The sequence below is a fragment of the Pagrus pagrus genome, assembly GCF_965226575.1.
Source record: "Pagrus pagrus genome assembly, chromosome: 15".
Classification (NCBI taxonomy): Eukaryota; Metazoa; Chordata; class Actinopteri; order Spariformes; family Sparidae; genus Pagrus; species Pagrus pagrus.
In genome coordinates, this window is record NC_140199.1 from 29,237,220 (window position 1) to 29,309,308 (window position 72,089).

Here is a 72,089-nt window from a genome sequence, read left to right on the forward strand (position 1 = left end):
AAAATTCATCATCTCTGCAAAAAATTATATAAGAATTATATAATTATATAAGGATGGAGAACTACATATATTTACAGGACATAAAGGTACATTTCAGTGTACCTTTATGTCAGGACCACTGTAGTAATATGATAACTACTCTTTCATAATGTCACTTTACTGACATTACATCTGGTCGTAAGTTTGATATAAATTCATTTATCAATTGCAATACCTCATATGTTGTTTACTGACTTGAATGTCCATGTGGCCATTTCTATATTGGGAGAACAAAGCGTAAATTGAAGGCAAGATGGCTGAGCATAAGTATGCAATAAGAACTGGCAATCCCCAATATCCCATGGCTGTTCATTATAAAGATGCAAATCATGGCAGTTGTAATTCTTTAAAGATATCAGGTATAGAGCATATTGAAAACTCAATCAGGGCTGGAGACAGGCTCAAAACACTCCTACAAAGAGAGTCATTTTGGATTTATACATTGAAAGCTACATATTACCCAGGTTTGAATGGCGAACTGGATCTCTCTCCCTTTCTGTAATTGTTTTCTTTTAGAACTGATAGTTCTGTTGTCTCTTAGACAGGTCCTTAGAGAGAGAAATAAGTAATTTCTCAGTCCTCTACCAAGCTCAATATTTATTACATGAATGTATATATTATGTATGTTTTTTTGATTTTTTTGATTATTTGTTAAATTAATGATGTTAAATTGTGTGGTGCAGATTTCCCTTTGGTTGCACAGAGTCTGCTATATCTTGATCTTTTTTTCTGTCATTACCAGGTCATGCTGATCATGTGACTGCCTACCTGCTCATACTGAGCAGCTGTCTCTGATTTCCTATTTAACAATGAGCAGAGCTGACTGACAAACACTTTGCCCTTGCCCTGACGAAGGCCTTTTAGGCTGAAACGCGTTGGCATGTTTTTTATTAGATTAGCCATGTACCAATAAAGGCTTCTTAATCATTACCCTCTTGAGTGCCTCAGATCTTTCCTCATAAGTTTTACTAGGATCCCTAAACTGAAGAGCACCAGAGGGACACCTTTTCCTACACCCAAGCAGCACTCCATGCATTTTGTTTTTATTGTACATTTCAGTGTGTTTTAGGGACATAAAGTTACGTCTGAATGTGTTGTTGTGTCTATGTGAAATGGAGGTGTAATATTACTCCTTTGCAAAAAGGCCACCACTGGGGTAGACGTAAACATGTGACGTGACGTGAAGCACGAAGTTGGGCGTGAACAGTGACGAGTGATCTGGTTATTGACGATTCTCTCGGCTGTGATGGTTAGCATCTTGCGGATCTCAGCGGCTTTCCAGTTGCTCATCTTGACGTCCGCGGATGAAGTGATGAACTGACTGCTGTGATCAGCTGTTTCCTGCTTTTAAAACTCCTGGCTGTGGGTCGCACAATAGTGCCTGTCATCGACACCTCCGCCCATGTCACGCAATTGCGGGCACATCGACGCCTTGGATTTACATAGCAATTGAGGCGGCAAAAAGTGTACACTCCGAGGCGTCATATTGGTGGACCAAAACAGACCACCAATATGCCACAGTCTGTCTAAATTCACGGACCTAGCCGCAAAAAGGACAGCCAAATTGGCGGGTTGCTGTCCAGTATAAAAACGGCTACCTCGTGAGTAAGACCTGAGGGTCTGGTTTGCATTATCATGAAGTAGAGTATGACTCTCAAGATGTCATTCTCTCCCAAGCTCATGAGGAGGTTGTAGACCTAAGAGCAGCCTTTTTCAAGTACTTCCTGATATTGGACTTTTTTCAGGATCCTCCTTGCAGGCGCCTGTGAGGTTGGCTCCGCAGACAAAACAGATTTGTTTAGCACATCCTCTCAGAGCAAAGAATCGCCACAAGGCATTGATGAAACTTGACGTGTCCCTTGCCTCGATGAGTTCCATGTGCGCATGCTTATGCAAGTGAAGACAACAGTCCACCTTTTGCTGCTGGCCGCTATGTGTTCATCTTATGGTGACAGTCCAAAGGCTGACCACATCCAGTCCCACAGAGGTGAAAGGTGGCTCATTGCTTAGATGATCAGAGGGTAGGTCTGCTATCATCTGTTCAGCAGTTTTCCCACAAGTTTGTGACTAACATTTGTTCAGGATACAGTTGATGCATTTTTTAATAATTTTTTTTTAAATTTAATTTTTAACAAGAATGTCCAACAATAAAAAGGGGGTAGAAAGACAAATAAAAATAATAATTTTTAAAAAAGACAAACAAGCAAACAATAAATAAAAAACACAACACAAATAGACAAAAACAATTCAATGTTCTGCTGGGAAACCTTGGGTCCTGACATTCAGCTCCGGCATAAAGACGCACCAGTGTTTAATTCACACAGAAAGTCGGCGCTGTGGATCCAAAAGAGGCGTGACGGTACAAGTCATGATGATGAAATCTGTGTTTTTTTCAATGTGTCCCGTGTCCTCCTGTTAATCGAAACATGTACCTGCTGACTGTTTATAATCATATGATGCTGTTATAATGTGTTGTAATTGAGATCCTGACCCACCATGCATTCTGGAAAGTGACAAAGTTACGTTTTTCACTCTAAATTACATAATTACATAATCTCCATCAGTAAACAGGACGCTGTCTGACTCTTTCACTCGCGGGGAGGGATGCTGTTTTCTGGGGGAAAGTTCACTGGACTCTCGGACGGAAGGGCTGACCGTCACTGTGATTTTTTTCAAGACAGTCACTACAACAACACAATAGTGGAAGGAGACAAACACATGGTGAGTTAAAGTTTTCTGCCGGGGGACAGACGCTGTTTTTTGGGCAGAAATGTGACGAAGAGTCGGTAGGACAGACGGGAGGACAGAGGCTTTTCCACGTATAACTGCAGTATTTGTTTTCTCATATAAGTTGCCAAAAACACTACCAATTACTACGTTACTGTTGTTTGGTCCTGTAACGTTGCTTTATTATTTCTCTTTATTTTGTTGAGTGAAGGACCTGTTTAGTTATCAGACTGTCAGATCGACATGCCCCCGCTCCATGCCGCCGGCTTATCCATTCACACTGGTTCGGTTTGCCAATACTGCACCTCTGATACTACCTCTGATACTACATCCGGAGGCGCATCAGAGGCACAGCGAAAGAGCTGTTTTGGCTGCACAACCTGCACAATAAAAGTAGGTGGTTTTAATGTTAATGCTGATCACTGTATCTACTGAAGCTGTCCCATGTTTCATTATCCATGTCATTTTTACAGTTCAGTCTCCCAAGCATCTTTTCACATGCTACAGTTTCCATCTGTAGCATGAACCCTTCATATATAGTAGTTTAAGGTTCCTTCCAATACCTGCGAATTATCCGGGCTATTATGTTATGAAGCCCGTTTTTAGTATTCTAAATGCAGATTTACTTAGTTGTGACATCACAGTTTTGTCCCCAAGGAGACACAATCTTATGCCGATTTTCCACCAAAATGAGCAGGTCTACACAAGTTATTTAAAATGTGGGTATACCTGCTAAAAATAACCCCATTCTCACTTCCAGCAGTTAGGCAGCCTGTTTGTGATTTTTATCTGAAGCGTCACATTGTATGTCACTGACATCACGTTTCACTTCACGAATGCACCGGAAACAGTTATAACAGAAAACAACTATAGACCCATTGTGAAAGAAGCGTCTGTAAAACGATAAATAATTTTGAGAATCACAACCCCCGTGAAACGACTCGTTTCACTGTCATAATTTGAGCCATTCGGTCCAATAACATTTGGAAAGTCTAGAAGAGCTGCATGGTTGAATTATTTTATCCCCATTCAAACTAAAACAGGAAGTTAGCTGGCTCGGTTGGCGATCCAGGTATTTTCATACCCGGGAAATGAGCTTTTTTGGCTTTAAATCACCACTGAGCAGCTTTCATAGGAATGAACGAGGCTCCACCTACAACACTGTGTCCAGTCATAAAACATCCTTGAATAGACTGCAGAAGTTAATAACGCGTCATCACTTCGCACGGCGGAATCTTAGCGTTTTCATCCGGGTCTTACATTTAGCTCAAAGCCGAGCTGAGGTGTCTACTGCAGAGTCAACTGACCCGGGTGTAAATGAAGTGTGCACATTCCCATTGAACACAAAAGCCTGATCTTAGTGGGTTTAAGTGGGAGTTTTGACAAGTGGAAAAGCAATATTGGTAATTTGGGAAGTTCACGTTCTAACTTCTTCTAATTTACCCATATAGTCCAGGACATTTCTCCAGAGGGGAGAAACCATGGAACATTCCCATAATGCGTGCATGTATGTGGAGTGTTCTTTTCTACATTTCCAGCATAGATCATCTTTAATTTAGTCTTGTTGGGGTATGATAATATCTATGAATTATTTCATATGAATACATTTTCCTCTGGCTTCTCTAATATGTTCCTCAGTGTTGAAGAGAATCCTGTCCCATGTTTTTTCATCAAATGTACAACCCAGGTCTTTCTTCCATGTCATCCTAAGAATATTACATTCACTGTTATTTATCCAAGGACATATCTCATACTACTTAGATGCTTTATGGAACATTGTTGGTAGCTATACATAGCATTCTATTGGGTTTTTTATCATGATGGACATGAACCATCCCTTTAATAGGGTGTCTAATCTGTAAATATTTTTCAGAAGTGGCCTTGTCCCTCTAGATTGAATTTTTCCTTCATTCTATTATAGGAGAGGAAATTGCCCTCTTCAAAAAGGTCACTTAGTATTCTGATACCTTTTTTTAACCACTGAGCCCAATAGATTGTTTATCTATTTTTTATTTTAGGGTTGTGCCATATGGAAGCATATTTTTTTAATGTTTTTGTGTACTTCTTGCCAAACTGTGAATGTGCTAGAATAGGATTCATCACATTATTTTTGTTTTTTAATGTTTGTGTGAGAACCTCAACAGGTTCCAAAGGAGATGTAAGTTCTTGTTCAATCAGGATCCTGTCCAAATCGATATTTGTTCCACCCCAATGTCTGACTAGCTTGGTCATTTCAAAAGAGATACTATAATATTTTATAATTGGTAATGATAGTCCTCCCGTCATTGGCTGGCAAAGCTCATCCATATGAATTCTAGGCTTTCTTCCATCCCAAAAAAAATGTTTTATCATGTTGTTATATCTTAGTAATACTTGTTGTGGGATCTGTGGGGCTACAACCATCTTTATTGTGTTCACCTTTCCCTGTAATGTACAGCGTAACTTACTCCAATTATCTAGATTAACTTTAATTTTATTAAGCATTGTTTCCATATCTCTCCTATAACTGGGTTCAGTATTTCATCTCTTTTGAAAGCCATTGAAAATTAAAGACAGATAGTAGGTTGCAGACACCAGGATAGTTTCTGATTTGTGCCAATTAATACAGTAGATACTTTGGAATATGTAATATGTAAGTGATAATGCCTGACAAGGTGTTCATTATCAGGAATTAATAGACGATGTGGAGGCCTGAACTGTCCATTAATTCCTGATTATGGACACCTCAAAGGGCATTATCCCGCTTATACCATGGTCCGTTGCCAAAGAAAAAACATCAAGACAATTTGCATGTGTGTGTGTTTTGCGATCAAAATATAGAGTTTTCACTCTGAAACTCTGTTTCCCTGGCAACACCTGAGAATTTGACTAATAGCTGAAACAGCCGTTACAATCCCATCAGGTTCTTATGTGATGGAAACGGTGATCATTACTCCAGTAAATAGGACAGACCTTAGATACGACTTAGAAACAGGAGATAAACTAGCCGGCTGAGCTCCTTGAGCCCTTCAGCTCATCTGTTAGCCAGAATGCTAACGTTATGCTAGCAAGATTCAAATTAAACGTTGCAAAATAACATTGCCTACAGTTGACAAACAGTTAATATAATTTCACAGCACATTAAACAACAAAACAAGCTAACCAGCCATGTCACTGTCCCCATCAATAAAAAAGTCACCAACAAATGAGTGTCAGGCTGCAGCCTGAAGTAGTGAGTTAAACAGTGAACAGGATGTGGGAGGATGGCTTGATACAGAGCGTTCAGAGGAAAGTGTAGCAGTTGTCACACAAAGTCAGTTTACCAGCTTTTTAAAATCAAACCTACTAACCCACTCATCTATTTATGAGTTAATCATTACTTGTTATGGACAGTTCAGCCAGCTGACACTTAGGTTACCCACTTTATAATTTACTACAGCCCTGAGTGTAGGCTTCTTGATGCAGCTTGTGTGTTACAAGTGCCACCCTGTGGTGTTCAGAGGATGATGCATTGAAGGACTCGTGGACTCGTGTTGTAAATAAGATATTCAGATTTTTTTATTTTATGTATTTCAAATGTCCAGGTGTCTGCAGTCAGCTGATGCCGACGCCACTCATTTTAGAAACAGGATATAGTGCATTAATTTAGAACTGTAAACAGGCAGTTTGACTGGAACTACTTAAGGAGTTCCAGATGTGTCCATATATTAAAATGTTTATTTGCACCTTCCAGCCAATCAGAATCAAGTATTCACCCAGACCATGGTATAAGTTTCAAGAACTTCTAACGATACTGATATAGAGTTGGCTGGATCCTGACTCAGTACCAAAATGTCATCAGCATAGAGCAATAACTTATGCTCCATGCCTCTGATGACTCCTTACATTTTTGGCTCCTTCTGATCAATGTGGCTAGAGGTTGAGGAAGATTGTGGACAACAGTGGACTGAGGCTGCATCCTTGGTGAGTTGATCTGGATATGTTAAAGAACTGGGACATAACCCCATTAGTAAAAACTGCAGCACTCAGACATGAGTACAGAACTTTTATCTCCCTACAGAAACCATCACCAAACCCAAATCTTGACAGTGCAGTAAACAAAAAAGCCCACTCAACCCAATCAATTGTTTTTTTAGACATCAGGTGATATAGCTATATATATATATATCTTAAAGTCAACAGTTATCATGTTTATACAGTATGTCTGTAGTTAGCTGGGTCTGATCCTTGTCTTTTTTTGGTATTAGCTATATTTTAACTTCATTGAAATATCTGGAAGTGAACCATATTGAAATGCTTCTTGGAAAACTTCTGGAAGTACTGGACAGCGTATTTATTTCTCATGGTATTCTGCTGGGAAGCCATCTGCAGCAGGTGACCTTTCAGTTTTCCATACAGATAACTACAGTTCTTACTTCAGAAGAATAGAAGCATCCAGACTATGTCTTTCCTTTTGGGAGAGTGTTATTAACTTTACCTTGTGGAAAGACTTTAGGTCCTCAGAGCTAGTTGCACAGATAAGTGTGAATACATTTTGAAAACTGTATTAACCTCTTTGGATGTTGTGATTCTTTTTCATCTTTCCCAATTTCTGTAATAGTATTATTTGCATCCTGATACTTGAGCATCTTCCAGTTTTTTGGCCATTTTCATAGAAATTAGTTTTGAGCCTCAATAATGCGTATTCTGCCTTCTTTTATATATATATATATATCGTGTAATTCAAATTTTAGTCGACAGATTTTCCCAAATTAATCCTCATCATACTGTTCTGCTAAATGTAGCAATTTCCATTTCCATTGACTGTACTTTCTCCTTGCTTTCCTTTTTCTTCCATGAACTGTAACATATATATTTTCCTCTGATAAATAAATAATTAAACAGTGATTAACCTTTCTGTTATTCACTTATTTAGGTCCAAAATGATTTAATGTCCTCACTGAGTCTTGCAGCATCTTGTGAGATACTTGTGTTTATTCTCCATCTTCCCCCGCTGATGTATTTCTAGACGATCCAGAATCCTACTGTGTGCAGACTGTTCCATGATAACACGACCTTGGAACTTGACCTTTTTGTGGAGATGCCTCACAAGCAGTTTTGCCTTGTGGCCTGGGATGAGAGAGAACAATTCTCTTGCCCTGAGTGCTGCATGGTTCAGCCTACCTCCTACTCTCAGGAGGCCTTCTTTATCCACTCAGGGGGTCTTCTCAGAGGACTGTCTTTTGAGATTACCTTACCAGCAGCCAAGCAGGTGAAGGCTTGCTGCAAAATGGGACTGACGGCAAGATGTATTTTAGCCACCTAAAAGGACTACTGAAAGAAATATATACCTGTTTAAGTGTCTACTGTCTTCAGCCTACTCTTAAGCTTAGAGAGGGTGTCTGCCTCCCCAACTGACACTTGAAGATGGTTCCACAGGAGAGAAGCTTAATGGCTGAATGCTCTGCCTCCCATTCTACTTTTGGAGACTCTAGGAACCACAAGTAACCCTGCATCCTGAGAGCAGAGTGTTTGAGTCGGGTAATAGGGTACCATTAGCACTTTAAAATATGCTGGCGCCTGGTTATTGAGGGCTTTGTATGTGAGGAGGAAATTTTTAATTTCAATTCGGGATTTTACTGGAAGCCGGTGCAGAGAAGTCCCTTCAAATTTACAGTTTACTGCAAAACATGTACATAAACACCCTTAAAGCTGGGGTTGGTAATTCTGTTCAGAAGCATTTTTTATTATATTCGTATAAAATCTCTCAGCATCCAGACAGCAATCAAAATATAAAATGCTACAGAAAAAAATCCATGGTCTGTGGCAGCGACAGGGCTGTTGTAACTCCATCCAATCAATTTTAGTGGCCCAAAGATATTGTATGGACAGCCTACCTGTCTATCAATCTAACCTTAACTTCCCACCCTGCTGACTCCGCCCAGCTGTCACTCCGTGTGTCTATTCGCGGCACTGCTGGAGCTGTGGTGGAGTGAGCTCATTGTTTACAGACAAGAATGGTAGAGAAAGTACAGACACACTTTTCATTAGAAGCTGTACCTACAGCAGCTAGCACTGCCAAACAGAGCAAGGAAAGACAGACAGAACTGGAGAAGGCTACAAACAAAAAGAAGTTGGTTAGCTCAAGAGGTGAAACGAGAGTCAACATTGGAGTGGCTGTTCAATGATGGAGACAACTGATGAAGTCGAAGGCCTGAAAACAGATGCCATGGTAGCTGTGTCTCTGTTGGACAGGTAATGAGCTGGTTTGTTTTGGTCTGGGAAATGTCTTACGTAGCTAATGTTAGCTCCTTATGTTGCTGTTGTTTGTATTAGCCCAACACCAACATGGTTAGCATTGTCAGCTTGTAGCTAATGTTAGCTAGCTAGCTATGATAGACCACTGCAGTATGAAACATATTTATATGAAACGTTACCGTTTACACGCAGGCCAACGTTTACACGTACTGTGGATCTAATCCATGAAGCAGTGTTCACACATGCACTGCTACCCTGAGCTGTTTGGACATTAGCCAGACGAGCTGTATGTGAGGGGCAAAACTCTAGCAAGCTAGTGAGATAGCCTCCAATTTATTTCTTTTAAAATTAAGAAAGGGTATAAAAATGAGTGGGGGAGCTGGACAAAGTAAGAAGTCAAAAACGATGTCATTTTCGAAGTGCGTTTGCCTTATCTGCCAGTCTGTCATCACTATACCTAAGAAGGGAAATGTGTAGAGGCATTTTCGGCCTGTTCATAAAAACTATGACACTGACTTCCCTCTGAAAAGCGAACTGAGAAGAAGAAGGGCGAAGGAACTAAAATGTGGGAACTGCCAGCTCCTAGAAGATGGGGGTCAACCTGGGAAGCAGACTGCAGTTCCCAAGGGTAGTGTGCACAACTCTACATCCAAAGACCTGACATGAGTTCACAGTCACACTCTGTATACTGTATGTGGAGGGGAGGTGAGATCCACAGAGGCAGGGAGGAGCTGCAGTGATGTTTCAGAGGTGAGGAGACGTCAGGACACATAACCAGCCTGCACTGATCTACTGAGCAATTAAAGGCCTGTTTGTTCAAATAAAACAACAGTGACACAGTGACTGAGGCTGTAAGATAATCCTCAGCTCCAAGCCGGGAGCTCATTCAGCTCCAAGCCGGTAGCTCACTCAGCTCCAAGCCGGTATCTCATTCAGCTCCAAGCCGGTAGCTCACTCAGCTCCAAGCCAGTAGCTCATTCAGCTCCAAGCCGGTAGCTGGCCTCCTCTGATGTCTGCATGGCTAATACCTCATGAGCAGTGTTAACATCGACCATCACCGCGAGCCGCCGACACCGGGATCCGACGAGCCTGACCGCGAGCCGCCGCTGCTAACACCGGGACCCGAGGAGCCGGACCGCGAGCCGCCGCTGCTGACACCGGGACCCGAGGAGCCGGACCGCGAGCCGCCGCTGCTAACACCGGGACCCGAGGAGCCGAACACCGCGAGCCGCCGCCGACATCAGGACCCGAGGAGCTGGACCGCGAGCCGCCGCTGCTAACACCGTGGGCTGCTGGGCGCCGGGGAGCTGCTGGGCTCCCATTCCCGGTCTACACCGGCTGAGCTAACGCCGGAGCTGTTACGCTCCGCACTTGTGTCATCTGTCTGGGCGGTTTGGATGTTTGCTGTTTCCCCAATGCGTTCTCCTTGTGGAACCACACAGGTGCCATACGAAGCAAGCCTTATTCTATTAATTCCTGTAATGGTTCTACTGGTCTGACCATTAAGCGGAAATGTTTAGTAATCATGCTTCTTCTGCTATCTGGTATTCATCCTAATCCTGGTCCCCCAGTTACATGTAGCACGCCATCAGATTTTAAGAATATGTCTGGTCTGCATATCATACATGTAAACACTCGCAGTCTGCTTTCTAATATGAAAATGGATATGCTGAAAATTTGGGTCGAGTCAACCGATGCAGATGTAATTGTCATTTCTGAGACCTGGCTTTCTAAATCTGTTTTGGACAAAGATGTAGCAATTGAGGGTTTTAATATTTTTCGCTCTGATCGTCCTAAAAAGGCTGGTGGGGTGGCAATTTATGTCAGATCCAGTTTTTCTGCACAAGTCTTGCTTGCTAATTCTATTAGTAATCAGTTTGAAATCCTAGCTTTAAGTATTGCTTTGCCTGGTGGTCATCACCTAACTATTGTTGGTTGCTATAGGCCCCCCTCTGCCACTGTAGAGACATTATCCTCTTTAATGCAGATGTTGTCAAAACTGAAATTCAAAGAAATTGTTGTGGTGGGTGATTTTAATTGGGACTGGTCTTCACCAGTGTCTGATCCTTTTAAGGCCCAGTGCTTGGCTCTTAACCTTACGCAAATCATTGAAAGCCCCACGCGTCTTAATCCCAAATGCCCAACCAAATCTTCTCTTATTGATCTTTTAATAACCAACACGCCACATAAATTTTCTGCTACAGCAGTTTTTGCCAATGATCTAAGTGACCACTGTGTGATTGGTGCTGTTAGGGACACTAAAATCCCTCGCACTAAGCCTCGTATTGTTCTTAAAAGAAGCCTTAAACACAACAAGCTTTTCTTCACGACCTTTCTCACATTAACTGGGATCGTATTTTACTAATTGATGATTTAAATCTTGCATGGGAATATTTTTATGACAGTTTTAGTTATTTTATGGATAAACATGCTCCTCTTTGTCGGTTCAGGGTTAAGGGACGAGAGAGCCCCTGGTTCACTGCTGAACTGACGGATCTCTTACACAAGAGAAATCAGCTTTGGGCCAATGCTTGGAAGTCTGGGCTTGAGGCCGACTGGCTACTTTTTCGGCAAGCACGTAACAGCTGTACTAGTGCTATTAGGAAAGCTAAACGAGAGTACTACTTATCACAGACCACAGACAACTTAAACGACCCTAGGAAATGTTGGCATACCATAAAATCTCTTTCAGCCAATACCTGCTCCGCAGAGTTGCCTCCCAATATTATTGTTGACTCCACCCCTATTTCAGACAAATCTGAGATGCTAAACTGTTTTAACAAACATTTTATAGCCTCCAGCTCCTTGTTTGATTCATCTTGTGATGGTAACTCACCCACTCTGTCCCCCATCAGCCCAACCTCGGGCAACCAGGCTCTCTCTTTCTCTTTCACCCCCTTCTCAGTTAAAGAGGTTCTTACAGCCTTAAAAGACCTAGACCCTCGAAAATCAGCAGGTCCTGATAACCTCCCCCCTACTTCTTACGTCTGGCCGCGCAGATTATAGCTCTGCCGGTATCTCACATCTTTAATCTTTCTATCCAGTGCAACGTTATTCCTGATGTGTGGAAAACCGCCTATGTGATCCCTCTCTTGAAAGGGGGTGACCGTACTTTATTGAATAATTACAGACCCATCTCCAAGCTCTCCATATTAGCAAAAGTTCTCGAAAGGCTGGTGAATGACCAGGTTAAGGATTATCTGAGCGGTTACATGCTGCTATTCCGACATGCCGCTATTTAGACAGTGACCTATAATTGTCGGAATAGCGGCATTAAAGTTATTTTTCAAGCGTCCCACTATTTCGACATTTTGTTTTGTCATAGTCAGAGACATGTTGGAATAGTGGCATGTCTAAATAGAGACATGTCGGAATAGCGGGATGTCGGAATAGCAGGCGGGCCCCTATCTGAGCCTAAACAATATTTTATCTCCTTTTTAATCTGGTTTCAGGAAGCAGCACAGTACTGCAACTGCTGCTACTAAGGTGATAAATGATATGTTGGAAGCTATGGATGCCAAGAAATATTGCGCTGCTCTTTTTATCGATCTTTCTAAGGCATTTGATACAGTCGATCACAGTATTTTATGTCAGCGGCTGTCCACCATTGGAATGTCTGACCATGCAGTTGGCTGGTTCTCTAACTACCTTTCAAACCGTAAGCAGTGTGTGCAGTCCGACGGCCTTTGCTCCGGGTTCCTTAACACTGTAAATGGTGTGCCGCAAGGGTCGGTTTTAGGACCCACTCTCTTTACTATCTATATGAATGAGGTGGGTCATAATACTAATGCCTCTGTACATCTTTATGCTGATGACACCGTTGTTTATTGTTGTGCATCTTCTGTTGCCCAGGTGTTCACAGATCTGCAGTCTGCATTTGACGCCATTCAGGCGCAATTGTCTCAACTCAGGCTAGTTTTAAATGCAGGTAAAACTAAGTTTATGTTCTTTTTGAATAAAAAGAAGTTGCCTGCTGTTCTACCCTGTATTATGTCTGCTCAGGGTACCCCTATTGAGTCTGTGACCACTTACAAATATCTAGGCATCACAGTGGATGATAACCTCTCTTTTAAATGTCATGTTGACCAGTTACTGAAGAAACTGAAGTTAAAACTGGGGTTTTTCTTCAGAAATAGAGCCTGTTTTTCTTTTAAATCCAGAAAACGTATTGTTGCGGCCACTTTCTTGCCACTCTTGGATTATGGTGATGTTGTATATATGAATGCCTCTGCTCACTCCCTGCAACTGCTGGATGCCGTGTATCATGGGGCCTTGAGATTCATCAAAAATTGCAACACTGTTTCACCTGAACTCTTTTGGAGTGGAGGATGAGATTTTGACACTACAAGCTGACATTCAGCTGAAGTCCAGAGCTCATGGACATTTCTCGAACTTACTCACAGAGGAAAAGTACCCCAACATGAGGAAATGTGCTACCTCCTTGACTGCATTGTTCGGCTCCACTTATATATGTGAGTCAGCCTTTTCCCACATGAAGATCATTAAGTCCAAGTACCGTTCCACCATGACTGATGATCATTTGGAAGTGTGCTTGAGGCTGGCTATCAACAGCTACTGTCCGGACTATGCATCCCTGGCTGATTCCATTCAGTGCAAGTCATCAGAGTAAGGTAATGACAAAAAAATGTACAGAGTTGTATTGTACAATATGGGTTCATGTAGTTATGCAAGCTACACCAACATATATTGTGCATATAAAGAATTCTCAATATATTCATGAATAAATATATGTTTTGCATTTTTATAGTAGATAAATGATTTTGACTTGGTCATTTTATAAGTAGCTCACAAGCCAAAAAAGTGTGGGCACCCCTGCTGTAGAGTCTCTCTGACAGGTGAGTGCAACTTGATGCTGGTAACAACATAGATCAGACCAATGTTATTCGTGTAATATGTATCTTAGATGGATAGATTTCATATATACATGTGTCCTTCTTTCATATCAAGTTGGTTTGCTATATGTGCATGAGTGTGCTCCTTAGCAGGGATACAATACAAAAAGGAATTGCATCATTTCATTAACTACACCAGGAAAATGCTTCAAATACTAGTCCTAACAGTCACGTTATCCTACTGCTTCAGACTATAACATATAAGTAGGACATTTTTTAAGAAAATAGACATTCCTGTGTTGTCTTTGAGAGAATCAATAACATTTTATGCAGTTGGACAAGTACTGTTGTAAAGTAATATGATATTTATAGGTCCTTGATTCTTTCTACAGAACAATCACTGCCAAAAAAGTAGAGGATTTCAACAACACTGACATCAACAGCTTAAACTGTTAGCCAACACTGATCTGTGTTTATAATCAGTCAAGAAACCTCTGGACGTCCTTCCTGTATATAGTTGTTTATGCTAATTGTACTGTATATTGTCTAAATGATAAAAGGTATACTTTTTTTGTAGTGTTATTTATTTACATGTGTTCCAAAAGATTCAATAAACAAGAGTCTTACCTAATTCAGTTGTCATTATTAGTGCATCACGTAAAGTGAAAGAACTGTAATGGTTGGTTGTTTATGCTTGAAGTGTAAAGAAAAGGCATTTATCATTTTCAAGACTTTATTCAAACAAGTTAGAGATAATGTAAAACAAGGAGTAAATACAGAACGAGAAATAAATCCAAGCTAGGCAGAGTTCAGCACTTGATGTGATTGCTCCAAACGTAGTCCTCAAATTCTGGCCTGTAAATCAAAAGATGAGCGACATGATAAGATATTTTTATGGAACAGAACACGACTGTCTTCAGCATACTGTGAACATATACACTTAAAATGGTGAATACTGGTGAAGACATAAACTGGGACATCTGTACAGTTTTGTCCAGGTATATGACTTTTTTTTTTTCATTTTATCTTTTCATGCTTTTGACTTGAAGTACCAGCCCTTTATCTTTCTTTACATTTCCTACTTACTGTATTTACTGTTATGCACCAAAACACAAATTCAAATTGTGAAAAGCTACTTGGTAAGAAATGTGATTCTGGTTAGGGCCCTTGTGTGTTCAAGTTACATGCCTGGTCAATATACTGTACAAACACAAGTAGTTTAGTTGTAGGTGGTGTCAGGAAACCTATAAAACACAGGAGGTTAGCACCCTGGTATAACTCGGATACCCGCAAATTGAAGCAAACATCACGGAAATTTGAAAGGAAATGGCGTTCCACCAACTTGGAAGAATCCCGCTTAGCCTGGAAAGATAGCCTTAAAATATATAGGAAGGCCCTCCGCAATGCCAGAGCAAGCTATTACTCGTCATTAATAGAGGAAAACAAAAACAACACCAGGTTTCTTTTCAGCACTGTAGCCAGGCTGACAGAAAGTCACAGCTCTACTGAACCATGTATTCCTACAACGCTCGGTAGTAATGATTTCATGAGCTTCTTTAATGATAAAATTTTAACTATTAGAGACAAAATCCATCATCGCTTGCCCTCAACTGGCACTATTGTATCTTTAAACACAGGAACCTCAGAAACAGTTGTAAATTCTGACTTATATTTAGACTGCTTCTCTCCCATCGACCTCCACCAACTAACTTCGATGGTTTCTTCATCTAGACCAACAACTTGTCTCCTAGACCCCATCCCAACTAGGTTGCTGAAAGAAACTATACCTTTAATTAGCACATCTCTACTAGAAATGATCAACCTGTCTCTATTAACAGGATACGTACCACAATCCTTTAAACTAGCTGTAATTAGACCGCTCCTTAAAAAGCCTAATCTTGATCCAGAAGCTTTAGCCAACTATAGACCTATATCCAACCTCCCTTTCCTCTCCAAGATCCTTGAAAAAGCAGTCGCCAACCAGCTATGTGACTTTCTTCATAGAAATAGTTTATATGAGGATTTTCAATGTTTTCAAAGGTTTTAGAGCACATCATAGCACAGAGACGGCACTGGTGAAAGTTACAAATGACCTCCTAATCGCTTCTGACAAAGGAGTTGTCTCTGTCCTGGTCTTACTAGATCTTAGTGCTGCATTTGATACCATTGATCATCACATTCTACTACAGAGACTGGAACACTTAATTGGCATTAAAGGACCCGCATTAAACTGGTTTAAGTCCTATTTATCGGATCGATTTCAGTTTGTACATGTTAATGATGAGTCATCCCTGTATACCAAGGTTAGTCATGGTGTTCCTCAAGGCTCCGTGCTTGGACCCATACTATTCACCTTATATATGCTCCCTCTAGGAAATATAATTCGGAAACACTCCATAAACTTTCATTGTTATGCAGATGATACACAGTTATACCTATCATTAAAGCCAAATGAAACTAATCAGCTTACTAAACTCCATGCATGTCTCAAGGACATTAAGACCTGGATGACCTGCAATTTTCTGCTGTTAAACTCAGATAAAACCGAAGTTATAGTACTTGGTCCTAAACACCTTAGAGATGCATTATCTAATGATATAGCGAGTTTGGATGGCATTAACTTGGCCTCCAGCACCACCGTCAGGAATCTGGGAGTTATCTTTGATCAAGATATGTCCTTCAACTCCCACATAAAACAAATTTCAAGGTCTGCATTTTTTCATCTACGTAGCATTGCAAAAATCAGGCCCATCCTTTCTCAAAAAGACGCAGAAAAGCTAGTCCATGCATTTGTTACTTCCAGGCTGGACTATTGTAATTCTCTATTATCAGGCTGCCCTAACAAGTCTCTAAAGAGTCTCCAGCTGGTCCAGAATGCTGCAGCACGTGTACTGACAGGAACTAAGAAAAGAGATCATATTACTCCTGTATTGGCCTCTCTGCACTGGCTCCCTGTAAAATCAAGAATAGAGTTTAAAATCCTTCTCCTCACTTACAAAGCTGTTAATGGTCAGGCACCATCATATCTCCAGGAGCTCATACTATCCTATCACCCAACTAGAGCATTACGCTCCCAGAACGCAGGATTACTTGTAGTTCCTAAAGTCTCCAAAAGTAGAATGGGAGCCAGAGCCTTCAGCTATCAAGCTCCTCTTCTGTGAAACCATCTTCCTGTTTTGGTCCGGGAGGCGGACACCCTCTCTACCTTTAAGAGTAGACTTAAGACCTTCCTCTTCGATAGAGCTTATAGTTAGGGCTGGGCCAGGACAGGCCCAGGCTTTACCTTGCCCAGGCCTGTCCTGGACCAGCTCTTAGTTATGCTGCTATAGGCCTAGTCCGGGGGACAATGACACACTGAGCTTCTCTCTCCTCCCCTCTCCTCTCCTCTCCATCTGTATACATTATGCCTGTATACATGCCCCATCTCTGCATGTCACTGACTTACTTCTTCCCCGGAGTCCTTGTGCTTTCTATTCCTACAGGCTCCCGTGGATCCTGGCCGCGCCCGGGTCGTGGATCGTGGATGCGCCCACTGCTATGGCCCTGCCTGATCGTTGATGCGCCCACTGCTATGGCCCTGCCTGATCGTGGATGCGCCTACTGCTATGGCCCTGCCTGATCGTGGATGCGCCTACTGCTATGGCCCTGCCGGATCGTGGATGCACCTACTGCCATGACCCTGCCTGACACCCACCACTACTGTCGCTAATATTAGTCACATCTCTGTTACATACGTTCCACTACTATTATTGTAATGCATTACTACATACCATCCTTACCATTAATCACTACTACTGTTATCACTAGTAATCACATTTCCATGTGCATTTCATTATTATTGCTGTAATACATCTTTATGTACTTTCACTCCTGTCAACCATCGCTTATAATTGAATACATTGTGATCTCGTTGATCTGCTCTGTACATGCGACATCTATTGCACGTCTGTCCGTCCTGGGAGAGGGATCCCTCCTCTGTGGCTCTCCCTGAGGTTTCTTCCGCATTTTTTTTCCTCACTCGAATCGAGGGTCGAAGGACAGAGGGTGTCGTCTCTGTACAGATTGTAAAGCCCTCTGAGGCAAACTGTGATTTGTGAATTTGGGCTATACAAATAAAATTTTATTTGATTTGATTTGAGATAAAAGCACCAGTAATGTTCTACTTTAGATACCTGCTCATGTGCAATCCTTTGAAATTGAAGATCTTCTACTCAACGTATGTCATCTTTTCCGAGAACATCTGCTCCTTGACCTGTCGTCCTCCAACGTCCATGGCCTCTGCCTAGACTTCCTCGGACACTGCTGGTTGCCCTCCCGTCGTCCTTGACAGGATGATGTGCTTCGCTCTGGTGTGTCTTCGTCATCAGAGTCAACGATGCTCTCATCATGGAAGCTCTAACGTGAAAAACATCGTATTATCAAGAGTCCGATACAATATTCATGTTCGTCTGTGAATCACTGAGGGTAACAAAAAAAAAACATGTAGCAGGCCCACCACTAATCTTGATGTTTTAGCTTTGCCATATATAACGTTACCATAGCCAACTGCTGCTAGCTAACCAGCAATAAGTTACAACATCAAAATACAATTTAAAATCAATTTTCTGAATACTAACAAAGCTAGCTTGACAGCTGTCAGTACTAGCAGTGGCTATGTTTGTTGTTTATGTTCAATATGATAATATTAGGTGTTTACTTACAGGTGAATGAGACATGAGGTAGCTACTTGTAGTTAGATGTTGTGATGTAAACGATGCACCGATACACTCTCCTCCCCAACGCTCGTGAGGACTCAGGACGTCGCCGGTATTCGGTAGTTGACAGTGCGCGTTTATGGTTTGGGGGTAGTGGCTTTGGAGAGAGGTTTTACTGGCTGGATACTTTCAAAATCTAGCCTTGGCTTGACAGGTTCTCCATCTTACCAACCCCCACTTTAAGGGCAGTTAAGAACTCATTACTTGAGTACAAATTCTTTAAAGAAACAGTATTTTTACTTGACTACAGTACTGTAGTACTCTTTGCAACTGGGTCCAGCAAAAAGATGTTTTGTATAGAACGTGGGCTGAAACTTAAACTCTTCGGATGTGATGAACCCATCAGCTTAAGAGGGCTGCACCTATACTCATAGAATCTGGAGTTACAGTGCGTAATCAGTTTATAGCACTGGCCCATGCTTTTCTTCGCTCCTGCCAAAAATATACATAAATAGTTGATTAGTGTATTCTGTTTCAATGTTAGAAACCAAATATTTGTCTTTTTGAGGAGAAAAGAAGTGCAAGTTAAATAAAGAAAACAAATAATGACCTCCACCAGTGGGTTTCATCTGTTTCTTTTGTAGTGGGAAGGCTCACGTGTCGCACTTTATGGCTTGTGAGTGCTGCTATATTTAGAGATGATCAATGATGACCGAAACCTGTGCTTGTGTAGGAGGAGGAGGCACAACGTACAGCACTTGATAATATGTCCTGTATTTGCCTGAAGTGCCAAAGAGATATTTCAGAAAATGTTTTATTGAAGGTCATCTTTAGCCATTTAGCCTCCCTCTTAATAGGTTCATATTGATTTTATACCACAGTTAGTAAATAAAATAGGATGAAAAAATTAGTTTAATGCACTTTGTTTAGAATACACTCAGCAGGTAAAATCTTGACCCACAAGTGAGTGAAAACAGCAGAATTGAATTCTGAAAGGCCAATACAATGTAGTACCATTGACACAGATTTGAAGACTTCATATTTTCTTCCTAGAAACAGACGGACAGTGTACTCTCTGCAGTAGTGGACTGTTCCTGTGGTTTGTAAGTGAACAGTGGAGCCAGGTGCTTCTCCTTGGAGACTGTGGATGAGACAAAATAATGAAATAAAGTGAACAGCCATGCTGAAATGATTTCTGCTGCTGCAGCTGAAGCACACTGAGCCTTTCACTCCAGCTCTATCCCCTCTGGGCTTCAGCATCACTATCAATACAAACAAATAACAATAAACACGTTCACTAAACTTTTATTGATTACACACAGACACACACTCATCTCTCATCACTCCTCCACTGTCCCTGCCTGCTTTTAGGAAACCATGAATGGGAAAGTATTTGTCACTGTGTGTAATTAGGTGGCTAATTAACAGATCCAAAGGAGGGGTTTTCATTCTTCCACTCACACACACAAATACACATTTGTATGATTCCTCACACACATTTTCCTTTCACATTCAACACAGAGAGACAGGGAGAGATTTGTTCTCAAGCCTAGGCATTACTACCCCTCTCTTACTGGCTTTGTCTGGCCTCCTTTTTCTCTGTCCGGCAAAAAAAAGACAATGAAGGAGTATACAAAAACCTACCCAGGATTCCCTGTTGGGCCAGTTCATCCTCTATAGAACTCAGACGGTTATATTTAGTTATCCTCTCAGCACTGCTCAGACCTCCCAGTTTGACATAGTCCAGGCCCAGACCCACAGCCTGAGGGGTGGGGGGAGAAGAGCAGCACACTGTGAAAAAAAAACTGGTGCTCAGGAAGGAGGTGTGTGATGCCACCAAGGGGAGGGAGACAGAAACAAGAACATTGTCTCTGGGTAACACTGGTGAGTTTGTTTAATCATTTAGTTATTTAGTCATGATGAAACTGGAGGCAGGTAGGATGAATAAATTTGGTCCAATCCCAGTTGAGTATGCTGACCTACGAGTGGAGGGGATTGGGAGGTGATAGGGAGATGAAGGCAGCTTAATCTTAAGGGTGGATTGCATAGTTACTCACTCATTTGGGTCCATGGTTTTGTAGATAATTGGGAATTTACTTTGCTGGTGAGCAGGGATGCATCAGATTACTTTCACTGACAGAGAATAGTTTGGCGTATTCATATTGCTTTAATCAATTAGTAGATATTCAGTTTACTCTCATTGAAGACTCATCAAATATTCACATCGAGGAATTGGGACCAATGACATTTTTATGTTTTAACTTCAAAAACTACAGTGGGAGAAACAGGAGCAAATTGAGAAAACATCCTCATCAATTTGACATCACGTGCAGCATTTAGGAAACAACCTGCCAATACACACAACACAACAGAATACAGAAAAGCGTTGCAATGGCCAAAAACATCGACATTAGCAAAAATGTGCAAATATGGTAGGAACGATACAAAGTCAAAAACACACAAACCCCAAAATCAAAAGTAACACAGATATGCTGTATATCCAGTCAGCACAACAGAGGTGCTCCAGGCCTCTGGGGGAGCACTCTCCACTGACTGCACGAATCAGGACCTTATTCTATTAACACAATACATGTTGTGTGGCCAATGGTGACATTTAGTAAATATACATCAGTACATGTATTTACTGTTCATGTTGTGTTCTCACATTAAAATGTTTTAAGGTTTAATGGTCCTCTGAACAGAAACTAAGTCCTGCTGTCAAATTGATGAAAATGTTTTCTTAATTTGCTCATGTTTTGTCTATGTGTATGTGTTTTCTTAAGTTGCAGCACGTTGCACATGTCGGCCTCGTAGTTTGAGACTCAGAGCACACATAATTACTGCAGATGGCTGCTGTTGACATTCAAACGGAATGTGGTGAAGAGGTGTACAGCTGTTCTCTGATCAGAAAAACGACATGAAGCTGGAAATGCTAAATGACAGCAAGGGAATAACACTTACAATATCTGACAAAGAACTATCACTGCATGGCTCTCTGCATGTTGTTCCCAGTAACACTGAAGCTGGCAGGTCAACATGTGGAGAGAGACACATGGACACATAATTAACACAGACAGCAATTCACCATAGAAACAATATTTCATAGATGAAAAAGAGGTGTGATTTTGATATTAATAATCTATGGATACAGCAAATCATATTTCTGCAGGTGTACAGCACAGGCATTATAACATGACAACTGTTTCACTTTGCTGATACCCTCATGCGAACAATGTTTCGAGCTGCAGCTCCCTCCACCATCCCAACCGCCTCCTTATTTGCTACATTTTTGGTATTTCTGATTTAACTTAGATTTATTTGTTCATGTATGAGTATTAAGGGGAGATTAGTTTCCTAACAGAATCCTTGCTGCTGCTCGGCTTCTTTGAGAGCTTCCTCAAAGTATACAACCTTTTGCTCTAAATCAGGGCTGCCCACAGTGGGACCAGCAGGCCAAAGTTGGCCCACCATATGTTTTGATTTGGTCTGCCAGATGTTTCTGGTGGGAAAATATCAACATTAATTAAAAAAAAAGTATCATCTGAAATGCTGCTTATGCTGTTTTAATTTTTGTGAGGTAATAATGCTCTTTAAATATGCAGGATCTTTAGTTAATAATTATTTGTCATAATCTGATCACAGAGGGCAGATTGACACTTTGTGCAGGAAATCTTGAGTCATAAACACAAAAGAGAGACAATTTATATCAAACGTAGAAAATGGATAAGTAGAATTTCTTTCTTCACTTGCCTCCCAGGGCTTCTGTACAGTCAGTGATTAAGACTTAATATTTTTAAATGAGCAGCCTAAATATTATACAGTTAATGAGTCATATGTATAATCTGCAATAAAAACGTAGATTGAAATGTTCTATGTTGTGTAAAGTTACTGAGAGGTGACATATTTCCGGCCTCAGGTGCAAAAATCTTTGGCCATATTCTCGTCATAAGTTGTACATGCGCTCTTCACTCGCTGTAATACAAGAGACAGGAGCTTGCTGGGCACTGACCATCACCGCCCCAAGGCCGTGTTAAAAAGCATGAAAAGGAGTTGACGAAGGAGCAGATAACGTAAAAGTTCGTAGAGAGTTGGAGGAGCCTTGTATGATAGAGTGAGATGCAGAATATAGATCGAAATGGAGAAAGAAAGTTCAGTTAAGTCACTGAAACAACGCCGTCTGAGAAGAGAACACTGCAGGGAAAGCTCGGAGTGAAAGAGCTCGGACATGACCAGCCGGACATCATGATAAAACAACAAGCACAAGACAGAGGAAGACAGTTCACCCGGTCTTTTTCATGAGGCTGGTTTGCTAAGAAATCGTGGCTAACTGCATTCAGTGAGGTCAACACTTTATTTTGCTTTCCCTGCCTCCTTTTTCAAACAGCAGGAACAGAACCAGCATGGACCCAGTCAAGTTTGACTGATTTAAAGCACTTTGCTGAAAAAGTGAAGCTGGAGCATTGTGTTGCTGTTAAAGGTATTGTTTTGGTCCTACTTGTCTGACAGAGGTTTTTCTGTCAGCCTTGGTGACTCTGCGTCGTCCTCAGCGCCCCTCCCTTGTGGAGTCCCTAAGGGTTCGATTCTAGGGGCCAATCCTTTTTTCCTTTTACATGCTCCCCTTAGGGTCCATTTTTAGAAAAGATGGCATGGCATTGTTATGCGGACGGAACTCAAATCTACCTACCTTTGAAATGGAATGAGGCAAACTCTTATTAACTATTATTTGACTTGGATGCTTGGATGGCATTACATTTTAATGAGTAAAACTGAAGTCCTGATATTTGGACCCAGTGGTGCCTGTTGTGCCGCTCATATTGACCTGTGTTCCCTGGAACCATATGTAAAAGCTACTGTAAAAAATCTGGGCATGATAATGGACAGTGTCTTTAAATATGACAAACGGATAAACCGATTAAATCTTCTTTTTTCTTTCTTCTATTTCTTTTTTATCATTTAGTGATTTTGAAAGGGTTATTCATGCTTTTATCACCACCCGACTTGACTACTGTAATGCCCTTTATGTTGCTAGCCAGGCCTCCATCTCACGCTTGCAGTTGGTCCAGCATGCTGCAGCTTGTCTTTTAACAGGAAAACGAAAGCCCTTACTGGCTTCACTTCACTGGCTCCCTGTACGCTTTCTGATTGATTTCAAGAGTGCATTGTTTACCTACAAATCATTGAATGGGCTAGCTCCAACCTATCTCTCTGACCTTTTACAACCACATGTTCCATCAAGGTCACTCAGGTCCACTGACCGGTTGCTTTTGGTTGTCCCCAGATCAAGGTTGAAGCAAAGGGGAGATCGAGCCAAACTCTGGAACAAGTTGCCTCTACATGTTTGGCTGGCCTCTACACTGCCTGTTTTTAAATCCCGTCTCAAAACACATTTTATTCCTTAGCTTTTGATTCAGTATGACAGTTGTCTTTCTTGTTTTTATGGTCTTTGTGTTTTATTGTGTTGTTTTTTTTACTATTTCTGACTGTTCAGCACTTTGGCCAACTGTTTTAAATGTGCTTTATGAATTAATTTGGATTTTGGATTTTGGAAAGCTGCTACCTGACATATTTAAAATTGATCCGCTATCTACAACTGCGAAAATGACCACTGCTTTGCTCTGTAGATGCACTTTGATGAACGACAGCAGTGCGAACTGACTTTGAATTTCCTGTGACTAGTCTACTTGAACATAAAAGCTTGTTTCTGGAATGCACAGCAGCGCTCGGGCCAGCATGGAGAGGAGAGGGTATGTGCAACGGTGATCCCTTCAAAAGGCAAGGACGTCGGCGGTGTAAATAAAAGTACAGACACAACTTACTTAGGGGAAAGCCTTGTGACAATAAACCTGCTTGTGTGCGTGTGGTGTGTGTATGTCTGTGTATGACTGAGAGACAGAGGGAAAAGAAAGTGGAAAGTGAACTATTGCACACATTATGTTTTTGTCCATTTTTTGCTGTACATTATTAATAACTTAGGCCAACTCTGAACATTGACCGACCCGCCCACACCCGTGATATTATCTGGTAAAGATGACCCAAACCCGACTGACCCACAGGTGTGGGTTATGGGTCGACCCGTTTGACTGTCTGCTCCTAGAACAAATGTCCAAAAGTGTAACCCAGACCTGTCTCTCAGGTAATGTTCCACACTGCCAGACCACACACAGCACGTTTATTGAAAAATGTGCTAAAACCATGCGAGATTGTGTGAATGCAGGAGGAAGTTGGGGAGGTGGTTTCTCAAACAGAGAATGAGGGTGTGGTTAGTAGTCGGATGCAGTCCATTACCATCGCTAACAGATTGCTGTAGCAAGATCAACATCATTACCATGGATAGTGATAGCATTAGGGAATATAAGTTTTGGTTCATTTTAGTTGACAGCCTGACACCGAGTTAACCTGTTACTAACTAGTTAATTATTGAGAATAAAAAACGCTGTAGACGACGTTAAATATAGGAGGCTCTTTCTGGCATTCCATAGACTCAAAGCGCTCTGGCGCCATGTGTAAGCTTCTCTGCAAGGTTTCTGACATGTGCCAGACGGAGAGGCTCTGATGAGGAGCATAGTAGCCTATATAACTAAACATCCAGTCTTGGTTATGTTGCTGTAGTGCAGTGCTGGAGAAAGTAGCACAGTGGACTGCATCTCCTAGTTGGGACTGATGAAGTGACAGGTAGTTGTGAAGTTAACTTTCACTTTCACTTTTGTGAGAGCTGTCCAGCAGTCGCTTGTCAGAGCTAAAGTAACGGTGTCTGCTCTGACTATCTTGACTTTTAGCTCATCCTCCTCCTCAAAAACTTTCCCATGTGTTTAGTCACAGTAGCTCTCAATGGCCTACTGTACTGAGGCTCGAGGTACCGAACTAACTGTTAGTCCCTAATCAACATTGCTATTCAACAGTGTCAGGAGGGGATATAAAATATCATAAAAATGTTAATATACACTGGAGTGGCGCTTTATATTACTGGGAAGCAGTAGTTTTAGTGAAATAAGTACACTGCTGAGTCAACTGTGCAGAATAACTGAGCACTACATTTGTTCATATGGAGCTCCTGGTAGGTCGTATACATTAGAAATAGAAGTGTTCAGTAGGGAAAATAATAAAAGACTTCCACGCTTGATTGAACTACTTCATATGTCATGTCTTTTCAGCACATCTTACAAAGGAAGCAAAATGATGTATGAGTATATTACATATTAAATTGATTTTACAATAATTTATTTATTAACTATTTTGTATTTCAACCATGAACTGAAAGCACTTGATGTTGACATGTTGATGTGTTAACAGTTTAGGCCATGGACATCATCAGACAAAAGGCTGGTTTATAGCTGCATGTAGGCTCTACACTGGTGTGTTTGCATTACTGGTGGTGGTGAAACACCAGATTTCCCGGTTGTACATTTCTGGGAAACACACTGAAACACACTCCGCAGGATGTGCAGCCTCTCTCTTACCCAGAGATACTCTGGAAGAGAAGAGGGACTTCGCTGCAAGAGTATAACCCAAGAAGAGCAGCAGCTGACTGGTCAGGAAGGACTGCATGAGCCAAATAGGTCTGTGTGTTTACTGGGAAAACTACTGGTCACGATGCCCTGTATTAGCACTGCTGCTAAGCACCGGAGAACCTACGACAACCAGAATGCACTGCAGAACACTGAACCAATAAACACTCCTGCAGATGTGATATACTACGAGTGGGAGGTGCTTAGTTTAGCTTGGAAAAGGGGAAAAGGAAAGGGTACAAACCAGGAATGACACTGGAAATAGAAACCAGAAAGACACAATGGGGAGATGAATCAGGGAGACACAGGAGCAGAGCAGAGCAGAACAGGACAGGAAACTGAACAGAAGAACTGACCAAGACAGAAGGGAGCACAGTCAGCACACAGACTATATATTCAAGGGAGGTAGGGATAATTGGACACAGATGAAACACATCAGGGAGGGGCAAGTGAGACATAGGTATATAACTAAACAGGAAATAACAAAACCACAAACTCAAACTATGAGACCACTGCCTGCTCCCGGTGATGGTTTGAGTCAAACTTAAAAGCTTGAAGCTGCAAATGTGCTTTTTATACTTGAGAGGAAAGTGTCTATGTTGTATTTCCAGTGGAAGTTGAGGTAAATTGTATTTTTCCAACAAACAACTTATGTTTTCACACAGCATTGATTCTGTAATCGTTCCCTCCCCCGCCTCAGTGGATCTGTTACCGTGGTGCTGTGATGTGATTTGGATCAAATCGCTGACTGTTGTCTGATTGATGTATTTTAAGATGTGACCTCTGACTCCCTGAAGAGATGGGACCTTTGACTTGTAGGTGATATCAGAAAGCAGCGAACATGAGTCTCCAATCACATTACTCAGCTTCTCCCACTGGTGTTTGTCCTTACAGAGCACATAAACAAGAACAAGGATATATATTTAAGCAAAGAACAAAGGTACAAATGGCCATGCATATGCAAATAAACACATACATCTAAGACATAGTCAATCTCACAAAAATACACACAGAAGAATTACTACCCAAACCAAGAACGATTGGTTTTTCCCTGGTTCTGCACATGCCCTGCTCTTAATTAATAGCAATTGATAGGTTTAAATGTAAACTGTGCATACCTAGTAGATGTGGTGTTGAATTAGTTATTTACAGTAAACCAGGAGTGCACTTCATCTGTAACTATGCCAACGAATGCCCTGAAACAAAGTGGTCACATGTCAGCTGTCAACAGGCTACCTCAGTGTTAAGTCCTAGTTGCAAGCTAGTTTCAGGTTTCAGCTGTCAATCATAGGTTTCAGCTGGTATTACAACCTTTGACCATTAGGAAACTATTCTGACCAGAGAAGACAGTGTATTACAGTATATTTGTAATATTTTTTATAGTTTGTCTACAATCAAATAATCTGCAGTTACCACTGTTAGTGTTGTTAGCTTAAATGTCAAGCCAAAGTTGTTTTTGAGAATAAAATTATTATTCTCGACTGAGTTTTAAAGATTTATATCCTAAGGAACCAAAGGGCATTGGGCTGAGAGCCACAGAGATGTCAGAAAGTACTAAAAGACGGCATGAATTGGATTTTTAAAAAGCACAATAAAAAATAGCGCCATCTTCACTTTTTAACTCTAACTTTAAAGCTATCACACACTCATTAAAGGAATAGTTCACTCTAGAACGAATTCAGTCATTATCGACTCACCCTCATGCTGATGAGAAGTCCGGTGTAGTTTCTTATTCCTCAAAGTGCAGCTGGAGACCCGCGGGGTTATAATCCATATAACGAGCGTAAATGGCGTCCGAGACGAAAAGGTCCATACAACTACACAAAAACTTTGTAATATTCCTCCATACTGCTCGTCCGCTGCAATCCAAGTGTCCTGAAGTGGCGACATCCAGAGTTTACTCGAAACTTTGAAACTCACAGTAGGATGTAAATACCGGCATGCATCTATCGCGAGTCTCGTTGATCTTGTCTGCCGCAGCTTCCGTAGTGCATACAGCTGTGAGGGAGACTCGCATGCACGTTGGAGTGTGCCTCCAGGCAAATATAGTATAGTGACTGTTTAAGCTGGAAAAATGTACTAAATGACGTTGTTTCGAGTAAACTCTGGATGTCGCCACTTCAGGACACTTGGATTGCAGCGGACGAGCAGTATGGAGGAATATTACAACGTTTTTGTGTAGTTTAATGGACTTTTTTGGACACCATTTACGCCCGTTATATGGATTATTGCTGCAGGAGGGTACCCCTGTGGGTCTCCAACTGCACTTTGAGGAATAAGAAACTACACCAGACTTCTCATCAGCATGAGGGTGAGTCGATAATGACTGAATTTCGTTCTAGAGTGAACTATTCCTTTAAGAATGAACAACTCTGACAGCCCACTGGAAATTTAACCAGATAACTAACATCACAACCTTACCCTCCGAACACACTCCCTTGTGGAACAATCCTGACTTCTTAAGGAACAAGAAACCACTACACTTCACATTATGGATCAATAAAGGTAACACACACCTCAAACATATCTTATATGTTCTCATATCTTATCAGACCAAAATCCACATTAAGATACAAGGTAAGGCAAGGCAAGGCAAGGCAAGTTTATTTATATAGCACAATTCAGACACAAGGCGACTCAAAGTGCTTTACAGGTGCATAAAAAATACATTAAAAGCATTTAAAATACATTAAAACAAAACATTAAAACAAGTTAAGAAATCTTGCCTACGCCAGCTTCCTGGTTTTTGCTGGATTTACCTCCCATTGTTCTACTTGTCACTTGTCCCAGTGCACTTTATATTTATCCTTAAGACCCAGTTGTCACCGTGAATTCAGTTTGTTTACGCTACAATTCTGAAAAAAAGCAGCCAACCAGCGGTGATAACCTTAAGAGACCCCTTGTCTCCACTTGGTTCCACTCGGCCCTGAGTTGGCCCCCAATCCAGCGGTAAAACAGCTTAATAGGAAAAAACTTTTCTTCCTATTAGCTCCAGCATTCCCAGAACCTGGTATTACTCTGCCCTGAATTGGTTCGAGTCGCCCAACTATCACACTGATCAACAGAAATCCAGCAAAAATTACTATTCAATTTAAAAAAAAAAGAGAGACAAGAATAGAAAATAAAAGTCACAGTGCAGTTCAAAGCCTTAAAATTGCTTCAGTGAAAGGCAGTGGCAAACAGAAAGGTCTTCAGCCTTGATTTAAAAGAGGTGAGAGTTGGAGCAGACCTGCAGTTTTCTGGGAGTTTGTTCCAGATATGTGGCGCATAATAACTGAACGCTGGTTCTCCATGTTTAGTTTTGACTCTAGGGACTGAAAGCAGACCTGTACCTGATGACCTCAGAGGTCTGGATGGTTCATAACGTGGCAGCAGATCAGAAATATATTTTGGCCCGAAAACCATTCAGTGCTTTATAAACCAACAGCAGGATTTTGAAATCTATTCTTTGACTGACAGGAAGCCAGTGTAAAGATCTGAGAACTGGAGTGAGATGATCTACTTTTTTGGTTCTTGTTAGGACTCGAGCAGCAGCGTTCTGAATCAGCTGCAGCTGTCTGATGGCACCGTTACAGTAGTCGAGTCTGCTGAAGATAAATGCATGGATAAGTTTTTCCAAATCTTGTCGAGACATAAGTCCTTTGATCCTGGATATATTTTTAAGATGATAGTAGGCCGACTTTGTAATTGACTTAATGTGGCTGCTGAAATTCAGGTCTGAGTCCATGATTACACCAAGGTTTCTTGCTTGGTTTGCAGTTTTCAACATTACAGATTGAAGCTGAGTAGAGACTGTTAGTCGTTCTTCCTTGGCTCCAAAAACAATTATTTCAGTCTTATCTTTGTTTAACTGAAGAAAACTCTGACACATCCAATCATTGATTTGTTCAACGCATCTACTAATCGTTGTATGGGATTGTAGTCCCCTGGTGATATGGTTATGTAAATTTGTGTCATCTGCATAACTATGGTAACATATTTTGTTTTTTTTCCAATATCTGAGCTAGAGGAAGCATGTAAATGTTGAACAGTAGAGGCCCCAGAATGGAGCCCTGGGGTACTCCGCTTGTCTTTTTCATCTGTTAAGATGTGTAATTACCAATAGACACAAAGTAGTCTCTATCATCTAGATAGGATTTAAACCAGTTTAGTGCTGTACCAGAGAGTCCCACCCAGTTTTCCAGTCGGTCCAGTAGTATGACTGAAATTTTGCCACTGCCTGTGTTTAAATGAATGTCATTGATGACCTTGACTAGAGCCGTCTCAGTGCTGTGATGTGGTTGAAATCCTGATTGGAAGACATCAAAACAGCCATTTACTATTAAGTCATTGTTCAGCTGTTGAAAAACAGCTTTTTCAATGATTTTACTTAAAATTGGGAGGTTTGATATGGCCTATAATTATTCATTACTGATTAATAACTGCAGTTTTCATGGCTTGGGGGAAGACGCCTGAAAGAAGAGACATGTTGACAATCTGTAGCAGATCTGGAGTCAAGCAGTCTGAAACTTTTTTGAAGAACCCTGTGTCATGGTGTTAGAGTCTGTTTTAGGTGGACACATGGATAACACACCTCCTATACCTGGTACGGTGGAACTGACCGCTTGTCTAATTTTCTGAATTTTGTCACTGAAGAAGGATGCAAATTCATTACAGGCTCTGGTAGATAGATGTTCAGAGGCTACTGGCACAAGAGGGTTTGTTAGCCTGTCAACAGTAGCAAACAGGGCATGTGCATTATTATTGTTTTTGGTGATAATGTCTGAAAAGAAGGACTGCCTTGACTTTTTCTGTTCTAAATTAAAAGTTACAAAGTCATTTATTGGTCATTACACAACACAGGGTTAAACAAAAAATATATAGAATGGTGCAGTTTGAAGTCCTAAAACCCAGAAACAAGTCAGCATTTTTACACATCTGGTTCCCTCTTCTCAAAGTCAATGGGTTTTCAGTTAAATGTGTGACATAAGGTGTGTAGTTACCACAGGCTGAAGATCTTTAAACATTTTGTTCTGCGACATAAAATACATAATTTAATGTCCAACAGTTTATTTATAAAGCTCTTCCGTGTGTTAAAAACGGTTAGCGGTTGCTAACAAGTGTCTAAATGAGACTAGGGTTTGGGTTTTAGAGGTTGTCGGGGACATTAAACGTCCTCACAGCGAACACAGAGACTCATCTACTCAACAGTCCGTCTTTACAGGCCCACTTTAGTTACAAACTATTCTTACTCTGACTTTACAACTTGTACATTGATCAGTTACAGAAAAGGCTATATAGTATAGTTTATAATAAGATGCTTAGTGGTGGTGACGTGTAAGTCATGTGACTATGATGTCCTCTGTTTATAGCCTAACATTAGCTTGTTACTGCTACAGATTTTTATACGCTACAAAAATCACAAAGTGGTGTTCATCTATGAAGATTATCTTGATGAACAAAATGTGTAAATATCATAAAGTTGTGTTTAAAGAGATTATTTTCTGCAATAATCCAAAATCCAATTAAAAAATGTTGTTGAGGGAGCCAGGGCTATGCTAACTTTTGGGTTAGCCTACAAAAATATGTCATTGCTACACCACTCTGTACAAAAACACATAGCACATCTTTTGAATTTGCGTCTGGGTGAATGTAAATGGCAGCAAGAAAATGGTGATGATGATGTGGTCGGCATTTTCAATTTAAAAGTTCAACATCTGGGAACTGACTGTGTGTGAGTGTTATGTGTGGCCAGTATCAGTACACTATGCGTGTGTGTGTGTGTGTGTGTGTGTGTGTGTGTGTGTGTGTCCTCTGTCTCCGCCCTGCTCTGCCTTCCTGAGCTCAGGTGCTGGCAATCACCTGAGCAAGGTAAAAGGAGGCAGCAGCAGGCGGCTTCTTGTCTCTCTCATTACAGGTGTGGTGCCGGAGGAGAGAGGCAGCGCTGGCCACGCAGTCTCTTGCTGTTTTTCTTTGCTCCTGAGTTGAGTTTGGCTTCAGTTCTCCGGCCTGTTAGAGTGCCAGGGCTTTGTTGTTTTAACTTGGGTTTGAGTTTCTGGTAGTCCTGTTTTCGTACCCTTCTTGTTTTCCCTCCATGGTTTAGTTGTTTTTGGTTAGGCAGCTTTAGTTGGGAAGAGCCCCTGGATACAACAGTCGTGGCTGACTGGTCTGGGGTCTCTTCCCTCCTTTTGTTCAGTTTGGCCAGGAACTCCTGCCCTTTTCTTTTGTTTGGTTATTTTCTTCTCGGGAATTGTTGTGTTCGGCTACGGCCGTGTGTGCTGAGTTGAATCAATAAACTAATTCTAATTGACTGTGCTGAGTCGGCATCCTTCCTATATGTTATTGGCCTCTTTGTGTTTCGAGTCTTTGTTTTGTTTACTTCAGGGCTGTAACAGTGAGCACTAAGCATCAATGTCCACCTCTCCTCGTCCAGCTGTAGTCCTGCACTCTGTCAGCTCAGAACACACTCCACATGTCAAGTGCAACAGCGTTTTCAGAGATGTTCTGGTGGAGACAGATCTCTGTGGGCACAGCAGTCTCTGATTTCAGGTATTTTGGCCAGCCTGAATCCCATTTTCTTTTCCTGTGACCAGACATTGGCCATGAGCAGTTTTAAACCAAGATGGATTAGCATGGCTCTTTTCTTCCCTGGGGTGGTTCGGCTGGTCTGGTTGAAAAGAGTCCTTGGGCAGTGATCGTCTCAAAGTCCACTGCCCTTAATCTAAAATCTGCGCTTTCTTAATCAATGCTGATGACTGTAATTCTGCCATGGGCAATACGTGTAAGAAAAAAAAAAAACAGTTAAAAAAACAAAAATGTAGCTACATTTTGAGGAGCTACTGGCCGCCAAACGTTGTATGATCTAATTTAGATCTTCTCCCACTGACATCAGACCTGATCAACATCAGTACTAAAAAAATTGACATGACGAAAGAATGATAATGTTCTGAACTTACCTCTCTCCTAAAGGGGTCGATTAAGGCCACCACTGCTGGGTATTTGCTGATTAGGGTTTGGTACATATCCACTAATTCATCTGGAGACTTCAAAACTCCTGTTGCAACTTCATACTTTCCTTTAGACTGAAGAGAGGAGAAGGAAAAAATAAATTAAATTCACTTGTTGTCTCTATTAGCTGTGCTTGTACTGTATTTGCATGTGAACGGACCTGTTTGGCTGTATGCATATATAATTAATTTACACAAGCACTACACAAAGACTACCAAAACCGTGGCTCACATGAAGCTGCAACTAGACACACTTACATAGTCCATTAGCTCAGGGGCAGCACAGTTTACTGCTAGATGGGTCTCTTCTCCCAGTGACAGTCCCAAGTTAGTGCAGGCTTCAATGATCAGATCGAGAGGCTGCTCGGGTCGCTCATAGCTCACAGCTGGTGCTCCACTGTCACACACAATGGCCTGGGTGACCTGAGAGCAAAGACACAACATCTATGTATTGTGCATTTACATATCCAGCTCCAATGCTATACCTTACAATAATATTCACATCCCTGCTCTTTGGATACGTCTGTTTAAAAGTAACATAACTGAAGCTGCATGCAATTTCACACACATACACATTATTTACAATGATACCTCAAATGTGGTTAACAAACATTTGTGACAAAGATATGATGAATAAATGATATTGTCCAAAATGACATCCATGCACTGACTTCACTGTGAATTTAATAATTTACCCCTAAGCATCTTTTTCTGCATTATGTTATACAAAAAAAGGTTTTCATATCAGCACATAACTGAAGACGTATATGTCGATACCGATACATCTCTGACATAGTTGTGATAGTGTGGCCGGTTGTCATTGCAATATTACTAGAAAACAGTGTTCCACTCACTCTCATCACTGTTCACATTATGAATGTCAGGGTGAGGGGTCACTGAACAATGCAGGACATCACTGTGTGTGTACAGTACAAATGCTGTGTGTGAAAGAGAAGGTAAATAGGAGAAGTAATTGAATGCTTTAACAAGCATTTCAACATACATCCAAGCCTCTTTACCCAAGTTAATTTAAAGATGAAGCTATGAAAATTGAATAGAAATCACCTTTTTTGTATGTATCTTTTAGGAAAACTCTCGAACAGAAAAAGCCTCGAATCCTGCCTCCACCTTTTACATTCTATGTTCTCATAAAGCCTGTGTGAACTCAGTTCCTATTCTTACAGTGAATAAATAGCAGTGTCCCTCACCCCAGTTTTTGTTGAAGTGTTTATTATTTTCATCATCTCCTTTTGTAACTCAAGGGTCATTGTGATGATCTGTTGAAGAAGTTCACAGTTCAGTATGTTTAATAAACGCTGTAGTGAAAATTGAATACAGAAGAACTGAGGTGCCATACCAAGAATATACCACATCGTTACAACAAAAATGAAGCAAAGGAAGTTGCACAATGGACACTAACTTTATACAGTGAATAGGTCTATACCAACAGCCAGCTCTGAGAAGAAGTAGACCAAACACAGACAGACCATGTAATAACTACACAGATAGTGATTGAAGAGTGCTGAGTACTTGTTTAACTCGTTGTCCGGCTTTAGGGATCAGGAGGACTTCTTCCAGTAAACTCAGTTTTCCAGGAGAATTCTTCCCACAGCTCAGCAAAGTTACCAAGGGGATGGGAATGTGAAACTGAGGCGGAGCCTGAATAAAATCGTTTAAGACATCATTACATGTTTCTCCCAGTGTAGGTTTTGTATGAATATAAAGTACATTTGTGCTTATGTGGTTTACCTTTGTGTTCTTAAGAGCTGCTATGTATTTGTAGAGAGGGATACCCTGTACTTGTGCCCCAGTTTTGGCCACAGCCAGAGAGACTGAGCCAATGGCCAAGCTCCCAGGTAGAACTGGTTCTGGTGGCTCTGCTGAAGGAAGTGGCTTCTCTGCAGTGTTGCTCTTTTTGCCTGAGATGTACACAACAACAACAAAATAAAAGAGAGAGAGAGTTACAAACTACAACACGGACATTATGTGACTAAAGGAATTTGGATACACATTTTGGGCTTTCATTTGATGTCCTATACAGAGCAATTTAAAATAAGCATCAGAAAACAGGACAAGATACGATTTATACCCCTTTTACACTGAACGAAAAACCCAGTGACACCCACTAACATCTGGCTTTTGTCTTGAAAGGGACCAATACAGAATCAGCTGCAGTAGTCACAGGTGTTAGTTATGGGCTCCAATCAGCAGTGATGTTATCATAACAAATTTTGGTGTAACATTTGCATTGTTGATCGCATGCAGGGGAAACAGAGATGTCACAGCAGCAAAAAAATATACATAGAAACAGATGCATAGAATAGATATTGCCTTGATACGAGTGCTAATGACTGCACATTGTACAATGTAGTATAGAAAAGTAACCTTATTAAATTACAAGAGAAAGAGAGAGAAGGCGAGAGAGAGACAGGTGGATATAAAAAGATATAAAGAACAACCTGAAAAAGAAATCATGTGTTGATACAATTTCAGGGCTCTCTTTTATGGAGCCCCTCAAGGGTCACATAGTAAAAAAATATTATTCACTATTCACTATCCTACCTTTATCACCACTCTTCTGGTCTTTAGTCTGGACATGTGTTGGAGAAGGAAGCACAACCTCAGGCTCACTGGGTAAACAACTCTCCTCCTCCTTGTGTCTGATGTCTTTCTCCTCCAGATAGCAGGCCATGAAGAAATTGCTGCGCAATTATGGAGCAGAACATTTTAGATCATGAAAACCATAGATATAGAAAAGTCGATACTGAGTTCATGATTTGTGTTTATGTGGGCACCATATTGGTGAGGTCAAGATCCACCAGGAAACAAAAACCATGTGTATTGAAAGATGCAGATTTTGGGACAAAGTGGACTGTAACTCACTTAATTCTTAGTTTTCAAAAGACTACATTTCATGAAATCAGCTCAAATTGAAGTTACACAAGGTCACAACGATTTCAAATATTTTATTTTCATTTTGCAACATGTACTTTTTTTTTTGTACTATTTCCATTTCATGCTTCTTCATAGTTCCTCTCCAGTACATTTCAGAGAGAAATGTTGTATTTTCTACTCCATTACATTTATTTGTCTCTGATACCCCGTTTCTTGGGTATGTTTCCTGGGGTGAGGATAATGAGAGACCATTCGTCTGAGGAGATTTGAGTATCAAATTCTTTTCCCCATTTATGCTTTATATGAATATTTCTTCATCAGCAACATACTTCATGCTCTGTACCTCTTAACTAACCGGGCACCCCTGGCAGCATCCTCGTTGTAAGTGTATGTCTTAGATAGATAGCCATTCATTTTTATTCTAGCAGTTGGGGATGTATAAAGAGTTTTAATACACTGAATACATTTCTTGCAAAAAACAAATTTCTCCATAACTTTCCTCAGTGGATATATCTTTAGTTAGTTCATCATTCTGTAATTTTCCTATAGAGGGGAGATCTAAATGGTCGAAAAACTGTTCAATCATATGTGCCTCTGCTTTATCCAGTGTAGAGTGTATAGGACTTGTAATATGTCTCAAACACACCTTGAATGCCATCCAGTGTACATGTTATTTTATTTGACTTGGGATCTCTAATTTCATGTACACTATTTTCAGCTTGTTGTTTGCACAGTTTCCAGCTAGAATTTTTGTTGCTTTTGAGCCGGTCTCATAATATTTTTGTCTCATAGATCTAAACTTTTTTTCTAGGTCTGCGTTATGAATTTGATCTATTTCCTGTTTGATTGGTTTCATTTGTTGCAATGGGAGGGTGGGTTTCTGCTTACTTTGTAATTGCTCTAATTCCAGGAGTTTATTTTGTAAGTCCATCAGTATTTTAGCTTTCTTTTTTTTTAATGAAGGAAGTTGTTTCTAAAATTTAACCTCTAAGGACTGCCATTGCAGTGTCCCACAATATCACCGGATTCACATGTCCATTATTTTTGTTCTCCAAGTCTGTAGTTCTATTTATTTTATTTTTTTTATCATTTCTTTGAATCTTTGATTATTCATCATTCTTGTGTTTAGTCTCCATAGTGTATAACACACTATCCATGTGTAGTTTTAAGTACAAGCCAAGATGATCTGAAAGGTATCTCGCACCAATCTTGCATTCTTCTAGTCCATGTTTTTCACAGTTGTATGTAAGGAAATAGTTCATCCTTGAGTGGATGTTATAACGGGCGGAATAGAAGGTGAATTCCCTATCCTGTCTATGACAATCGCACCATATATCTATCAGCCCTAAATCCTGCAATCTCTTCTTTACCCAGATTTCTAAGTGAATTATTTTCCTTTTTTTATTTTCTTTCTATTCACTTTCAAGTTAATAATCATATTTATAAGTATTTTCCTAAAAAATTATCTTATTATATATATATATTGAATAAAGGCACCTCTTTGTGGTCCAATTTTCCTTTGACAATTATGAATCTGCCATCCTTATCCTTAATCTCTGATGTAAATTGGAAATTAATTGAATTTGAGATCAAAATTGCAATATATGTTTCTGAATCCCTTTCTTTAGTTTTTCATGGTCAGAGGAAGAAAGTTGTGTGTCTTGCCAAAATATACTATGTGATTCCTCTTTTTTTGCCTTAGCTATCATCTTTGTCCTTTTAATGGGGCTGGAAAGCCCAATTTTCATTGAGCGTGACAACTTGAAATTCCCTGCTACACATTGCAACATTTCACATTTCAACCCCTGTGCTTCTCCATTCTCTGACCTCAGAACATAACAAGAACAGAACATATCAAGAACAGTAATAACTATAATATAAATTCCAACCTCTAGGTGGGGCCCCAAGCTAGTAGTGGTTTACTGGTGGCTTGCTCCATTTTGACCGGTACTTAATGAAAGTGAATTTCCTCAGATTGGGTCTCTTATTAATCTGTCCCAGGGATAAACACATCCCTCACTCGACTCAGTTCTGATGAGGTTCTCTGCGAAGGTAATCATGGAGGTACCTTCTACTGCTTCTCTCACACCATACAATATGATATTATATCTGCATTAGTGTCCTTTTAGATCTGTTACTTTAGCTTGTAGAGTGTGTTGCATCTTTAGCAGGAAGGTTACTGCTTCTTTTGCGCCCATGCACCATGTCTCCATATCCCCAATGCGTTATTCAGCTTCGTCCAGCTTTTTGGTTGTGCGCTCGATTTTCCCTGTCTCCACGATCCTCTGGTTAAAGGAATAGTTCACTCTAGAACGAAATTCAGTCATTATCAACTCACCCTCATGCTGATGAGAAGTCCGGTGTAGTTTCTTATTCCTCAAAGTGCAGCTGGAGACCCGTGGGGGTACCCTCCGGCAGCAATAATCCATATAACGGGCGTAAATGGCGTTCGAGATGAAAAGGTCCATAAAACTACACAAAAACTTTGTAATATTCCTCCATACTGCTCGTCCGCTGCAATCCAAGCGTCCTGAAGTGGTGACATCCAGAGTTTACTCGAAACGACGGAAGCTGCGTCAGACAAGATCAACGAGACTCGCGATAGATACACACCGGCATTTACGTCCAGCTGTGAGTTTCAAAGTTTCAAATCACTAGTGCAGGCAGATCCCTCTTGTGTTTGTGTGTCACTCGGTCACTCACAGAGGGTCGATAGTGACTGAATTTCGTTCTAGAGTGAACTATTCCTTTAATGTCATCCCTCAACTCATTCAGGTGTTTCTTAATGTCCGCCTGGAAGTTATTTTGAAAGTTGGATAGTCTCTTGCATTTCCGAGGTCATGTTTTTCAGCACTTCTCGTATTAAAGTCAGTACTGAGGTCTCTTCAGCTAGCTAATTAACCTGCGCTTCCTCGCTGCCATCTTTGTCTGTGGTAGCATTCTGTCACGGGGTGACTATTTCTGGTGATGGGACTAGTGGCGGCGCTGTCTTTTTAAATCATATTCACAAGGGTTGACGCGGGGTAGTGCTGCCCCGGAAGGAGACGGGAGGCTGGAGGCGTGTGATTGGTGGTGGGAGTTGTCAGGTAGGGTCCCCACAGGTAGAAAAGCTGGGTGAAGAAGAACAAAAGAGGACGGCAGCCAGGCACAGACGTTCAAGACGCTGCGGCACGAAGGAAGCGGACGTGACCAGGATAGTGAGCGTATGGCCGGACGAGGAGAGAGAAACTGATCGGCATGCCTTCCGCTACGGACCCAGCAGGAGACCGCAGTTAGTGACCGCGGCTGTGGAAAGGACAAAGGGAGACACATCGCTGGGAGGTGGAGGGGTTGAGGCAGGCTTCGCCCCTCCTCGGAGCTAAGTAGTGCTTTTATTTCACGCCCTTGTTGTAATATCAATAGGGATCAATATAGAGGAAGGACGGGAGAAACCCCCTTAATTTTGTTTGAAATAATTTGTTTGGATTTTATTTGCATGCCTTGCATATTGCTTTTGTTTAGTTTTCCTTTCGCTAATTTTTGTTGAATTACGTTTTTTTTTTTTTTGTGTTATTTTCTGGGGGGGGGGGTCTCTCAGTAAAATCTGACTATTGACTGGTTGTGTTCTCTACACGTCAGCTGGAGGTGTCACGGGCGGCAACGCCGTGGCTGCAGTTGGAGAAGAGAAAGAGCGTGAAGGTGGCAAGGGACTGGTTTTGGACTTGATAAGCTGGACTGTTACCTGGACTCCGTCTTTTCTACCCGCCTCTCCCACCCATCGTCACCCAGTAGACTTTTCTTTTACTGTTTTTTTTATAATCTTTTAAGAGCATTTGCTGCCATTGTTTTATATTATTTTAGCCTATTCTGTTTATTCTTTTAAATAAATTGTGTGAAACTTTGGTTAACCCCTGCCTCTGTTGCTTGTGACCAGTGGCTCCCCAGTAGAGACCTTACTCAGTTTTTATAGTTTTATCGCCACACACACCCATGACACACCATGGCGTCAATTTCCCAAGCCATCCTTTTTGCCTCTCCCTTGCCACTTATGACGATACTATCCTTTCCCCATTCCATCTTCCACGTTGTTTAGGTGAATATGTGTTGTAATTACTTAATGAATTAGGGGGATGTAATTGACTGGTGCAGAGCTAACATTTCACACGTCCATCAGCAATTGGGCGCCACCAGGAGTCCCTTTCAGGGGGAATTTGTTCTTTAACAACAGCGCTATAGATATTACATCTGTATGGAAGCACTTTGCAACCTAGCCATTTAAAAACATGTTTAAACTGGAGAACAAATATTCTACTTATTTTAAGGAAGAAATACATAGACAACATCATGACTCAGTTTTGCAGCAGTGCTGCTTCTTGTTATTTTGACTTCTTTACACGCAGAACTTTCAGCATTTTTCACACATTCAAAATGAATTTCAAAGTGTTGAGTGTAGTTCTGAGTATTTATGACAAAGGTATTATAATACCATTGTAAAATACAGGCTATAACTCAACACTCAGTACAGCCTATACCTCAATGACATAGCAAAAACATGTTGCAGTTTTCTACTTTGTGTGAGCCACCAAACTGCTTAGCATGCAGCACTGCTTTTTGCCAAGTAAAACTTGAATCTATCCACTGTGCTGTCAGACTAAGTAAAGACATTGGACACACGTCTGAGCTCCAGATGTCAGAAGCTAACATTATCAACGTTTTCCAAACATTTCAAAATGAACAGTACATCTGCCTGTACTCCGTTTGAAGAATTGCCGCTAATAAAGCTGCTCCACTGATTCAGTTACAAATATGTTTCATTTTCTATAACTTCTTCACAATAAAAGCTCCCCATTATTAAGTAATTTAAAAGCTTTTATTATGAAGCAGTGTTACAGGAAACATTAAACATGACTCCTCAAACAACTGAAAGTGAACGCGACAAATCAGTCAAACAGGATGAGAAACTAAAGAGATTCAGTTAGAAGCTACAAAAATACTGAGAGCTGAACGCACTGACTTTTAAAAACCCCTTTCTCTCAGGTTGGTTGTTGTGGTGCACTTTTCTTCTTGGCACTCGTCGCCTGTAAAATAATCGGCATACTCCTTCCCATGGTGTTTCTGCAAATGTTTTATCAAGTTTAACGGTACTGGCACCCCTCAAGACACTTGCATTGCATTTTGCTTTTTTCTTACTTTAGCTTAAAGTAATTCTACACAGCTGATCTCACTCAAGCTCACTCCAGCTAGTCACGTGACACATGGCAGCATGTGTCACGTGACTAGCTGGAGTGAGCTTGAGTGAGATCTCTTTACAGCATGTTGCGCATAGTTTAAGCATTTACAGTGTATGGCATTTATGAGTTTAGGCTAATAAATTCCCCCTCTCAGATATCTGATCCAGTGATTTTGGCCAATATCAGACCGATACTGATACTGAATACTAGATCGGCGCATCCCTAGTTATGAGTTCACATTTTTTTCTGTTTTGAGTAATGTTGGCAGCTGCACGAGGTAATGTGTCACTGATCATTCTGATGGATGTGTTGTGTCGTTGTTGTCGTTGTTGTTGGTTGCTTCCCCGAGTTTGCAGGTTTCAGTGCGTACCTGTGGTGGTTGCCTGTGGTAACCACCACAGGTACCACCTGAAATCTAGGGGGGAGGTTAGTTAGATTCTGGTTAGGCAGTTTAGATGGACAGGGCGGGGGTGATTTTTGGCTGGGCCATTAGTGTGGTGGCATAGTGTGATTCATTCTGTGTGGATCAGATTTGGTTTGTGTAATTGTGTAAATGTTGCTACTGTTGCTTCTGGTTTGCACAATGCTGGTGCATCTGGCTCCGAAGCCGATGTGGAAAGCGTAAAAGAATTACTGTTATTGCAAGTGGAAATCAAAACGCTTGAACTTGAGTAGCGTAGGGTCCGTGTATCATCCGTCTATTCAATTATTCCATTCAATCTGGCAAACGAAAAACAAAAAAAACAGTCAATATTTCGTTTTTTCTGTTTTTCTGTTTGACCAAAAAATGGAAGATTGGAGTTTGTTTTTCTATTTTAAACTCAAAACAGAGAAAACAATAATTGGGAAAACCAAAACGAAATAATAAATCTATTTTCGTTTTCGGGCTTATGTTTTCAGGTTATTGATGTACCCATTTCCCACGGTGCCTTGCTCGCACATGCGCAACAAAGTAGCCAACAACGTGCTCAAATCCCTGCTAGCTGGCTGACTTTGCCAAGAGAATCTGGCTGCAGACCTCCAGTGTGGGGTCGCTTCCGGTGCAGCCTCCAGTCTCAGGCCGGGAAGTGCATGCAAGAAACTTCAAAATAAAATCGTGTAGCCACAATAAACTTCAAAATAAAATCATGTAGACACTTCCGGTGGAAGCGCTATTGTCAGCTTATGTCGCTGATTTATATTTAATTAATCAACATTGTAACGTTAAAACCATTAATTTCTTAAATGTGGCATACATGTTGATCTTGCTAATTTTGTCTACGTAGCATGTAACATCGGTAGGCCTATCTATATCAGTGTAGCAACATATCGATTCAATACGTCTGCCATCAACATTACTGCATTAATATTAATTCTGTCAATAGGGCATAAACCCTGTCCATGTAGCTTAGCGACGTCAGTTCATAGAAAAACATGAAGCTTGTTGATTGGACAGTTGAAGCCTAAAGCCTCTCTTCCTGTCTTTATCAAAAAACACACTTCTAACATAAGTGACCTTTGAAGAGTGTAACAGTAGTTTAGTACAAACATATGCATTTAATATGGTAAATGTATTTCAAGACACAAGAAGCTTATGTGTCTGCTGTACTGTAAACCTGAAGATCTTTTGAAGAGATGAGGCTATGTGTTTTAACTATGCAAGCAATCTCAGCACACATGTGGAGGGCAGGAGTGGTTACTAAAACCATATCAACATATAATTAGCCCCTGCTTTTAATATTTTATGTACAATATTTATAATGTTAAATACATTATTTTATTGTGTGCTATTTCTGTATATGGTTTCACCTAACTCTTATACATATTACACCTGAAGGTCTTTAGAAGACAATAGGCCAATCAAATTTTTTACTATACTTAAATATATAACAATGTCAGCATACGTGAAGGTCAAGAATAGCTAAAACTATTCATTATCTTAAAATGCATTAACTTACATGTTTTCTTCATGGTATAATCAACGTAAAAAAAACATAAAATGACAAAATGATCAAAAAATCAGTTTTATTCAGCAAAGCAACAACAGTAGTGCCCTACAAGGGCATCATTCATCAATTTGACATTCGCAGTATGTCAGGTAACCTTGTTTATCACTCATCTCCTCACAAAATGTCCACATGTCTTCAATTTTGGAGACAGAAATCTGAACGGCTCCAAGATGCCTTCCCTTTCCTGGTCATCCATGTCCGTACTCTCCTCCTCAACCCAAAGTCTGGCATATTGCTGTGCAGCCTCTGCCAGTTCCTCCTCTCCCATCAGTGATGCATCTACATATCACAGAAAAACTGATGTTATGCTCATAGTACATACATTTCATTTTAAATAAGATTAACATTATCTTATACTGAAGTTTAAATCTTCATTTTATCTTAATTTGGACGACAACAACATCCTAAGACCTATGCCTGTGCTAAACTCTTAACTACAAAAGTTGGACATGGTTAGCCTATATATAAACAGTTAGCTTACTTTATCCGCAGAAAGAAAGCCAATGCTACCATTAAACTTTAGGAGCTAACGCTAGCCACCATTCACGTAACTAACTTTAAAATACCAAAAAGCCCATCCACATTTGTAACATTCAGTCATTTGCGTGCTTTAGATTTACACATATTGATAATGATGTATATTAAAACAGCAAACATATGCAAGACCCGTGCATTCAGAACTGTTTTTGGATAAATAAATTCAGTCACTTACTGTTGACACGACAGTAGTAAAAAGCCGAAATACCCGAGTCCTTGGGGAGACGCTAAAAATGTTTGTTTCTTCCGGTCCTGAGACTGGAGCCGGCCTGAGACTGGAGGCTGCACCGGAAGCGACCCCACACTGGAGGTCTGCAGCCAGACGCTCTTGGCAAAGTCAGCCAGCTAGCAGGGAGTTGAGCACGTTGTTGGCTACTTTGTTGCACATGCACGAGCAAGGCACCGTGGGAAATGGGGACATCAATAACCCGAAAACGAAAATAGATTTATTATTTCGTTTTGGTTTTCCCAATTATTGTTTGCTCTGTTTTGAGTTTAAAATAGAAAAACAACTCCAATCTTCCATTTTTTGTTCAAACAGAAAAACGAAATATTGACTGTTTTTTTTGTTTTTCGTTTGCCAGATTGAATGGAATAATTGAATGGATGGATGATACACGGACTGCGTAGGTTAAGTTTGGTTAACGTTGAGGGGCAGGTCCTGGTTTCTCCTGCAGCTTTGTGTGCTTTTGATGTGTCAAGTCATCTAAGTTTAGTGCCTCAGTTCTGTTTACACAACCGACATACCTTTTTCTCACTTTTCAAGCGGGTAGCTGAAAGTAGAGATTGGTCGGATGTGGAGCGCACTTTATTGTTGCAGTGTGTTTTGACAGGTAAGGCACAGGAGGTATGATTTAGATCCTGGGAGAAATCTGGTAAGCAGACACATATGGAGTTTGCCAGGGAGTTAGTCAATCAATCAATCAATCGTTGCCATTATTCACTGAGTGTCCATACTTATGACGCTTTGTGTGATTTGATTGTCTCAGAGCAGTTTAAAAACTTTAAAATATCCACCCAAATTGCTACAAATGTGAACGAACATAAAGTGAATACACACAGGCTGCTACTCTGGTGGATGATTAGAGGTTGACTCACTGCTTTAACAGCTTGTGCAGTCACAAGGGCTATGTGCTATGGGGAGGCAGAACCTGGCTTGCCACAGAGTAGCATGGAGGAGAGTGGGGCCTTCACTGTGTCCATACCTGACTCTCTCTTTTCTGTTTCAGGCAGAGCAACGGGCCAATTCTACTTGTGCTGAGCTGTGTGTGTGCTTTCGGACATTTATGGGAAGAGTGGCACGAAGGGTTATTTGCTGCAGGAGTAGTTGTTGGTGTGAAAATGAGTGCCATGTGGGGATGATTTTGTGGTATATCCTCTGTTCCAAGTTGTTTCCCTTTCTAAATTCCAGGCAAAGGTGCTGAGGGCCACCCATGAGTCGGGGCATTTGGAGGTTCATAAGATGTGCAATTACATTTTCAGGTACTTCTTTTGGCCCTGTGTGAAGAGGGGTGTGTCTAGGAACATCAAAACCCGTCACACCTGCCAGATGTTAGGCAAGCCATCCCGCCATCACTTCCACATACAAAGTCTGGGATTAATTATTTGCTTACAGTAATGTGCCAAAGTACACAATATCCAACCACATATCTGTTACATACTATTACTGCTAAGGCTGTGTTCAAAGCACTGTCCCAGTTCATCAAGTATCAGGGGACTGATTTCTCATCACATTTGTTTGCTCAAGTTTTGAAGCAGCTCTAGGTGAAGCATAACCAGGCTTCCTTGGATCATGCCCAGAGCCAAGCGACACTTGAACAGTTTCACCATCGCCATGGATGCTGTAAGCAGCCAGAGAGGTTGTGCAGGAAAACACCTGTTTTAGCCCTAATGAACTTGCGTTTGGGTTTACAGTGCGTGGGCCGCTTACTCTGTTATATGGACCAGTGGCACAATCTGCGCTGTAGGTGGATGCGAGTGATGTAGGTGCCGGCGCCATGCTGCTTAAATCTGACCATAACGGTGCTGACGGTCCAGTGAGTTTTTTCTTTAACTTGTATTAGCTAAATCATTCGGTGATAGAAAAGGAGGCTCTCACCCTTAGCAGACCTGCCAACCTTGAAGAAATTTTACGAGTACAAACACCCCCCAACCCCCCAAATGGCTTTTTATTTGTTTTCATTTGAGCTCTTGCGTTGTTGTTGTTGTTGTTGTTGTTGGTGGTCATAAAGAATTGCTTTGAGGAATAAAATACTTCAGACCACCACCAGTAAAAGCTTCCATAATTTTAACTGGCGCTACACTACTATTTGCAACACACACACAGTAACTTTGACGAGTGGTTAACAACACCGTCGGGTAAACTCAATGTCTTAATTTGACCTTTTCAATGCTGTTTGCATGTGAGATCTATAAGGATGCAGGCGATTAGCAGTGACACGGGTGAAGAGGGATCGGTTATCCGGCCACCCTGGCTTGCTTGAGGCACTGAATTGAATTGAACGTGTGAAGCATTTGGCTAGGAGGGGCAGGTGGGCAAGGGTGTTAAAATGTAGTGCTCTGATTGGCCAAAAGCTTTTCACTCCACTTACAGGCAGATTGTTGTGGCTCAGCAGCATAATCAACTTCATAGATTGAACTTGCATAGAAACTGAAACCGGCGAACTGTGAGATGCAACAAAATGCGTACGTGGAGAGAAGCAATTCGTACAAGCCTACTTAAGAGTCAAAATGCACACACACATGCACGTCTACACTACAGAAGACTGACTCACATTTCTTTTTGTTCTTTGCATTTGTAAATAAACATTTATTCGTACATGTTAGTCTCATCTGGTCTCAAATCTTTTGTCTAGCTCAATAGTTACTACTACTTGCATCAGTAGTTAAAGTGAAAGCACTTACTGTATTTGACTGGTATGTTATAATATGACATCATTAGATTATCAATACTGAAGCATCCGTGTAAGCAGCTGTTTAAGCTGCTGAAGGTGGAGCTAGTTCAACCTACTTTATATACAGTTTAATATAGTGACACCAGATATGTTTTGAGGGGTTGTGAGATGACTGAAAGAAAAAAAAAATTCTGATACACAAATTTATTTTGACTTTTTCTGTAACCTTTCATTGAAAAGAAAGTATGTGAGAACTTCAGAGGGAAAAATCTGTTAATAATGTATATGGTTGATTGATTCTTTATTGATTTTTTAAACATCTCAAATAAAAAAATATATATATTTTTTTGTAAAGGCTCATTTATGCTCTACGTTAGAAACACATACAGATTCCTAAGTAGCTGCCTTTCATGCGTATTTCTGCACATTTCCTGAAAGCTTACTGATGCAGACCAATGGAGCAATACCTCTGGTGGTCGGGGGGGAAGTGTAGTATTGTAGCCAATAGTTCAAGCAAGACATGAGCACAGGACAAGATGAGGGTTTTTTTGAGGAGAGGCTATCAGTTGGTGAGAATGTTTAAATGTCTGTATGATGTCCGTGTATCGCCCGGGCACAGAGACAGTCACTACAGAACAGCTGGGAGGAGATTGGATGGGAATTAAATGTGAGTTGGATGGTGGTGAAGGAAAAGTAGAGGTCCGTGCGAGACCTCTGACTGTTGAAGTGGTGCCCTCTAGTGGTTGTATTACTTAACATCCATACGAACGATGGAGGCCTTCAGGATGCATGGAAGTATGTGGACAATGAAAGCTATGGACGTATCTATTTTCATATGAAAAGAGAGCATTAATGAGTTGAAGAAAATACAACAATTCCCTATAAAATGTATTGGAGAGGAAGTATGAAGAAGCATAAAATGGAAACACTAAAGTACAAGAACATGTTGTGAAATTAAAATAAAATATTTGAGATTTATAATATTTGTGACATTGTGTAGGCCAATGGAAACTGTCCAGCCTGCAGACATGGAGTTATCATAATGTGTCTTAAGGTGTACGGATGAACAGGATGTTCTTCAAGTAACCACTATCTTGTTCAATTTCCCACTTTCATAGCAAACCAAATTTCATGAAAATCGGTTCTGAATTAAGCAAGTTATAGTCAATTTTGCACCAAAATCTGTATATTTCAATACACATTGTATTTGTTTAAGGGTGGATCTTGACCTCCCCAAGACTGTGCCTGCACAGACGCATCACAGCCAAAGAGGTACCTACATTTCTATATCTATGATTAAAACAACATACTCTGAAGAATGAAATAAGACAACAAATCAATGTGTTTCTTTAGAATATAAGATAAAATGCTGCCACTCAAATTTATCTTTAACTTTGTTTACTGTGTGTTTTGTCTCTTTTTTGGCAAATAAATTACAAAATACAAGTTTAGAGAGGTGGAAGCGTACGAAAAAAAGGGCCTGAAATCTCTGCTGGATTAGTCACCCAATATTATCATATGATTATTATTGATAGAATATCAATATTCAAATTTTTTAATATTGCGTTATGATCAATATTGGCACAATATCGCAAAACACCCACAGTCTCAACATCAACACAGGTCAACATTACTTACTAAGTAGGTACCACAGGGTTCTGTGCTCGGTACATTAGAGTTTACAATCTACATATATCAAATTATTACATTAGAAATTATAATATCCACTTCTATGCAGATGACACAGTATTGTATTGTTGTTGACCTTTTCCAACTCAAGCCATATCTATATATCAGTCTGCTTTTATTGTTCTTCAGAAATCTCTAAGAAATGAATAAACAAAATGTGTTTTGTGCCCAAACACACTGAAAGCAATAACTGACGTGTCTTGTTTAATGTACAGCAGCTGTAGAAAAAAAGCATCTATGGCCACTCTTTTGGCACTCCAAAATCAAAAGAAGTTACGAGTAGGGATGTCAAGGCATTACGCCTTGTGATGCTTTTACTGCCCATTCGGGTATATATCTTTCTTTCTTGGGACCCACATAAATATTTTGTCCTATGGTAACTGTAAGCCCCACACAAGTAAGTGGGTGTTTGTGTTGTGAAATGGTAAAATGAGAAACGTATAGGGTGTGTGGGTGTGTAGGTGTTACACTGTCCATTAGGGATATAGTTATCAAAAACTTACGGTACCATATCATCACAATATATATAGTCCACTGTATATTTATCACAATATTAACAAATAAGAAAAAGACTTGAACACATGTGTACCGCATTTATTATTTGTATACAGTTTGTTTTACTTTTTACTTGAGGTCCTTCTGCTTTCCTTCTATAGTAAAATAAAAGTAGCCAGCCATGTCCTAGGCATGTGTGAAAATTAACTATAAATTGTCTTGGCAATGAATGATTACTATGTACAATTACAAAACAAAACATCAAGCCAGCCAATAGTAGTATGTATTCATACTGATTTCCCTTGTTATAACCATGAACTTTATAGGCAAAATAACCACATCATAGGTTGGTAGATATCGTCAGTCCCAGGATGGTATCACAGCATTTTTTATTCGCGATATTGCAAAATGTGGTATATCGTTACATCCCTACTGTCCATAGTAGTGAAGCAGAGCAGAGGAGATCAATTGATAGACAGACAGACAGTCACTTAGTTCAGTTTCTTCGCCAGCTGCTTTTTGTGGTTGAAAAAAACTTCTGGCCCTAATTCAGTTTATCTACCATTGTAGCAAAACACAGACAGAAGGGCAATGGCAGGGATGTGAAGGGACAGTCAATTTGACAGAGAGAGACGGAGAGAGAGACAGAGAGAGCTGCAAACCATAGACAGCCGGTTGCGCCTCCCTGCTGATTTTCAGCTATTATTATGAATGCTCTGATTAACAAATGTAAATCAATTATGCTCTGTTTGTGAAGACAGTTTTGTTTAGGTTTGTTCGGTTTCAATGTACAAATTAAGCTATGGATATACCAACAAACTCCCCTTATGTGGCTCAAAGGTGTATTGCAGATTAAAATCCTAAATAAAAGACTATGGAAGGAAATTCTGCAAATGTATTTGGAAAGACCGCACTAAACCATACTCTTTGAACTATCTATCTAATGTAAAACACCTAATGTAAGATGCAGGATGTGATATTATAAAGACATATCTCCTCTGCTTGTAGTTCCAAAGTTGAATCCATAGCAAGACAGACTGCAAGATAAATATAGCACTGTGCACCCCAGTCCCCGGAACCACACTGATGCGTAGTTAAGCCTTTCTAGCGGGTTATGTCACATAACACAAAAAGCAACAAATGAGAGGACCTCAGTGATGCCTCATGATGATATGATAGGCTGTGACAATAGGCAAGCAAGTGCAAAGCATTGACCTCTGCATGACCCAATCTTAGGAGGTCAACAGATGGCAAACTACATATGACTCCATGGGATCCTAATGGACAAAATGGCACTAGCTACGTATGTGTTTTTTTCTCTGTTCACCTTGAAGCTTGTACTTTACAGGATTAAATTCTAGATGAATGTGCTCAACTATCGAGTTCAAGATGCCAATCAATGTGGAGAAACATGAAATGTATAATATGATTACTAAAAACAAAAAGCTAAAAGCAGAAAAAATAAGGATGCACAATATGGGTTTTTTTCAGCCGATATTGATAACCGATGATTATCTGCTTCTCATGGCCAATACCGATAAAATCACCAATAATTTCACACTTTAAAAATATTAAAGAGTTCCTAAACTGTAGGTTATTCACACCTGAGGTTAAGAAAGGCTAAGATGTAGTACGCAAAGAGGATGATTTAATAAATTGTCCAGCTCTTTGAACTTGTAGACTTTTTCCCTCGTCTCCTTGTAGAACATGCGTTACAAACTACAATCATGTTTTCTTCTTCTGAAACTGTAAAAAATGTCCACACCAGTAACGACATGTCTGGTTCTCTAGTCTACACTGCATGGCTCTACACAGGTGCAGCAGTTTGAAGTCATGAGAGTGACAACAACATGCTGCACTTCTTTTTCTTTTATTTTTGGCAGACTGCAAACCAAATTTAAAGGTGCCTACCACTGCTACTGTATTTGAGTGTGTAGATGATGCGCTTGTTAAGTCAGTGAAAGCAATTTGGCTCCAAATTATGGTTTGCATTTATCGGCTATAATTTCAGAGATGCGAATATATAGGTGATAATATAAATTTCCCATCAATTCTGATGATCGGGCCGATATTTATTGTGCGACCCTAAAACAAAATCTCAATTTGATCCGTGGGATATCTAGATACAGATTGGAAGTCAAAGTTCTCACAGCTTCAGCTTTTCATTCCAACACAAAAGCTTCAGCTTTTTTCATTCCAACACCCCTCCAGATATGAAACACACCATAGTTACCTGAAAAACATTTGTACACTACCTGAGTATATGGTCGACTTCTGATTGGTTACAGGGGTTTTGGCCCTTCAGCATGTTGTTCAGAGGTTCACTGATCCACTGGACAGCAGTCATCACATGTTCAGCTCTCTCCTGACTTTTAGCTTTCCACTCCAGTGAAGTCTCCTTAGGCCCTAAATGGCTGGGGATGGCAGCTGAGGACATGCTCTGAACACCAAGAGAGGTAAAAAATTCTTCAGAATCCTTACAGCCCCCAGTTGTCAACATCCTGATTCTTTGTTGAAAGAAATTATTAAAAATGTACCTCCTTTTTTGGGTTGTACTGGATTGACTGCCTTTGGATCCTGAGTGTAACTTTAAGAAAATACTTTTCTTTCTTTGGGTAATTTGCCCAACAGGACAATAAATCATGGAGACACTCATTTCTGTCTTAGCATCAATTGAAGACTTTTATGATCATTTTTATGTTACTGTTTGTCTTTGAACCTATACAATGGTGTATGACAGGAAATTTGGGGAGGTGAGCGGACATGCAAGAAAGTACTTAATTAATGATTAATGTGTGCGATTTTGAGCACTTGGCCACCACAATGACTGATCTGATAAGATTATAATTTATCTATGGGACTAAGGAACTAGCCTCTTCCTCCTGACAATGACTACTTGGTTGTAGTACTAACTATAACTATTGAGTAGAAGCGATGATGCTTGCCTATTGGCTCAGCCCGAGGAGTCTGCCCTCAGTGACCTCACTATTACCTCGGTTCATGCTCTCTGGCTTTTGTGATAATGTAAAATCTGAAATGGCAAGGGTCAAGGGTCATGGTCTGATTGGTTCCTTCTTTGCTCCCTTTTTGCCTCCAGCTGCCTCTTTACATCAGATCTCAGTACTGCATGCTTGAAGAGGAAGGCAAGGCACTAATGAATCACATCTCTTTTGTTTAACCTTTATTTGTTCAGTCTTTACACTTGCATACTCGCGTGCATACACTGAACTCAATATCCAGATTCTGCCACATAAGCTTTTGTCAGCCACAGTCCAAGCAGTTCAGAAAGACGCAGAACGTCGACTGTTAGGCTAATCTGTTGTATTGGACCAGTTCTCAGTTTTACCTGGAAATTTTGTGTCTGCAGTCATAAAGGCAGAATGTGCCTCATGAATTTTACCTTTTCCTTGTTGCAGATGATACAGAACACCTCTGTCTCAATGGATAGTTGTCCTCCTGCATCAAAAACCTCCCTTCCCTGAAGTCTGCTGATCCTTGGTGGTGCAGAGAGGTTTGCAAAGTAATTTGCCTGAAGTGACAGTTAATGATTAAAAAAATGAGTACATTTTCTCCTGACCTTTTCAGCATTTAAAGTTATGTGATTCTTTCACCCTTTGAGCTGGAGTGACATCATCAAATGAGAACTCAGAACTCATGCCCTTGATTAAAAAGCACCTTGTGATAGTAATTTGCAGAGTAATTTACACACATTCACATGGAGATGTTTTAAAAACTGCTAAACATATAAACATTTACCTGAATGTACACATATTCACCATTTCATTCAGGGACAATGTACAAGAAGTATGTTAAACTCTTCATTTACCAAATTATTTGAAGCAAGTCTGAAAAATATCACAAGTCACTTATAATGCAATGCAGTTAAATTACACTATTTTTCAGACATTTTGAACTTTGGTGAGTGATCAACCCTATAATCAAAATCTTTCCCTAGCTTACCACACTCAAGATACAAACACACACACACAAACATACATTTCTGCAGACTGAGTTTATGTGCGCTTACCCGCCAACACCACAACACTACACTGTCCATCGGAACTTACTCATATCAAGCAATCATCTCACTTGCTATTCAGCGTCAAGCTGCAGCTGACAGTACACATGGCCTATCTTTTGTTTGTGAAAAATGTTGATATTGATTTGGATACAATGACATGGCTGGCTAACTAGCTAGTCTTATTATAATACATAGCGTGAAATTATATTTACTGTTTGTTAACTGTACACAGTGTTACTGACATTGAATCTTGCTAGCATTATGTTAGCTTTCTGGCTAATAGCTGACACATAGGGTTCAATGAGCTGAGCAGACTCATTTATCTCATATCAAACCTTCAGGTGTGGCTCATGAAAAAAATTATTTTGATCGCAAAATGCATGAAAATATAAATGAATGGTCTTATGTTATTATTAATTATAATTATTATAATTATTTTTTCTTTTTCTTTTTTTTTAAGTGAGATAATGGCCTTTGAGGTGTCCATTATCAGGAATGAATGCAGTGCATTGGACGGTTCTGGCCTCCACTTTCCCCACTAATTCCTGATAAAATGACCGTTAAGGGCATTATCCCTTACTTACCCCATAATGTCAACTATTGTCCAGGATGACACGGTTGACATTATATTCATTTTATTAAGATTAATGCTTTTATTTGTAAAATTTCAATGTTTGATATTGTGATATTATTACATCATTATGACCACTGAGTTATTTTACTGTACAATTTTGGATTAATTTTTTTATTTTCTGTCTGTAGTGATTTCTTCATAGCTTATTAATTTCCTTGAAAAAGTATTTTCAGCATGAATCCCTTTACATATCATAAATATGCATTATTTATAAACATAAATTATGTTTAAGAGCAGTTAAAATTAAAATTAATGTGGAAACTCATAAGGTGCTCCTTTTAAACACATATTTTTTTGTGTGAGTGAAGAAAACAATAACAGTATGATGGCAAGTATTGTAAATGTTTTTCAGACATTTTGCAGTTTAAATCACATGGCAGCGTTAAAATGTAGGTAAAAAATTTGAACAAGTCATGAGGGGTACGTCTAAAGCAAACACATTTTAATGAGAAAAAATAACTGAAAGTTTTACTTTCAGAGCTTTAAATATTGGTAACTATCTCAGTTCATGTATGTCTCATATTTTATTGATCAAAAAAGTTTAAATATGTTAATATTTTGATAAATAATTCACGTGATCCTGTATGAATATTTTGACTGGTAGCCTCACATTATTTTCATATTTTTTTAAATTGTTAGCTCATTAGCTTATGGCTCAGTTAGCTGTGGAGCCAGAGGCCTTGACAGTTTGTCTGGATCGGGACCTTGGATCAAAAGAGGGACATTAAAGGATAACTACCATTTTTTACAACCTGAACCTTATTTCTAGCAAAATATATGATCATTTACTCACCCAGATAACTTTGGTGTCATTTGAAGTTGTCCGGACGAAATTAGATCCAGTGGAGCGCCGATATATCCATATAATGCGAGTGACGGGGCACCGACACACAGCCTCTATATAACGCATTATCTGTCACGAAACTAGTTCATTTCACCAATATTTTGTCATGATACACTAGTGCTATTCCCCTCTGAGTCAAGGGTCAAACTAGCAGTAGCAACTACAGGTAAACAAGCCGGCTGTCGCGGGTGTGCGCGCAGCTCAGAGACGACATCTTCCAGGTCAGAGGTAGTAGGTCAACCTACAGACCCCGGATGTTGACAATAGACGAGCCCGGACTCGGAGGGGAATAGCACTAGCGTATCGTAACAAAATATTGGTGAAATGAACTAGTTTCGTGGCAGATGATGCTCATAGAGGCTGCGCTTCAGTGCCCCGTCACTCGCATTATATGGATATATCGGCGCTACACTGGATCTAATTTCATCCGAACGACGCCAAATGACACCAAAGTTATCTGGGTGAGTAAAGCATCGTATTTTATGCTAGAAATAAGGTCCAGGTTGTAAAAAATGGTAGTTATCCTTTAAAACAAGACTTAAAAATACTAAAAAAAGATTTAAATAGGAGAAAAAAAAGACAAAATATAAATATGTAAAAAAGTAAAAATGGTATTATTAGAGCTACTGTAACTAGCTGCCACTCGTGCGGCGCCATCTTGAGTCACCATCATGGGCGATGGGGCTTAGCTTAACTGGATTTGGCATTAGAGTGAACACGGCTAGACACTGAACTGGGACTGAACATAGCCTCCATGACAGACTGAGGTCAGTTTGACCACAGGGGATACAGTACGGAGGTGATTTAGCAGCTCTAGGACTATGACCCAAGAGATGACAAGACAGCAGGCAGGGACGGGGGAGGCATGCAGCGGTTGAAAACTAGAAGAACCAAATCTTACTCTGTGAATTGAGGATTCATTTGGACCAAACCAGAGGTCATTGTGGAAAGACACAATGACACACACAGTTTTACTTACGTTGAGTTTGAATGAAGTGTGTTTTATGATGAGTTAAACTTGAATTCAGACTGTGCACAGTTGTATTTTTCTGGTTAGTAAGGAAAACTGAATAGAAGTATTTCATTTCTTGGTATTTCTTGGTTTATTTTGCTCATTTAAAATAAAGACATGATTTCTTTTTCAATTAATCTTATTATCTGGTATACTGTCGAGTTTAGTGGTTTGTGTGAGTTTGATTCCTGAAATAATTTTCATAATCACTCATATTTAATCAAATGAATTTCTCCTATGGGGGATCAATAAAGGTACATCTTATTTTATCTCATATCACATGGGCCTATTAGTCAGGATAAGATGCAGCTGCTGGTACCCTGATTATCAATTTTTCATGGAAACGAAGTGTCTGTAATCAAATTTCCCATAGATTTTTGTGAACCCCCAACCTTAGTTTAAACTGTGTTTCCTGTTTAACAAACACCTGCACATAAAGAACAAGCTGCAGTCTGTATTTTTGCTGTGTATTGTGTCCAGTCGATTCAGGTGGCTGGTATATATGGGTGAGTACGTAAGGAGACTCTTGGGCCTTGGCGGAGGTATACGCTCTACTGAGTGCCATTCCAGTTTAGTACTGTAATATAATATATAATATAATTAATAAGCTACCCTATAGTTTTGTAAGTAATGGTTGTGGTGTGAAGGCTCCCACAGCTGTATTATTTTTCTTTTTAAAACTAAGCTCAGCCAATGACGAGAAATGTTATGGAGTTTATTCAAATCTGGATAAAGGATTTTTTTAAATTTAATTTTATTATATTTTTATTTTGGTGTAGTTTAGTTTTCTTTGCCACTTTTCAGTCTGAGTTAGAATAAGACAACTTTCCATTTTTGTAAATATTGGCCATTTTGAGAAGTCTCACTTAATAACGTTCAAATGTTAATTGAGAAGCTCAGCCAATGAATAAAGAAATGTTAGGGAGCTGATCAGGTTCAAAACTGGATGACACAGTAAGCGTTGCAGTGGGTGGTGTAGGATCCTGCTAATTTACGTTGAAACAGGTGGTGTAGGCTACTGCAGGACCAGGTTGAGGTAATGTATAGCCTCTTTTGTAACCATGACGGCAAAGCGAGATCAATAGCTACATCTGAAGTAGGAAACATCTGGCTCACGCATTTTTCAAGCACTTGAAGGCAGCACTAGACAGGAGCTAGTTGGCAAAGTAGTAGTAAAGTGAGGCTGTGTGTACTAAGTGTAATGTAGAAACCTCCGTCAAATACCTCGAGCTGTTCACTCATCTGGTAACTGTACAGCAGGAAAACAAACTCCTACCAGGTAACCGTAGACGTCTTCCGGCTTGTGTAAAAAGAGCTCGTTCAGCGCTCTCTCCATCTCCTGGGGGACTCTTTTAACCTTGTAAAACTCTGCAGCAGCATTTTTAATGTCATAGAATTCCTGCTCCTCTTTAGAGAGACGGCTAATAAACCCTTGGTAAGACATATTGTCCGGCTATCATCGCGCTGTGTTGTCTGTTACCACGGAAACAGCCCGTTCAAGCGCCCAGGAAATCAGAGTGACGCCGCGAGCTCACGTGTAGTGAGGCTATTAATAAATAAAAGCAGAAAAGATAATGGCCCTCTCCATTTATTTATTTATTGTCCATGGCAGATGGTTCTGGAATGTTTGCTGCCATGTCCTACGGCTTTGTAAATCTGCAAAGCAAAAATAAATGAATGAATAGTTGGTAACTGTCCCTTATCAACGCTGAACAAACGGGGCGAGGTGATTAAAACCGATGGATGAGAAACATATTTAAAGAACCAAGTATATAGTAGGGAAAAAAGAATTAGAGAGAAACACACACACACACACACACACATACAAGTGCGAGGTCATAACATTAATTCATAAATAAGAAACATCATGGAGGTGTGAAGAGAAACGACATGCTCTCTGTCAGCAGTGATTTAAAGTACATGTGATTTGAAGAGAGTAACATAAACATGCAGAACAGTGGTACAGCACTTCAACACAGGAAACTGTGTGTATCTTCTTCAGGGGACCTCCATCACAGTACATTAGTAACGCCAATACAAAGTCAGAGTAACTATCACAAGGGTTCTCAACATCCAAAGTTGCTGGATGCTGGGAAGTCTGCTAATACACTGCAGACCAGGACCCTCCCTCCCTTACAGAATTTAACATACTGAGTAATCTGTAATCATTGTGCTGCATATTTCATCTGATTAGTGCAAACAACTAATTTGATTTAGCAGTGGGAGAGTTTTTTTATTATTATTATTATAATTTTTTTTTTTACAAAACATAAAAGAATAATTAATGCCCACTTAAAAAGTTTAATCATTACTAAATCTGTGTTAGACAGTGATACGGTGAAATAACTAACAGTAATAAAAGAGAATGGGACAGCATGAGGTGCAGGAGTGGGAAAGACTTTGTTTTTTTATTTTTTTATTTTTAGGTGTTGCTATGGTTTGGTTAGTCTGAATCTGTCCTGTGTTTTTGTTAGTCAGTTTTTGTTTTGTTCATGACAGAAGCTGAGAACAGTCGTGCTTGCAATTATTCCTTCAATGCCGTTATCCAGAGGAAACAAATCTTGTTATCTCCTGATAACAAGTTCATTCATCTTGTTATCTCAAGTAAACAATAGGCCGGTTTCTCAAGATAACAACTTCATAATATTGCATAAGAGTGGACCATGACATACGCATGCTCTGCTGGTTGGATTCGGGAGTTTCAAAGCAAACCATATGAACTTGGTGTAAACCTTTTAATCATTGAAAGAATGTTCTACCTGCTATGATACGAGGCTAATTATAACCAATTAGTGCAAGGGACTGGTACGTAGGTGTCACAACAGTATTGTTACGTAGAGCAGTACTGTTATGTAGACTTTTTAGAGTGAGACACTTGTGAGAAATAGTTGGCTTGAATGTTCACTATGCTATGTATTTAAGTCTGTGACAGTAATAATAAATCGTGTAAACAGCTGAAAATGCTTTAATCATGCAATCTGTTTAGTGTAGAGACAGGCCAGAATGATAAAACAGGCTTACAGTGGTCAACTTAAAGCTACAACATAAGGAAATCTCACTGACATGTGACTGGAAAAGAAAATACCATTTGGTGTGTTTGAATGGTTTAAATAAAGTTTGTATAAAATAAGTAAGATTAAGTTCAGTCTGATACACTGATCAATAAGGGAACTCCTTGATCTGACATCTTCATCTTAAATCAGCTGCTACTCAAGATACCATCTATGCAAGCTGGCATAGCACTGCTGATGTCTGATAAATATCTTAAGAAATAAGAGGAAACAACATTTTGTGTTGTTGTGAAAACTGGTTGATTGTCCTATCGCGATATGACAAATCCTTTTCTAGAGATGAAGATATAAAGTAACACGTTAAAATTAGAAAAAATAGCTGTTATCTCAAGACAACACAATAATTAACTTGTGAGCTTGAGATAATAGTATTTAAATAATTGCAGGTATAATGTTCAGCTTTCTAAGTTCTTTGTGTTTGTTTACAAAAATGAAAAAAAAAAAAATTTGAATGCTGTCATAAAAATATTTAACTAGCCAGTTATATATTCCAGATATGTGCCAAATTTGAGGAGACATATTCACTCTTTCATAAAAGCATGAAACATACACTTGTGTAGTTGGGGGGGGGGAATGGAGCCATTGCAAAAATTCAATTTTAAGCCATAATGAATTATGTATTCTGTGAGGACACAAGTCCATCACTTAAAAGATTAGCTATTACAGTTATCCTTAATGCCTAGCCCAGGGTTAGATCTCCTGCCAAATCAGACGAAACTATTTAAGACACCCAGACTGGAAGAGCCTATGTTTACATGTTCCCAAGCAAAGTTTTAAAGTGAATACTACCAGTTTAAGTGAAGCAGGAGGTGATTTTATATATTTATTATCTTTTTGATGGAAATCAAATATACAGTGTGTTACATGTAAAATATATGAAGGGAAATGTATTAAAGCAAAGCTTACTTTGTTTCACCATTATATTAACAACATCATAGAGCTGAATGGTTGACTGCAGGGGAGTACAAGGATGCTAGTTCTACTCTCGAGCCCCCTCAGACTGTCATGGGACGGAATCAATGAAATATCAACGAAGAAGGGTGCACAAACTGCACAAGCCACCTGACACAGCCCCAGAGGGAGGAAAAGGAGAGAGCAATGCCACCGACTCACAGACGACCAGTTAAGGATAACCATGGGGGGGGCTGCAGCACCTCCTAAATGAGGCAGTATAAAAACCATCAAACGATAAAAAAGTGGGATGAGTGAGAAAGAGAAAGTGTCCACACAGGATATAAAAACTTCCTTTGATTATGAACCCTAAAGTTGCTCTACAGTCAAGTGTCAATCAAGAGTATGACCTACACTGCAGACTGGAGTGTGTGTTAACACTGACAAATGGGCAGAAACCCTTTCTTCATCTCCTTGCTGTAGTATTTTGGTGTTCAGGTTTGCCACCTGCTGTAGTGCAAAACGTTTTCAAATTGTTGTTAATAACTATTAAATATAAATAATTCTGGTCATTCAAATTAGTAGAAAAAACATGAATGTCAAGCACCATTTTCTATGACATCATTATAAAGAGTGACCCCTCAGCACCCCCTACTGACTGACTTCTGATGACAACCCTTATCATGCTTTTCATCGCCACAAATAGATACATTACTTCAAAAAACAGCTATTACATATATTTCTTTTTTCTGCTAAAAGATCTTGTGGTATCATTGTAATCCTTGACCATCAATACATGGAGCTGTTCAGGAGAAATGATGCAAAACATACAATTTAGTTATGGCCGAAAGCAAAATAACTGCTATGAGGTGTTTATGCAATGGCTCCACAGAGTGCTGATGCCACGCCCCTTCCAATGGACCGTATTTTGGACAAAAATTTGACAGTAGTCAAGGGGAAGAGACAAACACATTCTTGATCCTGTTTGAATTGTGCCATGAATCACACATATGATGTCATGATCATTTTCCAAGTCAAGAAAGTCACAAACAAAGTAAAACCTCATGTAGTTTTGTGTTAAAGCGCTCAGTGAACTACATCGTCTCATCAACACCAGAACCAACACCAACATGGAGCCAACGGGGCACATCACAATAAATCTGCTCATATTGACAACCACAGTTCTGTGAAAAGAGAATTGGTTCTGGTTCAGTTCTGTGAGCTGCTCATATACAGGAGCAGCTCTACAATGTTTAAGTTAGGAGACGACGTCACTAACGACACTGTCGGCTGTGTCATCTTTATAATGACATATTTTCACAGTCTGATATTTCATTAGTTTGATGACAAACTGACAAACATCATCTGTGTGATTCATGACACAATTCAAACAGGATCAATACATTATCTGTCTCTCTTCATCACTACCAGACAAAGGTTTGATCAATAAGGTCCATGAGGGGAACAGGAAGGGGCTGGACTTCAGCTCTCTATGTCTGACACTGTTCAGGGCCCAAACTGCAGCTACAAGTGTACTAAGTTCCACGCCTTTATGAAAAAGCAAACATTATTTTCACATATCATCTGGATTACCCTAAAATGTATGCTGCTCTGTAATGTGGTCAAATTGAACACACTGACACACTTCAGAAAAATTATTGGATATCAAAACCTATTGATTGTACAAGAACAAGTCTCCAATACACACACAGGAGCACTCACCACAGCCTCCTCCCGCCCCCAGAAGCTCCATTATTTGGAAGGCCTTCACCCCTGCTCTTTCATTAAACTGGGTGTCAAGTTATTGCCAGACTGTGAATTGGATTCATAAATATTCAGTCTCACCACTGATACTAACAAGGCCATATCAGCCGGCTGGATTCATAACTTTATACATATTTGTCAACAAATGAACACAAGAACAGATGAAAAGACATAAACAGGATGGCAGATGAAGTTATTCTGAAAATCGTTCCCTTTTCCTTCTTCTCTAGACTAACTGCTTACTGCAGAAGCTCAAGTTTTATTTTGAAAGGACAGGCGCGGGGGAAATAATACCCTCCAGCATAAGGTTTTCAAGCCACACACAGACAAAAACGTCAATGCACCATTTATATTAGTAACAAACAGTCACCTCCTCCATCCAGACTGCTTCTGATGATTTAGCAGCTCTGTGGAAACACACGAGCTGAACCTTTGAACTGTGTGTGACCTCAATCAAACACACACACACACACACACACACACACACACACACACACACAATGAACTGTAGACTTTCAAACCCTGTTGCAGTGTTATTTAAGTCACAAGTCGAGCGGCAGCAGTAGAAAGGGTACAGCTCATGCACGGGGCTTTTATTGTCGCAGGCCGCATCCTGTTTTATTCATAATAGATTATCTTTTTTCGTTTACCATCTTCTTATTCGGAAAAATGTCAACTCGCTTGCTTTTCTTTATTTCTTAAAAATGTGTCACAGCTCGTTTTAGCCGGAGACTTTGTGTCGTCCTCTGCTGATGGCTGGCGGCCTCACAGTTCGTCACAGTGAAGATGAGGATGTGTTTGTGGGACTTGAAGGCAGAGCAGCGCGGATCAGCTCCTCACATATGGAAGGATCAGCGAGTCAAGGGCCCCTCGACGTAGACAGAACAAGGTTTCTGGTCTACACTGTGCCGGGTGTCTCTGCAGCAGTGTCTGCACTGCGCCTAAAAACTGTCCAGTAATACGTCCAGCTTCTGACTTCAAAGTCTGCACATCTGTGTCCTCCACACTGTCTCTTTTTATAAAAACCACTCCGCCGTATTCTGAGTCCTTATTTACTTTGTCCAGTGTGACTCTTAAATTACATAAATTAATAAACCTGAGAAAAATGAAAAAAGTAGCCTATGCTCATTGAAATAATTTTCACACACGCACGCGCGCGCGCGCACACACACACACACACAGACACGCACACATACATACATTGTAACTCGTTTGAATTTCTGACGTTTTAGGCACCTGTCCCCTTATTAATCAATTAATTAATTATGATGAAACCTTCTGTATTCCTTTAAACGGAACATCTAGATCACATTATCACGAAAAAACAGATTCAAGAAATTATCCTATCGAAAAAAATGGAGCGTGCGCACAGAGCAAAGCGTCACTGCACGAGCGCGTTTACAGTCAGATAATAATAATACGGCTTTTTCCAGTGGGCTGAAGGTCAGGCTGTGCTTATAATAATGATGGTAATACTAATACTGATCCTACTAGGCTACTACTACTACTACTAGGCCTACTACTACTACTAATAATAATAATAATAATAATAATAATAATAGTAATAATAATAGTAATAACAATAATACTACCACTACTACTACTACTGCTACTACTACAAATAATAATATTAATATTAATAATAATAATAATAATAATAATACCTGTATGGTAATTGTAATAACAATGATTAATGATAATAATAATAATCATCATTTATTTGTATTTGTTTTATGTTTCTGTTTTGTAACAGCTCTTCCTCATGATAAAGGAACTTCTAGACCACTCTTCAAGACGAATTAATAATACCAACGGACAACATGATGAAGTGAATAAATAAATACATGTTGCGTCCTGTTAATAAAAAATATATATTGTTTTGGTTCCCTCCACAGAGTAGTGTATAATTCAGGACCGTGCTGGATTGATGTGGAGGCTCCTCCAGCGGCTCTGAGGCTCACCGCGGAGTCAGCCTCGTGGCTCAGCCGTCAGGACAGGAGGTCCAGCAGGCGGAGGGACATCTTCGACCGAGCGCGACCACAGATCAAGCTTGTATTTCCGTTGTGACGCAAACGGTGTGTGCAGCGCAGAGTGAAGCGTCAGGCCTTTAGAGAGAACTAGTGTATCGTCGTGGCTCTGGCACAATGCAGAGGTTCACAGCTGTATTTAATGTTACCACACATTATTACTTTATATCAAAACCTGCCGATATAAAAATTCCCACAACACTGAAGTGAAGTCAAGTTTAGTTATTGAGGCTACACAGAGTAATAAACTATTATTTCCAAAACACTAGCATAAAATGCAAATATTTACTATACTGACAGATTTCCTCTCAGAACTCAATTACAAAATGAAAACAATGATTAGAGTAAGATACACGATCATTTTCTAATGAATAACCATGATTAGCAAGCATTATGTTGCTCTAAATAAATACTTAGTCTTGGATGGGCAGTTAGGGAAAAACAGAAGACAACGATGATACTAATGACAAGCCAGGAAAAATAAATTCTTGTATTCTGTCATCACATCCTTTAAATATCTATGCTTAAACATGTAATCTTGTGTTACATCCACTTTACCATTACTTGAGGTTAGGCCAAGGCAAGCTCTGAAAGTTACTGCTGCCACCACCTGGATACAGAGGAGGAGAACCGCTCCTTTGTTATCTGGATCTCCTGTCTGTTGACTAAATCCAGCGTCAGTTCACCTTCAGAAACCCATGAAACTACAACAGTTAGAACAACTATAGTCTCATGAATCCTACACGGTACAGGCCTTACCTACCACAGCAGGCCAGGTGCAAAAGTTTGATCCTAAGCCTGAAGCAACATATTAAAAGATAGTAAAACCATGTCCTGTCAAAAAGGGACACATTTTAAGATGATGAATCCTAAAAAGATGCTACTTTCAGCCAAAGAAGCCGAGCCCAGCCTCCTCCTGGACACTCTCCTCTCACATCTAAGGCAATAATAGGGCCATCATTCCTTTCTTCTGCTTTTTTCCCCCCCTCCAGAGGATGGTAGGTTACAACAGCAGGGTGCCTACAGGCTTTAAAAAAAAAACTGCAGCAGCTGCCAAGAAAATAATTCTTGTGTGATGGCCAGTTTGGTCTAAGTGACACAAATGGCATATGAAATTGGGCTGTATGAAAAGTGTTTATAGCTAATTGTCACAGTAATAAGAACTCTGAATTTCTTTTTTTAAAGCTGCAGCGCCCGTTGTGGGGTCCACTATGATTCCTTGAAGGGGTTTCCAAGGGTTCTCAAATGGGCTTCGCGGGGTCCTCTAGCAATATGAAGAAAGGTTCAGTTTCACTGTTATATTTTTTTCTCCTTCCAGAGAATGAAAGTTTTATGGTTTCTTAGAAAAACATAACTTAGGCCAAATGTTGGTGAGTTTTAAAGATAAAAACACCCAAATAGTGTGAATATTCACATTCTCTGTTGCTGTGTGCTATCACGTGGAAAGGAATATGTAACAGGAAAATTCTTTCACACAAACTCTTCTATACACGGCTCACTATAAAGGACTATCCATGGACTAGTGTTTAAAGGAACTGCCCCGGTCACCTGTTGCTGTGTTTCCATTCACACAGGCCATTCAAGGCTCATAGACAACTCATCCCACTGCAGTGAATGTAATGGTGTCTGTTTATGTCAACATGCACAGCTCATTCAAATGAATTCCCATTTAATTGTCAGAGTGGTAACGTTAAACAGCTTATGTAGGGTCTCCACAGGTCACATGAATAAAAGTAGCCTCCGGTCTAATTAGCGCATCTTTTTTCTCCGGTCTAAAAAGCAGGGGCGCATCCAGCTCTCTGCATGGTTACCATCTCTAATTGCCTCTAATTCAAAACCCCTAGTAATGTTTTCAAACTTGACCAGGTGTGGTTTGAATGGAAGCATTGGTTGGCTTTAAAAGTCTGGTTCAGTCTGGTATCTTCAGACAAACCGCTTGTGATGTTGATACAGAGAGCTGAAGTTTTGCTTGAAACTGGTTTGCCTGGTTTGTTGTTCTTCAGACAGTAGTACAGACTGATTTATCATAAAAGATAATCTTTACCCTTGTGTTGTCCTCCGGGGTCATTCTGATCCCAAATTAAGTATTTTGCCGTCAAAAAACGTTTTTTATTCATCAAATGGTCTGAAAATAATGTTCCAAATTCCAAAACGAAGGGAAAAATGTGTGGTAATGGGTTGGACTGAAGTAAGACTAAAGGTGCAACACAGAATTGATTGACAATTTATACTATATGCTTTAAATAACAGTCAAACCAGACGGGGTCATTTTTGACCCCAGGGGACAAAAGGTGTATGGCAATCGGGAGGACATTACGAGGGTTTACTCAAATATTTGCTCATGATTCTGATTACTTAAGGGATGTTCTACTCATCATCCTCATCAGTAAATACTGACATGATTGATTGATTTTACCCTTTCATTCCTGAAAAAATGTCAATTATTAGAGAGCAAAGAAAATCTTTGACAATTCATTTCCCGATAATCCAGTGGGCTGTACAATTATTATTGAGCTTCAGAAGTGGAGATATAAAGGTTTCTCACTCTATAAAGGTACGTTTAATTCTTTAGCTTCCTGAAAAAATAAAATCACCTAATTTGGAGATACATGGTTTTGATTGGACAGCGATGAGTTGTCAGGATAAATAAACCCTTTACCTTGTGAAACAGCAAGGTTCACCCGTTTTACATCTATAAATAATACCTGTGTAGTTTTGCAGTATCAACGTCAATTCCTCATTAATCAATTCAGCCTTGATATAATAATATTAAACATGTGCGTTTTTTAGCAGAGAAATGTACTTTTGGTTTGTTTTTCATGTGCTTGAGCAGTCTAAAAAACCCAAAACAGAACAGAACAGAAAACATCTTTACTGAGGACACAGAAGTTTCTTGAATGTAATCTAAATCTCTTCCACACATCTTGGGGACATGGCTCAGTGAGATGAGGATGATAAACTGGAGTCGTAATGGTTTCTATCAAGCTTGAAACGATGAGTGAATTATATTCTTCAGTAAACAGCTCTCCCTGTTTGTGACATCAGTCTGTAGATAAAGGCTTGTGCATACGGAAGGTGCAGAACGAGTTGAGGGCAGATCAGATAGTCAGCACAGATTTTTAGGAAGATCCACGGTGTTTTGCGTGATGCACAGCTTTGTTTCAGCCGAAGATGTTGCCGCGGTGAACCCTTTCCCAGCAGGCTGAGAGGGATGACTCCATCATGATGTTCAGAATGTGTAAAGTGTCAGGACTGTAGTGTGCAGACATCAGTAACGCGTTCTTGCGATCACTTTTTTAGATACAGTGTACAGTACACATGAATTTATATTCTTGGACAAACTGTGCAATTTTCTATCTGACATATTTCATTTTCACAGTCTATTATGACCTATTTACAAATATTGTTATGTTGCATTAATAAAAATGTGCCATTGCTTCTGGGTGAAACTGAAAACAGGGCTTAACATATATACATATACAAATGCTATTGTACTTGTATTTAGCTTTAAAAATGTGAGTGTAATTTATAATATGCAGCAAAAGTAGCCTAAATAGTGCATATACATAGTAGTGTTATATTCGCTAGAACTTCAAACATTACTTATAACAACACATGGCTTCAGAGTTATGTTCAAATTTCAGACTACATACATATAGTGACTAAATAAAATATTTCATCTGACCACACTTTAATATATAATTATAGTTCATGTCATAAAGTGTACAATCAGCAAAACATGCAGTCCCCACAATTAAAACAGATTTAATAGATAATTAAAACATAAGCTGTTGTAGGCAGGCGATTCTAAAGGACTTTAAAGAAGATTAAAAATCTCAGGATTCAACACTAAACAGTAGATCACCAATGTGCAGTTGTGTGTATATTACTACTTTCAATGTTTCTGTTTGATTAGTAACGTCATCAGCCTACTGGGAGCTAATTCAGCCTGTCCACATGTCTTTGTTCACGCTGAGACTGAACCCTGTGTGGCTGCAGTCTGCCTCAACTTTCTACACTGTACTACCCTCTAGTGATGGATAGTGACTACTGCACCTTCAGCTCCACCACATAAACAATATACTGAGCATCCCAACGATGCAAGAACAGTGTATGAAGATGTGAGCTCTTGTTACAATGTTGAACAAAACTTAATGAAATGCAATACCACTATGCGATTAGGTAGATATAAACTGACCAGCATTGAGGCACAGTTAATTAATCTCCACTGATGTTGTGACAGGTAGTAAGACAGACAAGAGCACCAGGTGGTCATCTCCATGAAGCACAGTCACACCAACAGAAATGTAAATGTTCTCAAAACAGATTTAGTACCACAAAGTTAGGAGATTTGCAAAAACAGATGAAAAGAAGAATAGTCAAAATCTAATGACTTTATAAAATAATGCAATCACTTTCAGATTAATTCAGGGAAACCTGAACTAATAAAAATGTATATTATCGGTGTAATTATTCTCCAATAATGACATCTAGCATTTTTTGTTGGAAAAATCTCATTCTTGACAGAATTTTGGATGATACAAATACTTAGAATTCAAACTAAAATATCAGGATGTTGGCAAAACATGCAGATAGATTACCTCTCACAATTTATTCATTGTTCTCCAAGCTACAATAGAAAATGTGAAGACACATGCTCACACTTAATCATCTGGGTCTCAAAAACTACACAGAACAAAATCAAGTCACTGGTCTGGTATCAATGAACTCACTACAGTTTGACAACATAAGATACATTACCAGATTGCATGGTACACAAGTCCATGTTCAGCAAAATTAAAAAGTAAAAAAATTAAATGTAGCCAAACTCAAAAATCCCCACTGAAAATCTGGCTAAAACTGAAACCAAGTACATGTTTTCCTCACTCAGGCTTCCCCCTCATTTTGGTTTTATGTATCAATGTATTGTTCTGTTGATCTGTTTCTGAAACTTGCCATGACCCCATTTCACCACTCCAAGCTTTAAATCATAAATAAATACTAAAACAAAACAAAAACATAAATAAATAAATAAATAAGCAAGTATTAGCAACCTGTCTTTCCAAAAACGGTGTCCAAATTCTTCCTTATTATCCACAGATGTTACTGTGGAAGGTTTTCACTATTCTTTCTGTAGAAAGCAGAACCAAACGCCAACTCTGCAATCTCAGTTTAAGAATAAAAACCAAAATGAATCAAACACCTTTTGTAGAGTAGAAGAGATTCACCAAGGAAGCCTTCACCTGTCAACCACAAGATAGCCTACAGGGAGCAGTGGGATAGGCTGAATATTTAGATACCACTAGAGGGGGCAGTTTGCTGAACATCATGGTGATACATCCACACAAAAGGCCAAAATCAGGCTGCTGGTCCTCAACATACTTCACCTTTTAACCTGTCACTGAATACGTAACTCAGATTCAGATTTCACTTTGTATTTACTCTTGATTGCTACATGGTGGTGTGGAGTACAAACATAAAACAAACCATAATACAATCGTTAACAACCAGAAGAGATTTACAGAACAAGCCAAGCTATCTAAAGAGGCAAAACATAACTCAACAATGCTCCTAGTTTACATAAAAAATCTTTGGTTTATAAGTCTGAGTAAACATAGCCGGATGATTAACAAAGTATTTTGGCAAGTATTTCTTTCTATTATCAAAGATACTTGTGTTTTTTACACTCAGAACATGATATTCATCCCCCAGGCAATTATCAATCAATCAATCAATCAACTTTATTTATATGGCACTTTTCATACTGTACGGTAACACAAAGTGCCTCACAGAGGTTAAAAACAAAACAGAACAAAACAGAACAAAACCATACAAAACACCATGAAGACCACAAACCTCCCACCCCCACAAACATACACACAGATACACATTTACATACACACTCACACACATACACAGACATACGGACAGACATACACACCCACACACAAACATACACACACCCACACACATACACTAGCTGTTGCTAAGGAGACATGGCTGGGCACCGAAATCACAGGTGAGGAGGAAGCTACCTTTGGGGGCCATGCACACCGAGAGGAATCATGGTCCATGACTGCAGGGGCGCCACCACATAGACCCCCCGAGCCCAGGCAGACAGGAGTCTCCACACCAAGGTGTAGAGCTCTCTAGCCACCCGGGCCAGGGCCATCCACGGGACAGCACCCCCATCGGTGGACCAGAAGCAACTCCCGGTGTGGTAGGCCCCCAGGAGGAAACACTGGAAGATCGAGGGGCTAAAACAGTAAAATAAGATAAAAGGTATAGGAGCTAAAACTGAGGGAATAAAACAATATAATGTATAAAATAGACCATAAATAACGACTAAAACATTGAAATAAAACATTGAAGTAAAACAATAAAGTAATAAAACAGGATAGACTAAGCTAAAAATAAAAATATAATAATAATAATAATAATAATAATAATAATAATAAATAAATAAATATGTAAATAAATAAATAAATAATAATAAATAAATAAGGATAGTAATAAATAATAATAAAAAATGTAAGAACTTAGAAAGAGTTAAATGAGTTTAGTTAAAAGCCTGATTAAAAAGATGGGTCTTGAGCCTCTTTTTAAAAACATCAACATTCTCTGCGGCCCTGAGGTTCTCTGGGAGGCTGTTCCACAATCGGGGGCCATAATAACTGAATGCCGCCTCCCCGTGTGTTCTAGTTCTAACTTGTGGTATCGTTAAAAGGCCAGCACCAGAGGACCTCAGGGTCCGCGAGGGTTGATAGGGTAAAAGTAATGCAGATAGATAAGAAGGACCAAGACCGTTAAGACACTTAAAAACTAGTAGAAGAACCTTAAAATCAATCCTGAAGCGCACAGGGAGCCAATGCAGCGATTTTAAAACAGGTGTAATATGCTCCCGCCCTCTGGTCCTCGTCAGCACTCGTGCAGCTGAGTTTTGTAATAATTGTAAGTTATGCATGCTCTTTTTGGGAAGACCAGAGAGCAGGGCATTACAATAATCTAAACGACAAGAGATAAAAGCATGCATCAGCACCTCCGTGCTGGCCTGAGAGAGAAACGGGCGGACTCTGGCTATATTCTTAAGATGGTAAAAACCTATCTTTGTTATGTTTTTGATGTGTGGAATAAAAGTGAGCTCAGAGTCAAAAATCACGCCGAGATTTTTAACTGATTTTGAGGGTTTAAAATCCTGTAACTTTGGTAAAAGTTTCTCTCTCTGGCCTTCAGGACCAATGACTAAAACCTCTGTTTTGTCCTGGTTGAGCTGTAGGAAGTTTGCTGCCATCCATGACTTAATGTCTAAAATACAGTTAAAAAGGACATCAATTGGCCCTGTGTCATCAGGCGACACGGCGATGTACAGTTGCGTATCATCAGCGTAACTATGGAAGCTGATGCCGTGCCTCCTGATGACGTCCCCAAGGGGCAGCATGTAAAGATTAAAAAGAGTTGGACCTAAAATTGACCCTTGGGGAACCCCACACTTTATCTTATGGGTTCCTGAGGAACATGTATCCATACTTACAAAGAAACTTCGATCAGTGAGGTAGGATGTGAACCAGTTAAAAACAGTACCAGAGAGGCCGACCAGGTTCCTCAGTCTATTTAATAAAATGTGATGGTCTACTGTATCGAAGGCGGCGGTTAGATCCAGTAGTACCAAGACTGTGAGTTTGTTGTTATCCAAATTATACCTGATGTCATTTAAAATCTTTAAGAGTGCTGTCTCTGTACTGTGGTTCATCCTAAAACCAGACTGGTGAGTCTCTAAAATATGTTTTGAGTTTAAAAATTCGTTTACTTGATTAAAAACAAGTTTTTCTAAAATTTTACTTAAAAATGGTAAGTTGGATACAGGCCGGTAGTTATTTAAAACATTGGGGTCTAAATCACTCTTCTTCAGAAGGGGCTTCACCACCGCTGTTTTAAAGGAGGTGGGGAAGACACCCGTCTGAAGAGAGCAATTCACCAAATACAGCAGCTGTTCCTCAAAGAATCCATAGTGTTTTAAAAAACGGTGTGGGAATGGGATCTAAAAGGCAGGTTGTGGGTTTTACCTGGGAGAAAACTCGACCAAGTGTCCTCGCATCAACCAGGGCAAAACTCTCCAGTGTTTCCTCGGGTAAAAGCAATGATCCAGGTGTTAAAAGCTGTTGGGATAAAAGACTGGATCTGATGTCATTGATTTTTCTTCTGAGGTGGTCTGCAAAATCCTCGCAAAGGGCGTTATCTGGTGTCTTGGAGGATTTTTTAAAATTTTTGTTTGTTAAAAGATCGATTGTGGAGAATAAGAATTTGGGGTTGTTTTTATGGTCATGGATTAGGTTTTGGAAGTGGGAGATTCTTGCCTGTTTGACTGTGTTATTGTAAATTTTGAGGTGTTGACGTAGTATGTCATGGTGAACTGTCAGCTTTGATTTTCTCCATCTCCTTTCAGCACTCCTGCATTCCCTTTTTAGTTTTTTAATTTCCTCAGTTCTCCACGGGGGTGTAGGTCTTGTTTTAATCGTTTTGATAAGAAGTGGAGCCACTGAGTCCAGTGTTGACTTTATTTTATTGTTAAAGTTGTCAGTAATAAAATCGCAGGGTGCTGGTAGAATTTCTGCAGGAGTGCTCTGTAAGATCTGGATAAAATTTGCAGCCACTTCAGAAGTTAGGTAGCGTTTCCTCACTGTTCTCACAGGGGCCTCCCGCTGATTAAAACTGGTGATTGTAAAAAACACACAAAAGTGGTCAGACACAGCCAGGTCCACAACAGAGGGCGCACCAACGGACAGACCATAAGATATAACCAGGTCCAAGGTGCGTCCCCTGCGTGACGTGCTGCTTAAAATCGAGGCAGTGTAAAAGGTTTAAAAATTCTCTGGACATTAAGTCTGAGGAGATGTCGACGTGTAAATTAAAATCACCGGTTATTAAAATTCTGTTAAAAGAGGTATGAATAATTGATAAAAGCTCTGAGAATTCACTAATAAAAGAAGTGGAATACTGGGGTGGTCGGTAGACAGCTATGCAGAGGATGGGTGGACTGCTAAAAACGAAGGCATGGTATTCAAAAGAAGAGTATTTGTTAAAATTGACTTCGTTTGTG

At 40.0% G+C, this 72,089-nt stretch overlaps 1 protein-coding gene across 6 annotated transcripts; it reads right to left on the minus strand.

The window, feature by feature from the left end:
• Window positions 1–19,423: 19,423 nt before the first annotated feature.
• Window positions 19,424–56,734, minus strand: eno4 (enolase 4). 6 transcript variants are annotated; one of them, XM_084376203.1, is made up of 13 exons: window positions 56,516–56,732; window positions 52,129–52,257; window positions 50,984–51,168; window positions 35,583–35,722; window positions 34,770–34,939; window positions 34,551–34,679; window positions 34,229–34,297; window positions 33,279–33,443; window positions 32,970–33,095; window positions 26,747–26,921; window positions 21,491–21,552; window positions 20,174–20,291; window positions 19,424–19,670 (listed from the first exon to the last, which is right to left on the minus strand). In XM_084376203.1, exons 1-13 carry the CDS (start codon window positions 56,681–56,683, stop codon window positions 19,579–19,581), a joined length of 1,728 nt encoding a protein of 575 aa, XP_084232329.1. In that variant the 5' UTR covers window positions 56,684–56,732; the 3' UTR covers window positions 19,424–19,578. The 6 variants fall into 6 exon arrangements, 2 of the variants coding, with proteins under 2 accessions (XP_084232329.1, XP_084232330.1); XR_014624322.1 differs by having other exon boundaries at window positions 19,580–19,670; window positions 20,174–20,320; window positions 56,516–56,733; XM_084376204.1 differs by lacking the exon at window positions 34,229–34,297 and having other exon boundaries at window positions 56,516–56,733.
• Window positions 56,735–72,089: the final 15,355 nt, after the last annotated feature.

Coding starts and splice junctions, on each gene's coding strand:
- eno4 (XM_084376203.1), bottom strand. CDS start 56,683: ATGTCTTACCAAGGGTTTATTAGCCGTCTCTCTAAAGAGGAGCAGGAA. Junction 51,169..52,128: donor TCATCTGCAACAAGGAAAAG/GTAAAATTCATG, acceptor CTTGGTGTTCAG/AGCATGTCCTCAGCTGCCAT. Junction 19,671..20,173: donor GGCCCAACAGGGAATCCTGG/GTAGGTTTTTGT, acceptor TCTCATCCACAG/TCTCCAAGGAGAAGCACCTG.